The sequence below is a fragment of the Pangasianodon hypophthalmus genome, chromosome 13 (assembly GCF_027358585.1).
Source record: "Pangasianodon hypophthalmus isolate fPanHyp1 chromosome 13, fPanHyp1.pri, whole genome shotgun sequence".
Lineage (NCBI taxonomy): Eukaryota > Metazoa > Chordata > Actinopteri > Siluriformes > Pangasiidae > Pangasianodon > Pangasianodon hypophthalmus.
In genome coordinates this window covers 10,562,112-10,634,200 of record NC_069722.1, presented here as the reverse complement: position 1 = coordinate 10,634,200, position 72,089 = coordinate 10,562,112, and the positions used below count along the sequence as shown (strand labels likewise).

Below are 72,089 nucleotides of genomic sequence, written 5' to 3'. Positions count from 1 at the left end.
TAGACAGGCCAAGTCAATTACCAGACCTTACCCCAACTGAGCATGCAGTTCACCTCATGAAGAGTAGACTGAATGGAGAAACCCCCCAAAACAAACAAACAACTGAAGGAAGCTGCAGTATACAATAAGCCTGAGAAAGCATGACAAAAGAAGAATGCAGTTTGGTGATGTCAGTGGGTTGCCAGATTGTTGCAGTTATTGCAAGCAACGGATATGCAAACAAATATTAAGTGTTATTTATTTTTACTTTAAGTCTATCTGTTCCAATAATTCCAAAAAATCTGTTCCAATATCTCACCAAAAAAATGGGTGGTCTGCCACGAACGGTGTCATGTTCTAAGGTGTTTAACACATCTAGGTATGATCTATTTAAGGTGTTAAATATCAGGAAATGAAAGCTAAAATTCTGCTTTATCGTCTCATATTCATCTTTTGATCTCAAACCCAAATGTCTTCAGTGTATAGCAAAAGGAACTGTTGCCACAATGTGGAAAGCAGACAACTGTATAGGATGTCTTTGTTTGCTGCAGTATTATAATTTGCCTTCACTGGAACTAACGGGCCCAAACATGTTCCAGCATGACAATGCCTCTGTGCACAAAGCAAGGTCCATAAAGACATGGTTTGTCAAGGTTGGAGTGGAAGAACCCTAGTGGCCTGCACAGAACCCTGACCTCAACCCCACTGAACACCTTTAGGATGAACTGTAATGCCAACTGTGCCCCAGGCCTCCTTGCCTGACATCAGTACCTGAACTCAGCTCTTGTGGCTGAATGGCAAATCCCCACAGCCACATTCCAAAATCTAGTAGAAAGCCTTCCCAGAAGAGTGAAGGTTATTATAATAGCAAAGGATGGCACTAAATCTGGGATGGAATGTTCAAAAAGCACATGGGTATATGAGAGAACATTACATTGAAAATGGGCGGTGGTGGTTCAGTGTTTAAGGCGTTGCGTTACTAATCAGAAGGTCTGGGTTTCAAGCCCCAGCACTGCCAAAGCTGCCACTGTTGGGCCGTTGAGCAACACCTTTAACCCTATCTGCTCCAGGGGTGCTGTATCATGGCTTACCCTGTGCTCTGACCCCAGCTTCCTAACAAGCTGAGATATGTGAAAAAATAATTTCACGCTGTAATGTATATGTGACATATAAAGGCTTCTTTTTCATGGCCACATGATAAACTGGGAAACATAAAGAGATCTAAATAAAATGTTCACTGATGATGCACCTAATTGAATAATGCTAAGTAGGTTACTCATTTTGTGATTCTATCAGTAGCAGTGGATATCAGTAAAGTGGTAGCTCAGTGGTGAAGACGTTGAACTTCTGATTGGAAGGTTCAAATCAGTTCAAATCCCAGCACCACCAGCTGCCACTGCTGGGCCCTTGAGCAAGGCTCTTAACCCTCAACTGCTCAGTTGTATAAAAATGAGATAATTGGAAGTTGCTCTGGATAAGGGCATCTGCCAAAATGCCATAAATGTAAATCCAAGGTAGGTGTACCTAATAAAAGAGCAACTCTGTGTATAAATAACGTCTTATCTTTTAATAGAACTGGAGGTACCTTGAATATATTTACTCAAATACCTTTTATTTCATTCAAATATATTCCATTTTCCAAAACACACATAAAACTTAGGATACACAGAGATAACCAAAGCTTACAAAAACCAGAATCAAAACCAGAAAAGTAAGTTTTTGTAATAAATTATACACATATATTAGGATGAAATGACTTTACTAAGTTACAGCTCCTCCAAAGTTATCGGAACGGCAAGGCCAGTTCTATACAAGACATATAGTTTTGAGATCAAAAGATGAATATTAGATGATAGATCATAATTTCAACTTTCATTTCCTGATATTTACTTCAGACGTGTTAAATAACTTGGCACCTTTGGTGGCACACCACTCCATTTTTAGGTGAGCAAAAGTATAGGAAGAGATAGTCTTAAAGTAAATTAAAGTAAATAAGACTTAATATTTGGTTGCATATCCCATTGCTTGCAATAACCGCATCAAGTCGGCAACCCACTGACATCACCTGTTGCATTCTTCTTTTCCAGGACATGTACCGAAGCTTCTTTCAGCTGCTTCTTGGGAGACAGAATGTTTCTGTAATCTTCTGAATTCATTCTGCTGCTACCATCATAAGTTAAATCAAGAATAATGAGCCCATTCCAGAAGCATCCATGCAAGCCCAAGCCATGACACTACCTCCACTGTGCTTGACCGATGAGCTTGTATGTTTTGGATCATCAGCAGATCCTTTCTTTCTCCACACTTTGGCCTTTCCATTACTTTAGTAGAGGTTAGTCTTGGTTCCAGAACTTCTGTGGCTCATCTCTGTACTTCTTTGCAAATTCCAATCTGGGCTTCTGATTCTTACTGTTGATGAGTGGTTTGCATCTTCTGGTATGGCCCCTATATTTCTGCTCTTGAAGTCTTCTTCGAATGATGGATTGTGATACCTTCACCCCTGCATTGTGTAGGTTGTTGATGATGTCATTAAATGTTGTTTTGGGTTTTTCTTCACAGCTCTCACAATGTTTCTATCATCAACTGTTATTGTTTTCCTTGGCCGAATTGATGTCTTGACTTGATGTCTGGTTGTTAGTACACCAGTGATTTCTTTCCTTTTCAGTACATTTCAAATTATTTTATTGCCTATGCCCAATGCTTATGCAATGATTCTGATTGATTTTCCCTCTTCTCTCAGCTTCAAAATGGCTTGCTTTTCTCCCATAGACAGCTCTCTGGTCTTCATGTTGGTTTGTCCTTTTTAACAACAAATGCTATCTTCACAGGCAGAACTCAGGGCTCAAACCAAGATTAGACATTCAGAGCAGTCAGTGTAACAGGACATACCTGGGCAGCAACATCCATGTTTCAGTATTTTTGATCACTTGAAAAATGGGTGGGTTCAAGCAAAAATCTTCCTACAATACAAGTAACCTGATAGAAGATCTTCACCATAAAACTCACGCACAAGGAGTTCATTGTTAACATTGCATTCACTGCAAACAATACTAAGTGTGAAAAAGGTCAACAGACAACGCTTAGGAGAGTGAAAGTAACCGACAGTGAAGACAATAACTTACTTTACTTACAGCATTACAGAAGCACTTCGCTACATTTATTTTTGAAAACCATTACAGATTTAAAAATAACAATGCATTTAATCATGGAAGACTGTAAGTAAATTAAAAAACAATATGTGTAAAATTTAAATAATTCAATTTCAAGACAAGCCAAATAAATCAGTTTCTTGACAAAAGTCTACACTTCAGCTGCCAAATGCTTAGTCAGCAGCAGCAATGTCTGAGACAGTGGAGACAGATGAGCATCCCTGGCCCACTCTTCAGGCATCTTCAGTTTTAAATCCTATAAAGGCAATATTGTGATAATGATCTGCAAATGATCCAATCCAAAATCCCATGGAGATATCGGCATTTCACAGTTCAACATCCAACATGTAGAGTTAAGGCATTAGCTGAGTGAACTAGACTAGCTAGCCAGATTTTTTGATAATTTACAGCATGAAAGTTATTTATTAAACTTAAGATGTTAGGTAGTGATTGTCTGTTGTGTTGAATATATAAGTGCTGTTACAGCCTAAAGGTAATGCTCAGGATAATGTGTAAGAGGCAACTTTGCTAGATACCAAAGGAACAGGTATGAATTAGCATGAGCTAGCTAACTAGCTAACATACCTAGCAAGCTACTGAAACCCCAACATTTGACTAAGTTATCTAGCCAGCTAATGTTTCTTCAAACCTAGAATATTTTGGGTTAGTTGGGTACACATATAAAAAAGTAATTTGTAAAGTAATTACTCAAGTAGTTTTTCACCAGATGATTTATTTACTCGTACTTGAGTAATTTTCTCGATTTTACTCAAATGAATTATTACTACAGTAGCAGTACTCAAGTCAATGTGTTTTGTACACTTTCCACCACTGGCAATTGAGGGTAATACATGGTTTATTTATACTTATATGTCGGTATGAATCTAACATTATTAATGTTGTGTTTTAAAGAAAAAGATGAGGTGAAGCTCCAATTGCATGCATGATCTTACAGTATATCTTTCATGATAGTAAGGTAAACCTATTTTTTTTTTACTCATGCTCACAGAAGGCATGTGTGTGAAGTAGGTTTGTTTTGTACATAAATTAAATATGACAGCCTGATTGTACAGCATGTACAACATGGCTCTGATCAGACCGTAAACAACAAAACTGCTCTGTAGGAGGTGGTCACAGTACTGTTTATACAGACTATACATTCTGATTATCATGAGCTAGTTGATGTAGGTTATGATGAGGTGCTGGCAAGGCACAGTGAAATGTTCACCTGTTAGCATAACTGAGACAGCGGATTGAGCCAGGCTTGTCATAACAGAGGAATCTTTTCTCTAGGCTCCAAGCAGTGCAGTAGAACAGTGCATTAGACCTGACTCCAGCTGACATGTAAATGAGTCCATCCGAATTACTGCATCCCATCAGCAGCTGGGGGTCAGGAAGCTCCAGACTCCTGCTGCGCTGTCAGCATTGATTCTGCTGCACTTTGCTAAAACAAGGGGCTAAGAACGAGCTGTAAGTAAGGCCATGGCGTGAGGAGGGTCGGGATGCATGAATGTGTGGAAGCAGATAACCGTTTAGTGCTAATGAAATGAGGGAAGGTTGGGGCAGAGAGAAATGAGATCAAGCTCAGGGAGACCTTGTGGGTATGAGAGGGAGGAGGGCCAATGACACAAGAATCAATGCAGCATATTAGTCTCAGTCCGGTGCCTAGGACAGCAAACACACACACACACACACACTCTCTCTCTCTCTTAAATACTGCCAATGGTGTACAGTCTCAAACTGATTCCTGCACCAATGCATATAGCATCACCATTCCACTGTGTTAACTTAGAGAAAAGGGCTAATTTCAAATAATACTAAACAAATAATACAAATATTATAATAATACTAATAAAACTTAAGAAAGATACTATTAAGATTTATAAGGTCTCTTCTCACCCCTACAGTGAAAACATTTGCCAGCTATCCAGTTTTGGTGAGTCTGTTCCCACTGTACCCTCAGATTACTGTTCTTGGCTGACAGGAGTGGAACTCAACGTGGTCTTCTGCTGTTGTGGCACATCCACCTCAAGGTTCGATATGTTGTGTATTCTGAGATGCACCAGCTGCTTACTGCTTTACTGCTTACCCCGGTTGTAAAGAGTGGTTATTCAAATTACTGCTAGAACATTTCTGGCCATTCTCTTATGACCTTTCTCATCAACGAGTCCTTTCCACCCACGGAACTGCTGCTCCCTGGATGTTTTTTTTTTTTGGCTTTCACACCATTCTGTGTAAACTCTCTCGATGGTTTTGTGTGAAAATCCCAGGAGCGCTGCAATTTCTGAAATACTCAAACCAGCCCATCTGGCACCAACAACCAACAAGATGTGAACATTATCTCAAGCTCTTGACCTGTATCTGCGTGAATTTATGCTGCTTGATTGGCTACTTAGATAATTGCATGAATGTGCAGGTATACAGGTGTTCCTAATAAAGTGGCTGGTAAGTGCAATTCCAATTAATGAGAGACTAAAATGCAAGCCTGGTCAACATGAAAAGAGTAAAAGTTTACATAAACTACAGAACTTTTGCTTTGCAGAATATAAAACATTCAGTGACCCAAAAAATTGTTTTGACAATTTTTCAATCAAGTAGTAGCCTGTTCCCAGTGTAGCCTGGCTGAAAAAACACACACTGGATTAATATATATATATATATATATATATATATATATATATATATATATATATATATATATATATATGTGTGTGTGTGTGTGTGTGTGTGTGTGTGTATAAAACATATGACTGAATATATATGACAGAAACAGACTACTGGTGACTATAGGTGAGATCCAGCCTGGGCACTCTCTTTCTCTGTCTCTCTCTCTTTCTCTCTCTGTCACACTTGTTCTGAGGGTGCCCCCTCATTATCCATGTCATATACTCCAATGTGCAGCAGGCCTATGTGGCTGACATTAACAAAGGCACCAAGCTCTGTTTTTCCATCCCAGGCCCCTGTGAACAGCCAGTCAAAAAAACACCACTGGAAACCATGAGAAGAGAACACAACACAAACAACAATGAGCATTGTGGATCCAAATCACATTGCTGCAATAAATGCAAGAAGTAAATCTTTTTTAGCATTGAAGCTCTATTTTCAGATTCAGAGGGAGACAGAAATTTTTTAAAAGTTGCAGTGTTTTGAAGAAGACAAATGCGTAAGCACTCAGTTAGTCAAATGTCAGGAGGGAACACACAGTGTGAGCCCTTTGCTCCCTGTTATTGAGATAGGACTGGGAACACAAAATTAATGATTCTCCAAAAAAATAGCGCAGTTATGGCAAACTTTAAAGTTCAGATCAAATGTTCAGATTGCACTTCAGACAGAACTCTGATAAGAAGTATTTTTTTTTAGGCCTACAGGCTCTTTGGTCTGGATGTGGTATGAAAAGTGCTCCGGCGTTGTTTGAAATTGCAAGTGATGACTTGTGCATCCCTGGCAGCCTCAAACAAGAGCTTGTCCTCTGAGTGGTAAAGGACAGATTAGTACTACTTCCTGGCCCCCCTGTAGTAACACCCTGCATGTCACTGGCTCCTCCAATCCCCGCCGTTTCTCGGCTGATGAATATTTATAGTTGTCCTCTCACATTTGTGGGGAGAAGTGCTCATGTGGTGGTTCTGCGCTGAAAGCATGGGAACTCATACTGGCTGTCCATACATATTCACAGAGCATTTCTTGCAGCCAGCATGAGGGCAGCAGAGCTTCCTCCATATTCAGAACACACCTCTTGTATTTTTCCTCTTTTCTCTTGCAAAGTAGCATGTATTCAAACCTAAAGCCATGGCTTCAAAAATGAGTTAATACAGAAAAGGTTTACTGTTCATCGTATCTACATTATATACAAACCCCTAATATAAAACACACTCAGACACACCAAGCCAAAAGCCAAGCCAAACTAGAAAACAAATGCATGCTTATAATTGTCACCATCTGTTATATGACACATAAAGTGTTTAAAAACTCATAGTGAGGTGGAAGTTAATTAACCAGAGACAGTGTAAAAACCTGAGTGTTACTGTTACACCAGTTGGGTCTGACTAAGCAGTGAAGAGGAAGAGCTCCCTCTAGTGTGTAGTTTTATGCTGTCACAGAGAGGTAAGTGTCTTCTTCTACATATATTATATTATATTATATTGTATTATATTATATTATATTATATTATATTATATTGTATTGTATTATATTATATTATATTATATTATATTATATTATATAGGCTCTTGTTACAGAACCTCTTCAGTGTCAGAGTCTGGAGATTTAAGTTCTGGAGATCTGATCTAGTGATATCTGTCACTAATGGCTCTGCATGACAGAAAGACACACTTGTGTCTGTGATAATACAGGGTCATTATTTGCTAGAACTTAGATAGTGTTTAGTTTTTTAGCATATGCGATAACGCTTTGCTTATGACTAGTGTTCATAGGTGGTATATACCATCCACGTAAGCCTTATATGACAACTGACATAAACATACAAACATTTAAAAATGCCTATTCCAATAAGTGTCAGCTGATAGCTTCCACTTTTCATCAAATTTGGATGTCAAGGCACTTTGTCTTGACATAAGCCTGTTATAACACTTTCCTGGGTAACTGACATTAGAATGAAAATAAAATCTATGTCCCTTGACATCATAATTAACATAAACAGCTGACATTTGTTGAAATAAGCCTTTATAGATGATTATGTAGGTTTACATTGGTTGTCTTAAAGGACTGACGCAGGTGTTCTGTAGTGTATATAAGGCTGACATAAGACTATGACATTCTCTTTAACTTGTTATAAATGTCATAACACAACCTTTTGTCAATAAAAATCTGTCACTTGACTCAGGTGTTATGTCAACCTGAGAACAAAGTTAACAAATGCATATTTATACATATTTATACGCAGCACATTTGCTAGTATTATATAGTGATCTATACTAAGATATTGACCTCAGTCACGCATAGGATTATTGATGCCGAAGCACATGAGTAAGAACATTAATTGTCATTGCTTTACTTGCATAAAGTTAAATTTTCTTGGTTGTTTTCTAAAATACCTGCATTCTAAGTTAACTACTACGTGTCGTGAAGAAACAGTGTGAAACAGTGTGTTTGGCTGTGTGTGTTGTGCCCACACACATTCACTGCTGCTGGCCATGTGAGGATAAGTGTGGGTGTCCTGCATGATCATTCTCTGAAGCATTTAGCACCAACGTTAAGAGTCATTACACTATGAACATATAATGAGCATAACATATTCAGCATTTTTTCAAGGTTTTTTGATTTATTACCAGTCAGGTACAGTAGGCAGCTAAGTTGTTAAAGCTAATGAAGGTTCAGTGTTGCATGTGTGAATGGGCTTTTGAACCAGACTACAAAGTAAGAGCAGAGACAATCAGTGTTGGACAGAGCTGTCTGCCAATCTTCTGTTGGCTTTACACAAGTCCCTTTGAAGTCTGAATTCCTAAGGTAACAGTAGTACCACTTTCGTAGCTAGTCTTGTTAGTGCTCAGCCCTTTGCAGTTCCCAGTCCCTATGTGTCTCCTCATTACTGAAGGTTTCACAGTCTGTGCCACTGCCTCGATCACCTTGTCGCACTGCTGCTGTGGGGACTGAACACCTGCAGAGCACCATGATCCATGCTTCTCTCAGGATGGAAGGTGTTGCACGACTACCAATTACACAAGTTTCTACCTTCAGGCAAAGGGCTGGTGGGTGAAAGAGTGGTTTGGGAAGGCTACTTGGTTTACTTAAAGTTTACTCATTTTCAAAAATTATAATTAGTCAACACAGTTAGGATTTCTAATCTGTTCAATTATAAAAGTAAATCCGGCAAAGTAGAAAATTAATAGGCTACATGTTTACATTGGGTTTAAAATATGTACGTGCATGTTTGAGAATTATGAAACACAACTAGAGTACACAAACTAGACGGGTTATGAATTAAGCATTTTCTAGTCAGAGTGACTATTTACTAGACTATCAGTGAGCAAAGTATTATGAACTTTAAAAAGTTTTTTTAAAATGCTAGAATGCTACAGGATATAAATGCTATAAATGGCCATGTTTTATTCACAAGGAGCATGTGATTTGTGGAAAATTTCAAGCATTGTTCACTAGCTAATAGGAAGGGGCTTGGCAATTGGGAGTTAAAGTTGATGCATTCAGTAATTAATCAGAAGCTAGTAGTTCTGTGGGAAACATAAGCCTCAGTAACTACTTCTTAAGAGTCAGTAATTACTGCTTAGTTAATAAGGAAGTACTCCAAACATACCTGGGAAATTAACTAGTATTCTTTAGTAGTTAATAGTACTAAACTGAGTGTACATGAAGAACAATTCATTCATTCATGCTTAGTCCCTGCATAGTTACCTATAGAATACTGTTATGGAACAGTATTCTAAATTGCCTTGTAATTTATCAACTGGTTTTTTTTTTATTATTATTTTTGAAATTGTATTATACACTATACGGCGAAAAGTATGTGGACACCTGACCAGTCAGCCATATGAGTTTGTTGAACATCCCATTCCAGATTTAGTCCCCTTTGCTGTTATAATAATATCCACGCTTCTGAGAAGGCTTTCCATTAGATTTTGGAATGTGGCTGTGGGGATTTTTGCCCCTTTAGCCACAAGAGCATTAGTGAGGTTGGGCACTGATGTTGGGCATGCAGGCAATGTCCCAATTCATCCCAAAGGTGTTCAGTGGGTTTGAGGTCAGGGCTCTGTGCAGGCCACTCGAGTTCTTCCACTTCAACCTTGGCAAATCATGTCTTTATGAAGCTCGCTTTGTGCACAGTGGCACTGTCATGCTGAAAAATGTTTGAGCGCCTTAGTTCCAGGGAAGGGAAATCGTAATGCTACAGAATACAAAGACATTCTATACAATTGTGTGCTTCCACATTTGTGGCAACAGTTTGGGGACGTCCAACATATGGTTGGGAGGGTCAGATGTCCACGTACTTTTGGCCATATAGTGGCCCTGATATTTATGCTTATTCCAAGCATTTATTTCTATAAAGGAGCAAAATGATCTGTAAATGGAATAAGACTTTCACACTCGAAATGAGCAAACATATATAGAAATAGACTTAATCATATTAATATTGTTTTACAATAGTTTCATAAAAAGAAGTAGCTGGACAAGTCCAGCTATATTTATGTTTACATTTGATATATTTTTTATTGTGTTAAAACACACAGGTTTTAGCCACGAAATGGTAAAATAATTGAGCCCAGCAAAAAAAATCATGATGCATTACATTATGTTAAGTACTGTGTCAACTGTGACATGGTTCTCTCTGACTGAGATCGATTTTTCTTCCTCTGATCAGCCAAGAGAGAAACATGGAGGAGTAGAAGACGGGTTCACACTTTCCCACACACTCCCACTGAGGCAAGGAGCAGGAGAAAATAAACTGTTCTTTAATTGTTATTCAAAATCAAATCACTTTCCTCATGTGAAGATAAAATCAGCTTGGATTTATGGATGAGAGAGAGAGAGAGAAAGAGAGATGGCTGCAAATAACCTTAATAGCTTGATGGAATTTTAATATTAAGAAAATCATGTTTTGCAGATTCAAAATGTTGCTTAACAATCTGCACTTCAGGAACCCTTAACCAGCATGAACTTAAAGAAAACACAGGCTTTTAGTGCCACTATACATGAAATTTCTGTAGACATTCAATACAAAATATTTAAATCAGAGCCTGAATAGAATGGCTTGAAATCAGAGCCCAGAAGTAGCATCTGTCATTGCCTTGATCAGCCGTCAGGCAGACAGCAGGGTTATAGGGGCTGAACGGCCAAAGAAAATGTCAATTAGTCCCTGTAAGGAGGAATCAATGGTGGTAATATCCCCCGGCCTATGTGGCAGCCCTGCTGCAGGACATCTCTGAGTAATATGCTTTCGCAATGGTTAGGACAGCAGTGCTGTGAAACAGGCCTCTAAGAACATTACGACTCATGTGTAGAAAGCAAATGAGCGGGAAGAAAGTCTGAGAATTTGTTCATTTCCACACTTTGAAAGGATGCATTCAATATGTATTGCATTTCAAAACTATTCATGTGAATGTGTTATGTGTTGTCAGCAGGTCTGTAAATTGATTACTTTTGTTCATTTATGTTCACATGAAACTGAAAGTGACATAGGAACACTAGTTGATGGATAGATTGAAGTTAAAGTCACAATGAGGATTTGCAGCAAGAGGACTGCTCAGGAGAACATGGTAAATGTATCTGAACTAATTGCTTTAAGACTACACAGGCAGCATAGATATCATTGGATTCCTTGAAATATGTTACAGTTAAATTCAACTCATGGTCCAATTTATTATTCCAGTAAATAAAATATGTAGAATATCTGCACTTTCTCACTTCTCTGTCATGTCACGTGCTCAATGGCATTTAATCTGCTTCTGACAGAGATGTCTACATGAATGTTAGAAAGCCAGTGGATGCATGACCTGCATAACGCTAGTGAAGTCCTGCTTCAAAAGCATACCATGACATTTTAAAGCAAATGTGTTTTAATGGTGCAAACACAAAAGGATTTTTTTTTATTTTAAATTATATTGTAAGATGCATGGATTCAGTGTGGTTTATAGGCCACGTCATGAAAGCATTTGCATTAGGGGTGTAACACAATGCCATTATCTGTATCAGTTTAGTGCTCCAAATATTTGTAACTGTAACTTTGTTCAGATTAAAACCTGAAGTGAGGGGGGCCTAATGAGAAAACAGAAGGGATTTCTTTCTTTCTTTCTTTCTTTCTTAGTGTTTTTATCCTACTTGCACAATTAGTCCACAATGTTTTCTAATGACTTTAGTTTTATTTCTCAAAACATAAACAAACTAGTAGCCTAGTTTAAACCACTGAGATCCTGACCAGGGGGTTACTAAGGATGAATGAATAAGTGCTGTAAATGCATTGTTCGTGTTCACATTAATGAATGAGGCCTTTCTTTGTCCCACAAGCTTCAGCTTGATTTCTCTTTCAAACATGAACTATCTAACACTACCAATGTTGTGGTTTGACAGCCAGTGTGGACTTGATTTTACCTATCTTACATATGAAGACTGACTCAGAACAGGAGGGCAGACCAGTGCCATTAACATTAACTTCATTCAGAAGACTGGGAGAAATAATGTGCTCCTCTTAGCTTGGTTAATTGCTGGAAAGAAATCAGTATGGACTGTGAATTTAAGTTAGCTTGTTTTTCTGACTAGCAAATCCTTGCTAGTGCATATAGTATAGATTTGCTAGTTGTTTATGAATGTTAAACTTGCCCAATGCAAAAGTTGTTTAGCTGACCTCTAATGCTTCTCAAATTACCTCAGAAAAATGATGGTATGACAAGCCATTTTAAGTATAGAATTATTTTCTCATTGTGGCCCATATGTGGCTACATGTTTGTGATGCAGAATAATGACTTTTGATAACCATAGCGATAAGCATTGTCTACATTATTTCTCTCACAGACACACACACACTCACTCCTTTACAAAAACACACACACACACACACACACACACACACACACTACCAAAGCCCTGGGAAAAGAATTCATTTAGGAGAGCATGAAATAAGAAATTTTATCGCTTGACTGCCCAGCAGGCACAGTCCAATCACACCCCACATTAACATTAATATGAAATTATGCAGATTGGACGACCTTTTGCAGTGACCCTGCTGCCCGGCACCATACCTCAGCCTCTGGGCCGACACAGCAAGCCATGTGCAAAAACAGCCACTGTCTCTTTCTGGTCTGGTAACTTGAAAACTCTATAACATATGGTTAGCGCTGTGTGAGCTGTTTGAAAGCAAAGTATGCATAGTAGGGCTGTCAGTGAGTTGCATATGGTGTTTTTGGAGGTTTATCAGAGCTGAACCGAAGAGACAAAATCATACAAGTATGTTATGTAAGAGTTAGTGTTTTTTCAATTCTGGACACTCCTCACTGAGACAGTAATGTCATCATAGCATCATGAAATACTGATTATTGGGGACACATGATTTAGGAAGTACAGCATGATACAGCAGAAAGCAATTAGGGATATGGTCATTAGTGCTTTGGCTGCTACTTTTCATAATCCCAACATGTAAACCTATTTATATTTAGTGATAGATAGTGATTTTTTTTGTGTGATTAAACTGCATTGTACTTATTAGAGCACTAAATCAAGCAAGTAGAAAAATTAAGTTGGAACTCCTTTTTCAAGTTGGTCTGGAATATTTTCGAGAGGATAGTGCACATAATTATGGCCAGGTTAAGAGCTGTTTAGACAGTTTTAGAAATATATAAGAGAAGAATATATTAAAGAATAAATACAGAAAATTCCCTTGCTTTTGTTTGTCCTACACCTCTCTAATTTTCTCTCTTGTGGATAGCAAACTTGTACTTTGTCAGCTGGCCTTTTGGCTGTACTGTCTCAGCAAAGCTATTGCTTTGGTTTTCTCATCCTTCATCCTCATCTGTTCTTTCAATTTACCAAGCAAGGCATTTGCAAAGGTCATCATGGCAATAGATGCAAGGGACTCTTTAGTAAGAAAGTTCGAATAGACATTTTTCTGAGAAAGCAGAAGTCTACTCAATCCCCTTTATTTAGTGAACCACCCCTTTGACAAGTCCAAACACCACTATAGACCTGATTCCTACCTCATTCCCCAAATCCCAGGCCCTGTCATAGCAAAACTCTTATTAGCTACCCAATTAAATTCCAGATGATTAGACAAAAAGAGAAGTGAAGTAGCCATCCGATTGCAAAAGTGATTTGCTGCAAGAATAAAAGCCATATTTCAAACCGTCAATAACATTACGGTATAATCTCTTGTTACACCAAAATAAAATCAAAATGAACCAATTTTGGACAAGATAATGTACACTAAAATGTAAATGTAAAATGTACACTATGTGGCCTAAAATTAGTGGACACCTAACCATCACAATCATATATGCTTGTTGAACATTCCAGAGTTTAAAGCTACAGCATACAAAGACATTCTGGACAATTGTGTGCTGCCAAGTTTGTAGCAACAGTTTGGGGAAGCTCCACATATGGGTGTGATGGCCAGGTGTCCACATACTTTTGGCCATATAGTGTATAAGGGCCAACTGTAAAATAATTCAGTTTGATTCTGTGTAGAATACAATATATTGGAAGAGATAGTAAGACATTTCTACAATACAGTATGTGCCCTTTTGCCAAGCTTAAACATAAACACATAAACACATAAAACACAGTCTAATAACTCCAATATCTGAACACCAAAATACATACATTTAGGTAAGATTCCGTGCAGTCTTCCATAAGCACTGTGTCTTGAAAAGCAATCAGATTACCACGATGCTAATTACATTCATGGCCTACAAAAATAATTAAAAATTATGTTCTTCAATAAAAATGTTACATGCTCTAAAATGTGCTTGAATCTATTTGACACCAAAAACCTTTGTAAGGCATAAAACCTATGACCTAATTAAATGCATTTACACAGGAATGAGCCATGGCATTAAATTTGCAATAAATTAACTCATTTTATCTCTCAGGACCATGATGCAAGTCAGAGATGTTCTTTAAGCACAATATCTATATTAATGAATTGGCAAAAGCCCTGGAGCAGCCTGCAGATTCTAGGATCAATCTGCATGACTCAGAGATCAAATTCCTGCTCTGCAAAACATCCTGTTTCTACCACTGAAACTGATCCCAAGTAAGGGCTTGATATTTCATGAAGGATTGAATCCTCAAAAAAAAAAAAAACTTCAACAAAAACCTATTTCAACAATTTGAAATAGTCTCAAGAAACTTGGATTCTTTTAGAGTCCAAACAATGAGTGAACTGAGATTTAAAAAACGCACACACCATCAAATTCTCATTTTTGTAAGGATTTCCATTACCATGTGGTTATTGGGGTGTGAATTCAAAAGCACCTTAAAATAAAATGTTCGGAAACTCATCACAGCCATTGATAAAACACTCAATCACCCTGACAAAATAATACACAGCCGGTGAGCATTTTCTTGCCTGGAGAAACTTACAAAAAAGAAATCTTGGCTATCAAAACAGCGAAGAATATGGCAATTATTTAAAGAATAATGGGATTAATCACTGCACAAGAAGTGAGTCTGTTAATGAAACTTCCCTACCTATTGCAGTTGATACTTTTTGCTAGACAGTGTTCATAACTTTCACTTGCAAACCTACTGTATGTTTATTTTTCCATGTATTATTATTATTATTATTATTATTATTATTAATGTTGTTGTTGTTGTTGTTGTTTTGTTGTTTATCCACAAACTTCACACTTTGGTAATGCACATATCTCATTTGGCTTGCCACTGAAACACTCTAAATAAAACTGAATCTCTGAATTAAATTGAGCTTCTCTCACAACCTTGAACCACACCAGGGGATGCACTTCTAATTCTGACACATTTCTCAGTCTTTTTAACAATGATTTTTCAGAGTCGGCCTTGGCTCTTCTCACACACTTTTCCTTTCAAGCAAGCCCAGAGCAACAGCTTAAGTCCAAAGGCACAGGAAGAAACACTGAAACCAACGTGAGGAGGGTGCAGGGATCTTGACCTTGATGCCAGGGCCTAAGGAGAGCATACAGCACGCCCATGAAGCGTGTTATACATGGTGTTTGGTTCTGTCCTTCCACCCACACAGGGTGAAGTTTGTACTGATATGCAAATTTCACACTGGGTGGGTGGAATGACAGAACCAAACACCATGTTTAACATAAAAAGGATGATGCTTACTTTCTTGGTAATAGTTGGCATATGAAAACCTAATGAACGAGACTTATTATAAGTCTTCAGTCGGTTGGAGATGAATTCTGACTTTTTAAAAGGAATAAGTCTGTTGGCATTTTCAAAGCTACTCATTTAATGTATTCATATGCAAGAGCTTGTAGACCCAGGATCATCAAATGGCAGCCTGTGAGGTTTTTGTTGACTACAACTCATCCTCAAGCACGTTTTCCAGTTATATTAAAACCATGTAGAATCTGTAAAAAAAAAAAAAAATATTGAATACTTTCCTACTACCAAGGCCTACTGAAATGTATAACTACATATAGGCAATACTTTGTCATGCTGTAACTTCTGTCTGCTGTCATTAACTATTAGACTGAAAGAGATCAGTCATGTCAGGCCAAGGTTAGAAAAACCTTGAGGAGTGAGAATTAAGAATGTATGTGCAGATGAACTTGTACTGTAAAGCTGAGGCAGATTTCTATTAGCACTAAGACCATCTCAGTCTAAAGTTCTATGTAAAATATGTCAAGCAACAGTCGCTGTAATTGTAATTGTAAGAGTATTTGCAATAGAGATTTCTAATCTTACTTGAATGAATATGACTGGTAACTTTATTATTTTTCCTATTTTTCTCTAAAAGGTTTCTGATTGTATTTCATTTAATTTTTATACATTGTAATTTCTTATTGAGGGTAGAAACAGTTCTGACATAATTTATCTTTGTTTCATTTTTTACATCACAAAAACCTGCCATTTTAAAAGGTGTGTAGACTTTTATACCCACTGTATGTATTTCTGCCACATTTTTTCTGTGGCTCAAAATTGAATGGCAAACATTACATGTAATGCATTATGTAGGATGTACAAAGCATATATGTTATAACCTAGGTAGGTCTAATATGTATTTTTAAAATTAAACGTTTCATTCAGTTTCATTCAGTACACAACACTAGTCTGGGAGGACTATGCTCCATAACTTATTTTGGTTTTTCAAATAATAATATAAGTAGCCTATGATTTGCCAGAACGATAAGTGAAAGATGCCTGTTTAAGACCACAGCCTAATCCACTTATTTTTCCCACTTAAATAATGAAAATAAAACTTAATCTGCTGAAAGTATACATCAATACAATATTTTTGGTAAATGTTGTATTGATGTATATTTTAATCATTTTAACTTTCTATTAAAATGAATTAAAATAAGCAGATGAGGCAATAGATCATCAAATATGCACTAAACTATATGCACTTTTGCCTAATTTTATGGATAAAATGCTAGCACTGCCCAACAATTTAAATGCATTTTGTGTTTTAAGACCCATAAACCAGTGTGTGAAATGAGTGCCTCCTATGAAGGCTGAATAAAATCATTTGGTATATGGAAAACTATCCTGAGAAGGAAGACAATAAAAATAAAGGCAGTAACCAACAGAATACCAGTAAACAGCATGAATCAATAGATCTAAGGAAATATCTATACATGGAGCGCATAGCATTATGATATAGACAATTTATATGTAAATATTTAAATGATATTTGATGGAGAGATTTTAAACGCCTGTTGAACGTCTTCCGAAAAAAAATTAAAATATGAAAAAATTATGATATGCATAGTTGGGATAATGGTATAAAACTAAAGAATTTATATCAATAACTGTTATTATTTACACATTGCAGAACCATGAAAGTTCTAGATGGAAAATATGTAAATATGTATAAATGACAGTTAGGGGGTGCAAATTCACAGTTTTTGCCAGTGGTTCCAAACCATAAGTAAAATGTCTAGAATAAAAACAAACAAAACAAAACATTGTTATGTCACCTACAAAGTATTGGACCTTCAGTGTTGTCCTCCCACTGTCGGATCAATTGGTTTGAACAAGTAAAGTGAAAACACACACACACACACACACACACACACACTGCTTCTCATTCACAAAGTCTTTGACAGGCTCTTTGTCTGTCAAGGTAATGGGAGGTGATTGGGCATAGGATGATCTCATTACCAGGAGAAGGAAACATGAATTGAGGAATAGATGAGAAGAGGAGGAGAGTTCTTATCCAAAAAATCACAGACGTTATTTCTCTCTCTCTCTCTCTCTCTCTCTCTCTCTCTCTCTTTCTCGCTCTCCTTTTTCTCTCTCTCACTTACCTTTACTATCTTACCTTCCTTCATGCTGTCAAAACGATGAAAAGCGCTGCAAGTCCCCTTAGTGTCATTTACATGTCTCACATTGTTTTGTCATCAAATCAAGCAGCACACACCCACATGCATCCACAGAGCACCAGGAACAGACTGCTTTAATAGCCGCGTTGTGAAGGCATCTGGATGTGGCATCCTTTTGCTATGGAACTGGGTCAAGTCAATCTTCTCAACAAGGCATCATTTTAGAAATGTCCAGTGTTGTCAGTTACACCCTTTTGGCTGCCTAATCTGCTAAAAGAAAATGACTACTGTAACTGAATGTCATTCTGCGTGGGATTCAGTGGTTCGTGAGACAGCACTCTAATGAGAAGGGCTATTTTGTGGAATAAAGCCCTTGACTTAGCCCTTTTTTCTTAGAAGGTACATCAGGTCCTTTCCCCATTACAGGCCTCTGGTCTATTAGCAAAGAGTCATCAAACAGGCTAACCATGCATGGAATGAGTTCTGTAATACAAATTGTCACTGTTATTTACAGCACGGCCACACAGAAGCAAACATGATGGCGGTTAATTGCATGGCCTCCGAGTGGGACATACTTGTAAAAAGCGGCGCACCTTGAACCTGGTTGGAGAGCAGGGAAAGAGAGAGAGCAGACGGAGAAGAGGAGGATAAGGAGGGGGCGCGGGCACTTGCCAAGTTAAGAGCCCATTTCCCTGAGTGATTCCATTAAAATTCTCCACAGGGCCAATTACAGTGTGAAGTGAAAAACGTCCTCCCTCATTAGGTGCTGATGAGGAGAGGATGCTGCCAGTCAGCCGCAGGGGGGAGGAGGGATGAGAGCCTGTGTGCTGCTTTACCTTTTTATGCTTTAATTATTGTCCATACTTCATGTAACCTGTAAACTGGGGAAAAGGTAATTGAAATCTGTTGTAAACACTCTGCATCTCAGTAAACTGGTAAGTGCGCATACTGATTCTTGTATTCCTCTAGAGCTGCTGGCTGTAGCTTTTTCAGAACTGCTTTTTCTAAGACATTAAGTTTGGGAAATTGGTCTCTAAGGACTAATTTGAGTCAGAGCTAAATAACATTTGTAGCATGAACTGTACTGCCTTCTGATGCATTCCTGAGAAACAGGGTAGAGTAGCCAAAAACCTGCAAGTCTTAAAATAAATTTAAGTAAGTAAATGCTGTCATCCAAATAAGGTTAGTAAAATATCTAATGAAATACTCAGGTGGTTCATCTAATGGGTTTTATTTACTTAAAGGCTTTACACATATTTAAAACTTTTACGTTAGATGTCCTATTAACTTCAGCATGTCTTTTTTAGCCTTTGTGCTCACTAGGAAATGCTGTTCTCTTGAGTTTATAGTTCATTTACATTTCATAGAATACCACCTTATGATGTAACATGCATGTGTAGAAAATATAAAGCCATTTGGTAGCAACCCTAAATTTGTCTGGAAAAGCCAGGAAAATAGGATACCATCTGGACTACCAGCTTTCCTGGGATTTATCTTCATAAGAGATGCTGATTAATATTTAGCGAATGATAAGCATACAGAGTATAATAACAATCCTGCTTCAAGAGTCTGAAAGCTGCCTATATTGGCCAGTTTATTCATTCTTTCACATTTTCGATCATCCAAGGTCTACTGATGTAGGCGCACTACTCCTTTGACTTCTCCTGAGCTTATGAATCTCATTTGCATCATATAACAGATGAGTCTCCGCATTTTATTTCTCCACTTCCCAAATGTCACACATCTGTCAAAGATTTGGAGTTTCTCCATCATCCATGTTTTGTACTTGTGACTTATTTTCTTATTTTCTCTGTGAGCATGCACACATCCACAGCTGATGAAGATAACTGATGAAAATACTGGGATAGTGCATCCCTCCTGTCTTGCATGGATTGTCTAGCTATTTTACCCCCACCTGATATGCCCAGCAGCAGGATCAAACTGGATGTTATTTAAAATCTTGTTTTTAACTACTTGATTCAAATCTGAGTCAGATGATGAGAGACTAGAAGGGCAGATAATTACTCTCCACAGAGAATGGATGCCTTGTGGATGAAAGAAGATAATCAATGAAGGTACTTCACATTTTCTTGTCACGAATGATAATTAATCCAGCTACAATAAAGAGACCGATATGAAGGTGCTTATCTTAACCCAGAAATTTCACCCCATCTTTCTCAGGATCTTAGAGTCTATTTGCATGTGTATTATTCTCACTGTACATTGCTACATCTCTCCAGCTCACCTTGTCCCTGTTCTTACTAAAAATCTGAAGACTTTCACACATTTCTGTGTTACAGCTAATCTCAGAATTGGTAGATCATTCATTTTTCAGTTTTATCCTAGTCAGGGTCGTAGTCACTGAAAAAAATGGAGTATGTGGACAGTCAGATTTACGAAATTATATTATGCATAGTTTAGATAAAAATATTACGTTTCTCATCAAAACGTGATTTCATTGCTTATATGAAACTTAATTTAAACAAGTTTCTAATTAATAGTTTGAATTATGTAGAGTGAGTGTGATCAGTTCACATATATTTACTTAATCCAATTACATTATGAAATCTCGTGAGGACACTGGCACTGATGGGAACTATAACTATAGAAGTAAATTAACTGCATGAGCAGTAGAATAGTGCAGTGGTAATATGGCTGAAAATTGAACTCTGAAAACTGAAAAACCTAGAGGAAACCCACATAGACTCCAGGTGAACATGTGAAACTCTATACAGACAGCAACCCAAGTTCAGGGATGATCCAGGAACCCGAGCCACCCATGTAGTTATGAGAGTGAGTTCAGGATTTGCTCACAGGTCCTGGGAGTTTTTTACATTTCACATGAAACTTTTTTATGTAGGTTGTGGAAACCTTTTGTATTACTGTTATTGTAATCTTTATTCACAGTTCTATGTCTGAAAGATGGCTTTAGACAGCCTCCTTTCTTTACAGCTCTACAGATCATATTGTCTTTGTTTAAGCTGAACAAAGTCAGTTAGTGTTGCTTTAATTTCAACTGTCAAAGAAAGTGTATTTGTCCTTAATGAGGAAGGCAAAACTCCAGAAGCTTCACCATGATTAATATGTGCAGCAAAAAACACAAAGCAAAGGAAAAAATATAATAATATATGGTTTATAAATTTTCCAGACTCAAGAACCAAATCCAGTCCTTCATGAGATATTGTTTTGTATACATTTTACAAAATACAGGAAAAAAGGTTGCTGACACTGAGCATCTAACACTAAGTAAGCAAATCTGTCCCTATATATGTAAGCCTACCTTTTTTAAAGCAATGTGCTGGACCATCTTTTGATGCTTGAGCTGGGTTACACACTTAATCCACTAGGAGGCAAACTAACCCTGTGTTTCCTGAAGAAATATTCAGCTTCCATGATCAAGCCTTCCAAAAGCTGCTCAAAAAGCAGTTGAATAATTAAAAGCACTAGTTATTTATTCCAGTTACTATGAAGACATGCACATAGTTACAATATACAGAACCTGATCATATACCACGTACACCTGATTTTATTTACCTTCCTTCTTTTCAAACATGCTGCCCATCGAAGATATGCAGAATATATTATGTAGACCTGCAGAGACAGTGCCCTGATCAATGAGAAAGGTCTCCCATAAAATTTCTTCTGAATTTTGTGTATTTCTCTCTCTCTCTCTCTCTCTCTCTCTCTCTCTCTCTCTCTGTATTTGTTTAATGTACAGTGTTGTTGTAAGGAACATTGGGGTGGTAAGTAGTCAAAATTCTGACTATAGTCTGTCCTGATCAAATCCCATCTGTGTGATCACCTGACTGCTTCTATCACACATCATCCACCTCCTTTCATAATCCTTTAATCCTGCCATCACTGGTGCGGAGAAAGAAAGGGAGAGAGAGTGGTGTCCAGGGCAGATGGTGGTGGAGGGTTAAGAGATAAAGCAGCAGAAGAAGAAGAACGATTTAAAATCTACTCAAACTTTGTGCAGAGGATTTGTTGACTAATTCAGGAATACAGTACAGCAAGGCCATTGGCTGTTCTAAAGCAAACAGAGAGGCGCTTCCTCCCCTCTCTACTGCCTAAGGCTCTCTCTGTAGGTGCCTTTAGAGGATTAAATTTTTAATTCTGATTTGAAAGCGAACACTACATACAAACACACTCCCATATAATGTGCATAGCACATTTCTGCATGTCATGTGATTGTATTTAGACTGGTGTGTACAAAAAGCAATTCAGAGACTGTCCCAGAGATAAATAATGCTTTTGATGTTCATCACTGTGTCATATCGCTGAAGTTGAAGTTGACGCATGTTGATACAGGGTAGTGAGTGTAACAGTTCTTCTGTCTGTTTTTTGCTTTAAGATGTAGACGTAAGGCAAGAAAGCATTCATATGAAAACAGCATCAAGTATGTATGTAGAAAGATAGAAAGAAAAGATCAAAGTGTATGAGAGCTGGTCGACTAAGGCATTGCGGCCTTCAGTCTCTGCTTGAAAATGTCGGGTTGCCATAGAAACGCCTGTTGAATGAGGCTACGATGAATCTTTCACTCGCTCCTTTTTTCCTCAGTATTCCATTGCTCACACAGGGAAAAACATACACCAAAATTATACCTGCATGCTGTCATGGATCTTTCTCTACTGCCCCAGGGACATAGAGTATATGACATTACATGGTATTAGGATGAGTGAAGGTTAAATCCTGTTCTTCATTTTTACATTTGAACAAGCGTGGGTCTAGAAGAGGGGAGGTCCATGGCACCCCTTAAAATGTGTTTGGCCACCCTGGTCAAACTTCCAGGTAACTTAGAATACTCACATTATTGACACATAGGCACATGGGAAAGCCAAGACTCTAGGTTAGTTTTCATGCACGTATGATAAAATGCCACAAATACATAAATCAGAGATGACAATAAAATTAATCTCATCTTTCCAAGCTTCAGCAAAGCACCCAACCCCAAATATTTAAAACAGCACAGCTAAGCCACAACAAGAAATAAAAGCCTGAAGTCAATGGAAAATGTTTTGAGCAAGTCAGTTGGCCATTTATGCTGAGAACAAAATTTTTGTATGAATGGTACAGTCCATGACATAGCATTAGCAAATCTGAGGGGTGGAAAATACTTGAGTAATTGTACTTCATTATTATACTTAAGTATTATATTGGAGTGTTTATAGTTTAAATGAGGTTATAGTTTAATTATTGAAATCTAATCCTTGTACTCTTACTTTAAGTATGTTTCAAAATCATTTTCTAACCATTTTAGATAAGTAATAAATGTTACTTTTCCCATGAAAACATGACAATTTAACTTTTACCGTTTATTTTTTAATATTTGCATAAATTTAAAAGTAGCAACCTTTTAACCTTTTAACTATCTCTTGAGTACATTTTTGATTTGACATTTTAATGCATTTTGATGCATTTTCACTTAAGTATAATTTCTCAGTACTTTCTCAGTATGTGGCATAGGTGATAATAAGGCATAGAATGTGGTAAAGGTGATAGACTCAAAATCTTATTACCTTTCAAAACAAAGTTTTGAAAAAGGTATACAACCATGCACTAAATAGTTCTTTCAGAATCCTGGGGTGCAGTTTTATTTATTATAAATCTGCTTTAGGTCATCTATCATACTGGCTTTGTTTAACTTTTATTGCTTCATAAGCTATATTTCTTCACAAGCAGGAGTCATGTAGGCTAATATTAATTGTTTATTTCTTATGTGGTTGCTTTGTCTGAGCCCAACAAACATGCAGTATATCCTCGGGTGGTTAATACTAGTAACAGAGTTGAAAGCATATATCAGCTAGTATGAGTTGCAAGCTAACTATCTAGTTACTTTAAGTAGTTAGCTAGTTTGCCAGAGTAGCTAGCTAGTTAGCCTAACTATCTAGATATTACACAGTAAGTTGTACCTCAAATATACTGCAAAAGAAGTCCCAGAAAACAAATGTACGCTGTACCAGATTAGGGCCGAATATATTCCTTCTCAAGCAAGAGTTATGCATGCTAATATTTATTGTTTATTACTTGTGGTTATTATTATTATTTTTTTTTTTTTTAATTGAATGAGCCCATACAGTACAGCATATCCTCATCTGGGCCATCCTGATAATGCCTGTTAATATCAGAACTGATCTGATTTATGGCTCTGTGCCAAAACAGATTTGGCAAAACTGGCTCAGATTAACACAACAGAATATTGTTACATCTGGCCCTAAACTAGGCCAGAAACTAAACACGTCACATCAAATATCGTGGTTTATTCAAGAAAATGATAAAGTTCACCACAGAATTTTTAGCAAAAAGTCATTTTAAATAGGCAAACATAAAATGCTTTTTGAAAAGAAAAGTTTGTAAAGCAGAATTATGCTTTCAGTGCAGCATTTAGTTCAGTCTGAGCTGAACAATAATTCACTGAATGATAATTAACTACATTTGTATGGCACCTTGGGGAATAGTAAATTCTTGACGCTAAAGAAATGCTGTAGAGCAAAGGTGCCTTCAAAAATAATGAAATTAAATTCTACATTAAAAATACTACAAAAAGCAGTAAACAATGTCACTATTTGGTGTGAAGACCCTTGCTTTAAAAAAAATAATTAGTAGTCTCAGGTACAATATGTGCAGTTTTATAAGGAAATGAGCTGTAAGTGTTACTGAGCATCTTGCAGAAGCAGCCACAGTTCTTCTGAAGACTTTGACTGTCGCACTTGCTTCTTATTTCTGCAGCAAAACCCAGCAGCCTTCATTATGTTTTTTGTCTGAAAAGTGGTCTCTTATGTAATATGCTGCTTTCTTTACTGACATGCAAACATTTTTCTGTAATGTTTGGAAATCTAAAATGTTTTTGTACTGACTCAAAAATGTAGCAGTCATAAAATAAAAATCTATAACAAAGTTTGTACTAAAAAAAATAGGGTGCCTAAGACTTTTGCACAGTACTGTAGTTCTGAAAATTACAGGATTTCCTGAAATATGTTTCTCATTTGCATATATCTCAACCACAATTAAAGTTATAGCATTGTAAAGAGAAATTTATCAAGAGCATAATCCATATCAATCTCTCTCTCATCATCTGAGTAAGAGAAATCACTCACGGAATTTAAACACCCATCATTTTGAGGAGTGATGACTGATCACTCTTCGTGCTAACATCAGTGAGGAAATAATTACTGATTAATTCAGTTGGTTCTTGTCTTTTAATTGGGTCATTTATAGACTGAAAGTTTTCTCTGCTGTCATCTATACCGAGTGTATAAGCAGTCTTCTCTGTTTTGGCAATGGGGAGGGCACAAGGGCATCGTAGATCTTTTAAGCGTCATTTTGCTATGGCTATAGCTATCCAACAACTTGTTCTAATTGTGTCACTCACTGTATGAGAAGAGTACACTTAGCTAGCAAGGATTCAGGTAGACTAACTGTTTCTATCACCATATTTGTTAAACTGGCTCCTTATATGACAGATCTTTACAGGCAGACAGCCAGGGCAAGGTTGCAAAATAGTCAACATCATTTCCACATCATAAAATATATTCATGTTTTCAAAGTATATTATTGTCAGGAAAAATTCAATTTTGCTGAAAACCAGAGTTTGTATAATTTGCAAATCTCCCATTCTACCACATCCCAAAGGTGCTCTGTGGGATTCAGATCAGGAGATGCCAGTGAAGTACACTGAATTCACTGGCATGTTCATGGAACCAGTTTGAGACAACTTGTGCTTTGTGACATGGCATCAACAACCATGCCACGGTAAAAGTCACGGAGATCACATTTTTCCCCTTTGATGTGAATATTAACTGAACCTCTTGACCTGCATCTGTGAGATTTTAAATGTAATACACAACGTTTCCGGAGAAATAGACTGTTTCAGTTTCTTTCATCAGCTGTGCAAGCAAAGTGCCTCATATACAGTGTGTCATATATGTGTATACATCTACACACCCCTGTTAAATCGGCAGGTTTTTGTGATGTAAAAAAATGAATGGGAAATTACAATGTATAAAAATGAAGTGAAATTAAATAAAAAACTTACAATGACCTGGTTGCATAAGTGTGCACACCCTTTTATAATTGGGGATGTGACAGAATTAACTAATCACATTCAATCTCATGTCCAAAAGTAATTATCATACAGCTGTCATCAATGAAATTATTATGATTAACCCCAAATAAAGACCAGCTGTGTATGTAGGATTTTCTTGACATCTTCTTGGTTTCATCTGACTTCTGAAGCCATGGTCTGCAAAGAGCTTACAAAGCATGTACAGGGCCCCACTATCAAAAGGTCGATCGATCAGGAAAGAGGTACAAAAAATTTCCAAAACATTAGATGTCCCATGGAACACCATGAAGGCCATCATCTAGAAGTGGAGATAATGGTGACATCACCAAGAACAGGACATCCCTCCAAAATTTATAAAAGGACAAGACAAAAAATTACCAGGGAGGCTGCCAAGAGACCTCCGGCAAAATTAAAGGAGCTGCAGGAATATCTGACAAGTACTGAATACTCTCTGCATGTGACAGTAATCTCTCATATTCTTCACATGTCTGGGCCATGGGGTCGGGTGGCTAGACGGAAGCCCTTTCTCACAAAAAACAAGCTCAAAAAAATCACCCCAAACTATGTGGCAAAATGTGTTAAGGTCTGATGAGACCAATTCCAAAAGGTATAATAATTCCATAACTCCAAAAGGTATGTTTTGTGCAAAAAAAAAAAAACCCACATCACTAAAAGAACACCATACCCACTGTGAAGCATGGTGGTGGTAGCATCATGCTTTAGGGCTGCTTTTCTTCAGCCAGAACTGGGGCTTTTGTCAAGGTGGAGGGACTCATGAATAGCTACAAATACCAGTTAATTTTAGTGCAAACCCTTCAGGTGTCTGCTAGTAAGCTGAAGATGAAAAGGAATTTCCCCTTTTAGCACAACAATGACCTAAAGCTTACCATGACCTAAAACAAACAATGAAATGGCTTAACCAAAAGAAGATCAATGTTTCTGAATGGTCCAGGCAGAGCCAAGACCTGAATCCAACTAAAAATCTGTGGGGTGACCTGAAGCGGGCTGTTCACAGGAGACGCCCTTACAATTCGATGGAACTAGGATGTTTTTGCAAGAAAGAGTGAGAAAATATTGCCACGTCAAGATGTACCATGCTGATAGACTCTTAGCAAACTTGACTGAGGGGTATAATATCATCAAAAGGTGCTTCAACAATGTATTAGTTAAGGGGTGTGCACACTTATGCAACCATTTTATTGTAAGTTTTTTTTTTTTTCCTATTTTTCCCTAAAATGTTTCTGATTGTTTTTCACTTAATTTGTATATGTTGTAATTTCACATTGAGGGTGGAAAATGTTCTGACATAATTTATCTTGGTTTCTTCACAAAAACCTGCCATTTTAACAGGGCGTGTAGACTGTTTATATCCACTGTAGATACATACATAGATATAGATATATATCTAAATGTATCCAAATGGTCTCAAAAGGCTGGGAAGGGAGTGATGGGAAAAGTACTGAAAAAAAATATATATGCACTTTGTCACAGAGATAAGTGCCTTCTGCACCTGGGAATGTGGCACTAAAGCTCATTTATTTCAAAGAACAGCAGATTAAACAGCTTTGTGAGGATCGTTGCTGAGGCAGAGCCCATCTTAAATTGCTTTTACTCCTCCTCATCACCAATTACTTTTCTCAAGTAGGAAGTACAAAAGCATTTATTTCTTTAACGTTTTTTTTTTCCCTAAAGCAGAACACATTATTAACAAGCTGAACTCAGGTGCTGTATTGACACTAAAAGGCTGGCTGTCCCACTCACTGTACATACCTAACTGATGAATAATAGTTGCATGAATTGCATGATGGTAAAATTTGCCAGCCTTCTGCATGACTTGCTTTTGTTTATGCTCATTGTGTTTCAGCACGACCGTGTACGAACAAGATGATGGTTACATAAAATACTTGGTATATGCAACATATTTTTTACCTTGGGCTTTAGTTTATAATCGATACATTAGGCAAGTCAGCAGAAACCAAGATTGTCTTTGCTGTCAGAGACAGATCTGATCTTTCACACTCTCTACCATCAGAATCGAATTCTGAGTTGAAACTGTGCATGCATATTACATGTACAATCTCAGCAGAACCTGGCATATGCAGGACATTTCTCAAACATTCATTCTGTGCTGAATATCATTTAAACAGCTGAATGAATATTAATTTAACAATGTCAGTGGGGGCAACCAAATGAATTTTTAAACTGCCAAGTATCTGGGTGGCTGTGCAGCGTGCATAAAGACCATGTGTATTTATTACTGCAAGTGAGCCCTTCCTTTACATTAGTGACTTTCATGAAAGACTAATTGAATTGAAAATCAAATGAATTGAACTGATTAACATATGTAAAACATATGATTAAAAAAAAATGTTCTGTTCAGCTAATTTGCTGTGACAAGCACAATGACAGTTTTTGTAGATCAGTCACAAACAGTAAAAAAGGTTTTAAAACATCTAGCACAAATCTGGGCTGTCCAACATAAACTATATTCCTAGATTACATGTGTAATGCAACAACACTATCTGTATCTGTACCAGTATTTGTATCAATACATTAGGATTTAACCCCGAAGTGGGTGGTGGGTGTGGCCTAAACCAGAAGTTTTTTGTTTGATTGTTTGTTTTTGTTTTGTTTTTTGTTTTTGCTTTGGTTATTTTTTTTTTATTAAATATGAACCCAACCTCTATGAAACACTAGAATACACTGAAAAAAATCCAGAGGTACGAATGTCAGAACTGTCAGCATGGTCAATGACTTCTGGCTCTGAATGTTCCTCAACCTCATATCACTCAAGAGATGTGTCCAATGGTTCCAGAGCTGTTTTATTTATTTTTTCAATCGTGCAGTTATTATTTTGGTTTGTACCTACCCATGATATCTTCTAATGAATTTAATTAGTTAACTAAAGTTAACATTCTAAACAGACATCTGTTTAATCTGAATATGTTTTTTCATTTGTGGCAAATGAAAGATTAATGGACATCTCCAAAAAGATTTTTTGGGTAATCAGATGGATGAATTAATGAACATATCCAATAAAATACAGAGGTCTTAAATATGTTTTCAATATATGTTTAGAATTCAAGGAAAGGAATTTCTTTCCCACTTGTCAAAATAGCCTAAATAGCCCTGTTTAAGTAGTGCAGTAAAATGGTGACCAACCTACAGTGTCAAGACAGATAAGTAACACACAATACAGGTAGGCATACATATTAATTTTTATTGTATTTGTTTAAAACAAGACACAGTGTTTTTGCAGTAGAGTTCCTTCAGTTTGGTTTAGTTGGTCTGTTGTAGTAGTTTGCTAATGCCACTATGGTTCATGTGCTGTTCACTCCTGAAACACTGAACAGAAGTTAACAGAGTTAATGATTCCATTGGTTTATATTTTTGAAAATAATAGTAACAATTTGTTTTCAGGTGGATCTCTCCAGCTGTGCAGCATCTCTCGCATTTCAAGAGCAATATCTGTAACAAAATAATCTATCGAAGTATCATGTTTTAGTTGGTTTTTAAGGTTTTTACAAATCCTTGCACGCTAATGATAATGCTGTTTGTTTGTCCTTTGCACTTTTAGTTGATTTTTCAAAACTGCTAACGCTAATGCTAACAGCACTGTAGCAGCCCTAATGCTATACTCTACTGAGCCAATGATCTTCCATTTAATACTCTGCAAAGTCCATTTGTGCTTCATTTGAGGGTGTTTTGTGACAGTAATTAACACCACTTGGCACATAGAGTAATACTGTAATATATCCTATAACTTTTAATTGAGTGCAGTAATTAATATTTAATATATTACATTTTAAAAGTGTTCAACACTGCTCTCCAGCCATGATTGGACTGTGTTTGGGTCATATCTCCTCCGTGTTATCACCCAGCTCCCTGCACACTGCTGAAATACAACATTTTGATTTATCAACTACCCAAGAAGGACTTCTTGGTATTGGCTGCCCTGAGTGAAAGAGAGAAGCAATCAATATTTAAGCGCGGTGCATGCTGGGAGTGTAGTGGCCCCAGCGCGGCCAGTTAGAGAAACGCTGGCTCATTAAGACCCACTGTAATGGCACCGGAGCCTTCCATGGCACCTTTGCCATGAATGATTAATCCGCCTTGACTTTTATGTGTCCCTCTGGAGCGCCTCATCGTCGGCTCATCAGTCCTACCCGATCTGCTTTAATAACACTGCCGTTGCTGGATGAAACATTTTTAGCGTGACTAGCCAAGTGCCAACTTAATATGCTTGCGTGGTGCCAACTTAAAAAAAACACACACATTTATCAGTAAGCTATTAAAACCTGATGAATAGTTCAATATGAGGTAGAGTTTGTGTGTCATCTGTAGATAGCTTGCGTGCCAGACTCATGATGGGGATTTTTTGAAAACAAAGATTTACACACTAAACTAGTGACTTACCTTAGATAGTACCTTACACATTACCTGACAGGCAATCTCCACATTGTCATAGAGTTTCAATCACAGATGATTGCTTTAAGTCTCCATAGGAAGCATGGCATACCTTAAAATTTCATTAAAGTGCAGCAGTTTACCAATGTATTTATATTATTCATTACTCTTGGTGAATTTCAATATTTTAGCAAATCAAAATATCATACACCTCACTGCAGTATCACTCTGTTTGTTCATTTAATGCAAAGTGTTTTCAGTGGACAGCACAGCCTGCGTGAAAAACTCTTTTGAATCCCATAGATGCTCCATCAATAGGAATCCATTGACGCATGGCTTCACTGGGATCCTATGGCAAATTCAAGAAGACTGTATGTTTAATGGCAAAAATTTATGCTCACTGGACAACAAGCATTTAATTTGGGTCCCGCCCAGACTCACAGCTTCACTGGGAGACAATAAAGTGTATCGGGTGGGTAGGTTTTGCATAAAAAAAATCTCAATGCTTATTGGACAGTACGTAATATGCTTGTCCTGCCTAGATGCATTTCTCTATATGATTATTGAGAGATCTCTCAAAGGGGCTGAACCTCGTAACCAACTTCCAATCATTGAAACAGTAAAGAAAGTGTGTTTTAAGTTGTTCTATCTTGGATTTATTCTTTACTGGTAAGGTAGGTTTCTGACATTTGTGTTTACTTCACTCTGTTGGATCTAGACTTATGCATACTACACTACCTCCCCAACGGGGTTTTTAGACTGATACTACTCTTAGTCCATAACCTAGTGAACCAGTATCGGGATGTATTTATTGGTAGAGACTTCAAAGAACTTCTGTAAGCAGCTCTAGATAAGGGTGTCTGTCAAATGCCATAAATGTAAATGTAGGGAAAATGACTGACATATCAAACTTAAACATTTAGGCACCAGTCAGACTCACAGAGCGCTCAGAGCTGCAGTATTGGTCAGTAGCCTATTTTACTATTTTACAGAAATAGTATAGCTTGTTATTATAATTTTTTGTAATCGGTACATCTTGTCAATAAATTGTAAGTAATGTTTGGTTATTTGCATTCATGTTGGAAAGGTTTTGTTTATTTATAGGTCTAGCTAGCTGTCAGGCGGCAAGTACGGACGCAAATTCAGCTGAACAGCAGCTTTATGTATAAAGTTTACAGGAAAATCCAAATCATGAGACAAAAACGTAGTCAAAAAAACAGGCAAAGGTCAGGCAATGAACAAACAGCATAAACTGGGATAGACAATAGCAAAAATTGATCCAAAAAATCAGGTAGACTATGACAATGAATTGCTTGGTAACTCATTGTATACTGAGTGGTGTATACTGTACTTTTTTTGCATGTACTTTGTACGCTCTGTATTGAGAGAACCTATATACTGTGGTGGTGAAACTGAGTCCAGCTGTGCATGAGTAGTGCAGGCGTGCAGGCATGCAGGTGTGCATTAGTAATCAGGAGAGTGTGAACGTGACAGTGAGTGTGTGAGTTGGGAGTTGGAGTCTGTGTCGGCCATGTTTGTAGGCCGCGTTATGTTATGGGTGTTGTAGTTGGATGCCGATTCCACTGTTGACATGACATTAGCTAGCTGTCACTACCTTCTTCAGTGAAATTTAGCTAAATAGTTAGCAGCCTAGCTGTTTTATAGCACGACATGTCAGACACTACTAATTTTGTCAACCTGTTTGTGGAAAAGTCATTTAAAGATTCAAGATTCAAAGAACTTTATTAATCCCAGGGGGAAATTGCTTTGCCATGTTACAGTTGCTCTCAAGAAAGAAAGACAGAAAGAAAGAAAGAAATGCCTATACTGTATATATATAAAAAATGAAAAAAAAGTAAATCAATAAATTAAAAATGAATAAGTAAACATACAAATAATGATGTAGAACTATACCAGTGAAGATGATGGTTTAGATCAGGTGTGAAGTTAATTGAAGTGCATAAATGTTGAGTATGATAAGTCCAGTGTGGTAACTTTGATGCTCTTACTTATGAGGAGACAATGAAAATTAAACAAAAGGCCAAACCAACAGATGTAACTGATAAAACAGAACACACACACACACACACACACACAGATATATATACTTCAATAAGAGACATCTATGCTTCCCCTACTTTAAAAACTGCCACTGGTGTCAATAAGGCAGCTTCCTAGATAGTCAGCACTTTTGTGCACCATTTAGCCCTGAGATAAGCACTGTCCTAGTTTGTAAGCAGTTATCCAATGAGGTAATTAATTTTGGCTAAGTTTGAAGGCAGCACTGCATGTATCCTTCTCAGTGTAGGCAATCCTGAGTTCAAATCCCAGCCCTGCCAAGCTGCTGCTTCTGAGCCCTTGGGCAAGGCCCTTAACTGTCAACTTCTCAGTTGTATAACTGAGATTAAATATAAGTTGCTCTGGATAAGGGAGTCTGCCAAATTACATTAATGCAAAATTTGTTGAACCAATCAGTCACTTCAAAATTGAAATAAATGTTCAATAACATTTATTGACTGTATAGCTTAACATTTCGCTTTCACTTTTCACAGCTCAGTGCACAGAGCCAAGCATTTTGAAAAGGTTAAATTGTTGTAATTGCACTAGAATTCTTAAACTAATATCACCAACACTGTGTAGACACACACAAAGCTTAAATCGTTAATAACCATCAGTTCAGTGTTATCTCTGACTCACATGTGATAACACCTATATTACCAATTAAATTAAGGCTAGAAAAAAGGCCTAAATAGCATTCAGGAATGAACATGCAGCATTGATAATAATTTAAACTCCAAGTGATCCACAAAGAATACTGATGTCTGAATGGTGAATGGTAAGATCTGAAGATATGCTTGCCCCAAAGTGTTGCATATGGTTTTGCTATCAGGATTCCTGTTTTTTACGCAGGTGGCTTGAGTTTGACTCTCACTATGAGAACTTGTCTGGGGCTGAATAATCCCAATCTTAAAGATATTCAAGTCCCAGCACCTATAGTTGGAGTTACCAGTGCCCATGCCCTGTCCTACCTTGGTCGGCTCCTTGAACAAGACACATTCTCACAGATCCAGGAACACCAGAATGACTGACCCTGAATGAATGACATGAAGTTTATAATATCCAACCCCAATCCATGATTAGCTACAATAAAATTTCAATTCATTTTGGACCACACAGTTCCAATATATAGGAATAATGTTAGAAATGTTGGCCTTAATATCAGACTTATTGCTTGGACTTGTTATTTGAAGTTATAGGTTTGTAGAAAGAATGTGTCTATATTATTGCATGTATTATTTTTATTACTCTTGAATACTGTTGCTTGCATACTCTACCTTTTATATTGCTGCTATAATCTTTGAATTTCCTTCTGAGATTAATCTATCTATCTATCTATCTATCTATCTATCTATCTATCTATCTACCTACCTACCTACCTACCTACCTAAGGGTCATTCCCTTCCATTATTCTTCCATTTTTTCACTCATAAGTGACAAGTAGAATTTGACAGGGATGCATCCACTGCCAACAAGTACTGCCAACTGAAATACCCCTAAAATATACTTCAAACAGGAAGGAAGCTACTGAAGAAAAACTATTTCAGACAGTTGACTTTGCTGTGACCTTGAACTTGTTTGGATCAATTCCAAAATCTAATCAGTTCATCTGCTGTTTATAATGATTATTCCATAAAAATCCTACAAACATTTAATCACTCCATCTTGAGATATTGCTATAAAGAGAATCTTAGACGGATGGACAGACAGATGGACAACCCGAAAACATAATGCCTCCACCTCCTAGTGGAGAGGCATGATTACACATGGAGACTGTTGTTAGATATCAGATAAGAATACTAAGCTAAAATATTTATCTTCCTTGTCCTCCTCTGAAAGCTTACAATATAGTCTGGCTTAAAACTGACTCCTCAGTGACTTGTGGGGAATATCAAGCTTAAATATCTTTCAATTTCAGTTTCACGCAAAGAGAATGAAAAGAGCTTTTCCTGATAATGAGTGGGTGTGTCCCCAGGGAATGTGCCTAATAGCAGACGCTAGAAGTGAATTTCTTTGGGTAATGAGAAATGAGAGAATCACCATCAGGCCAATTATGTAGCCAATAAGAAGTAATTATGAAGATGTCTAAAAACTAAAAAGCACACCCAACAGAAGATTTTTCTAATTTCACTATGTCAAATTATGTTATAGAGTCTGGTTCCCTATTTTTTCTATAAACAGATCCAACTTATAATGAGGGAAGATGAATTCTTGTCTGCAAGCCATTGATTTCAGTTTGACGATACGTGATAGACATTGACTAACAAGAAAAATTCACTCTTTCTTTGTTTTAGGCTGCCCAGTGGAGTCACCGACCAAAGATTTATGGAGAGGGATAGTGGGGCTAAGCTGTTACTAGGGAGGTCTGGGGACATTCTACCTCAGGTGAAATTTTTCAGAATATTTGTTCATAATGAGTAGCAATAGGTGCAAAATCAATGGCTATTTGGTCAAGTTGGCAGAGAGCAGAACTGTCTTTTTGTAGTTAGATTGTACATAAATGCTATCCATCCACTTCAAGCAGACACAGATCAAGCAAAGGTACTGAAGTCAAGCTTATGTCTCATAGATAAGTTGCAGGTGCAATTGGAACACATGTGATTTTGCTCTGTACGCAGTATAGCACTGACATGTTTAATAACCTAAGTGACACAATCTCAGTCATAGTGAAAAATCGTACAGTCATTTAGCTTATGCCTTGTATGAGTAATAGACATACAGTATGCCTTCAAATTCAGGATTAATTTCAATTAAAAGCTTAAACAACTCCCATTCGATTTGTTCTTGATCATTAACCTGTATCAGACCTACTCCTGCTTTTTTCTCTCCCTCTCCTTGCCTGTGTTTGTAACACACAATTTCTTTATTAAACTCAGATTTACAACAACGCAAGGCTTAAAGTGAGATCAATTTTGTTTGAGCCAACGCCAATAATTTCTGAAAGAAATTACATATATTCATCTGCAAGTTGAGGCCAGGTGCCCTCAGCTCAGTTGGTAGTGCGTGGGACTCTTGATCTCAGGATTGTGGGACTGAGCCTCATGCTGGGTGCCAACCCTAGCCACTGGGGGTCCACAGGCTAGTGCACTCTCAGTGCTCGGCCCAAGCCTGAATAAATGGGGAGGGTTGTGTCACGAAGGGCATCCAGCATAAAACCTGTGCCAAATCAATATGCAGACAATGGAAGGTGATCTGCTGTGGTGCAGCATCTGCAGGTTGAGAAATTGAGGGATACAAAATTCCATTTTATCAACACTATGTCACCTTTTCACTGACATTAACTTATTGTAAACAACTGTTTATGGCTACTTGTCTGATTTTTTTAATACTGAGATATAGCAAAGAATTTCCCTTGGTAACACTGTAGAATTACTTAAAATTTCTGCTTTGGCTAAAAGAGTTACTCATCAGCTGGGTAATGTTATTGTTACTGTCCCCTTTTGTCCCCTGTCCCCTATTACTACTGTTTTTTCACCTCATGTAAACCTAAGTAAGCTAGCTAGTTAATAAGCAGGAAACAACGAGCTTCATAGCTAGCTACACTATATGGCTAAAAGTTTGTGGACAACTGACCCTCACACTGTTCCCACAAAGTTGGAAGCACACAATTGTCTAGAATGTCTTTGTATGCTGTAGCTTTAAGATTTTCTTCCACTGGAATGAAGGGGCCCAAACCTGTTCCAGCATGACACTGCCCCTGTGCACAAAGCAAGGTTGACAAGATTGGAGTGGAAAAACTCTAGTGGCCTGCACAGAGCCCTGACCTCAACCCCAATGGACACCTTTGGGATGAACTGAAATGACAGCTGTGCAACAGACCTCCTCGTCTGACATCAGGACCCAACCTCTTGCCCTGTTGTGTCTCAATGGGCAAATCCCCACAGCCACGCTCCAGAATCTAGTGGAAAGCCTTCTCAGAAGAGTGGGGGTTATTGTAACAACAAATGGGGGACTAAATCTGGAATGGGATGTTCAAGAAGCACATATAGGTGTGATGATCAGGTGACCAAAAACTGTTGACCATACAGTGTATATTGACCATAGTTTGCCACAAATATCTTCACCCTGTCACAATTACTATTTCACTCTGTATATGAAGTATCTTGAATAAGGTATATTGTTTATCTAAGTAAGCTTTCAGCTAACATCCTTTCACAACTTTTTCACAGCATTTGCAGATTGATGTTACAGTCTCTCTTTGGAGAGCGAAGAGCAGCCAAGGCAATGCTGGATTACAGCAGGTGAACACTCCTTCAGGTCCTAGTGCCCTGCCTGTCAGTATATCTGGAGATGTGATGACATGGTTGAATAATGTTAATGAAGAATAATATTTGGTATGGTGTTTAGTGTTAAACCTAACTGTGAGACAACATGAATGGAAATTGGGAATGTTGATAATAATAAGCTACTTAAAAAGCTTCTTTAAACACACTTTTACAGTTACAGGTCTGAGTGGCTATTGGTACTGTTCTACTAAAGTGAACTTCAAAAATTCATGCAACATTATGGACTGAACATTTTGGACTGAACGTTGGACTGAACATTGCAGTACTGCAACAATAACATTTTGGACTGAACATTGCAGTACAGCAACAACAACGGACAATAGCGAGTAGCGTTAGCAGCAAGCTAGACAGCGGACAATAGCGTGCAGCATTAGCAACAAGCTAGCTGGCTAACATTAGTGATAACTCTATCAAGTCAAGTCAAGTCAAGTCAAGTGGTGTTTATTGTCATTTCAGGCATATACAAGTACATAGTGAAACAAAACAACGTTTCTCCAGGACCAAGGTGCTACATAAGACAACACAGAACAACACAGAGCTACGGGGACTACATAAATTAAACATAAAGTGCACAAGTGCAAACGTGCGGACGCACAAGACAGAACAAGACAGTACAATAACTACAATGCCGACCAGTACGCAGTTCTGTTTGAAAGTGGCCAAGTGACAAATAATACAGAGTTTTACAGAGTTCTACAGAGTTTACAGAGTTTTACAGAGTTCTGTTTGAAAGTGGCCAAGTGACAATAGTGCAAATAATACAGAGTTTGATATAAATAGCTGAAGTAATGTAAACATAATGGTATTGTATTATGTGTAAACATAATAGTAGCAGCAGCAGCATAAAACATGTGCAAAACATGTGCATGGAGAATGTTCAGTTGTGTATATGTGTGTATATGTGTGTGTGTGTGTGTGTGTGTGTGTGTTCCTTCCTTCAGTCCAGTTCTAGGTATTGAGGAGTCTGATGGCATGAGGGAAGAAACTATTGCACAGTCTGGTTGTGAGGGCCCGAATGCTCCGGTACCGTTTACCAGATGGCACGAGGGTGAAGAGTGTGTGAGAGGGGTGTGTGGGGTCATCCACAATGCTGGTGGCTTTGCGGATGCAGCGAGAGGTGTAAATGTCCGAGATGGAGGGAAGAGAGACCCCGATGATCTTCTCAGCTGTCCTCACTATCCGCTGCAGGGTCTTGCGATCTGAGACAGTGCAATTCCCAAACCAGGTAGTGATGCAGCTGCACAGGATGCTCTCGATAGTCCCTCTGTAGAACATGGTGAGGATGGAGGGTGGGAGATGCGCTTTCCTCAGCCTTCACAGAAAGTACAGGTGCTGCTGGGCTTTCTTCGTTACAGAACTGGTGTTGAGCGACCAGGTGAGGTTCTCCGCCAGGTGAACACCAAGAAACTTGGTGCTCTTGACGATCTCCACGGAGGAGCCGCCGATGTTCAGCGGAGAGTGGTCATTCTGTGCTCTTCTGAAGTCAACAACCATCTTTAGTTTTGTCCACATTCAGGGACAGGTTGTTGGCTCTGCACCAGTCCGTTAGCCGCTGCACCTCATCTCTGTATGCTGACTCGTCGTTCTTGCCGATGAGACCCACCACGGTCGTGTCATCGGCGAACTTGATGATGTGATTTGAGCTGTGCATTGCTACACAGTCGTGAGTCACTTTTTTACCTTCTCAAAACAGTGATTAATATGGTCAATGTTATAGATTTGACCAAGTACTGTGTAGGTATATTAACTGGTCTAAAGCCAATACTGCTTTAAACTAATTTAAAAGTAGAGAAGGGGAACTTTACACTGTTCACCATGTACACAGCCATGTTGATTTGAGAAACTGGTAGTTAAGAAGACTACCCTAAGTTCAGGAGTTGAAACTACAAGTCGAGGAGGCGTATTAGGTGGTTTTTACCGGGTGTAGATGGGGAATTACAAGTTGCAACTTTGCCTTGAACGCAGTATTAGTATGCAAAGTCACTACCATCTACCAAAAAGAAAAACTTGAAAATAGTGTTTTGAAATATGATGTGGCATTTTGCACAACGATACAAAATCAATAATCAATGCAAATTAGGAAATCAAGGATTTTTTTTTTCCTTAGCAAGCCTATTTTTGTAGTTTGCATTAGGGCATCTCTTTATGCTGAGTAATTTGATAGTCTTTATTTGTTTTGGTGCCTTCAGAAGCCACTTTGATAACCATGCTCATCAATTTTTGATTGCACGCTACTCCCATCTCTGAAGTGTAGCTGCCTCTGGAGCAGGTAGCTGAAGAAATTGACAGTAAAAAGGAGAAAGTAGCTTTGGAGGTACAGCTCAGTTCTGCAGTCTCAGGACTTCAGTACTCACACTCATTCCTGCCTGGAATTCCAAAATAGTTAAAAAAAAATGTATAGCAAAGGAAAAGTCTGTTGGTTGTCAAATAGGTCAGTGTTGTCCGGCCTATATTCCTGGTTTATGTTCTGGATGAACTGAGAGAATTAATCATTAGAATTTTTCCTGAATGCATGATACTTTTTCTCCTGGCTAAAAATGACTCAAGCTGATTTCAAAGGTTTTTTTTATGTTGCTGTCACAACATAGAGATATTCTATGGCAAGATTTTCTCTTTGAAAGTGGAAAAACTAATACAGGTATTGAAAATTAGAATACACAGGTAGAGAAAGAGAGAGAGAGAGAGACTTTTGAGAATTTTGTCCGTTTATAAAGAAAAACATTTTGTATAAATGAACACAAATTAAATGACTCATGTTGCTCCATCACACAGTGTTATGTTTTGGAAGTCTAGCTGAACACAAATGAACAGTGTAAGTGCTAATTCAACCCTGAGAGATTTGTCGTATAGCGGTTGTGGCTTTCTACATATTTTCCTATTTTTTATTTACTTACTTTTGTGTCCTACCTAATTTAAATGGATGCTCAGTTATGTTCAACGGCCAAAACAAAACACTCTTTCCTTTAACTACATTAAACTCCCCCAACCATTTGGCAGGTTCAGGCTTACTCCACACCTTTCCTTTAAGTTTTACTGCAGTTACTGAATAATTCATAGTAGTTACTGAATGTCACACTTTAAGACGAATCAGTGAATAATAAGCCAGAACTGAAGGGTTACTCAACAGGACAGTTTAAATACAGCTGCAACAACAGGGAATTTATTTATTGAACCATATGCGGAGTCATGGGGACAGAACAAATGTTCACTATATCTCAACAATACATAGGTTTATTAATAAATAAGCTAAAGGGCCAGTAGGGGATGTTCTAATGGCCACCTCACCTAAACTAACTTGCATCCACTGCCACTAATGAAGATTAGATTTTATTATCTCTACATTATCCATTACAGAAACAGTACGACTCCGCAAGTATAGGGGTCCTGTGTGTATACATGCAAGGAGAAGGTGGTGAAAAGAGGCTAACATTTTTTTTTTATTCACAGCTAAATTGCTAGAATGAGCACGACTGGAGATGTTGAATCTCTCAACTCTCTGCCTCTCCGTGGAGATTAATAATGCAACAAAGCAGAGAGTTAGCAAGCGAGGATATGAGTGAGGGAGGCAGCCTGTATGCTGCTTCTGAAATGTTTGTTTTAATGGATTTCCTCCATGTTTGGGCTGCTCTAAATAATATGGAAAGTACCTGCTCAATAAAAGAGGCCTGAGCTGTCCATGCGTCAAAGCCTTTCCCAGAATGTTCAAAGCCTTTCCCAGTATGTATGAAAGGTGCACCAGCGATATCAATGTCATGCTGCGAGCATTAAAACGTTCCATACTTTCCACCCAGGTCACATATTCGACCACAGTGCTTGGTGAATCATGTCTGGATCAAAGCGAATATGGAACCTGTGTCAAAGGAAATAAAAAAATATGGTTTTTGACAACACCTCCAAGTGCCTTGGAGGGAAAGCTTGAGATAATCAAACAAAGGTGTCTGTCATGATCGGAGGTATGCTCATAAAAATGGTAGCGAGCGCTCTTAGGAAAGCACAGGAACAAACAGAGAGGTAGTGCATCCTGGAGAAATAGAGAAATGTGTTTGTGTTCATCACAGGTCAGACTCTAGAATTCCCCCTTCATTAAAACAGAGAGAAGCGCTAACAGCTCGTCAATCACTCAACATATCGTTGTTACTCTAGTAACAAGCAGCCGCTGCATGTTTTGTTACATATTGAGCAAAATGGGAACGGTTCAGAGGAAGCCTATTTAAAACAACCCGCTGCATTTTAGTTGGAACCAAAATTCCCCTTAGAAACAACATGATTTGAGATTGAGATCAAGGGCACTGTGAATACAAGAGATGTTCTGCTCTCTTACATCCAAACAAGCTGTAATAAACACACAAAGTGCTATAAACCGTGAGTGAAAATTTATTAAGGAATGTATTAGAGCAATCATTTGTACATAAATTGTACAAGGGCCTTAGCTGGATTCATCTACTGGTCTTTTGCCTCAGAAGGGACACACAATACTGTCAGCTGGATAAAAGATTCACGTGCGTCATTGGTTTTTCAAAATGGATAAAAACGTCATCAATTTCTCATCAAAACAGACAAGCCGTCATTTCTGCAACACTCCAGGGCTCTGAGGTGAGGCAAAAATAGAGATGAAAAGGCTGCTGGGAAAACAGAGACCCTGAGGTAGTAGTGCAGCACAAAAAAGAAAATACAGGTGCATGAATTGTGTGTTAGTCTATGAGGTACGGCGTGCATAGTGTATGTGTGTGTGTGTGTGTGTGTGTGTGTGTGTGTGTGTGTGTGTTGTGTTGTGGGGGGGGTGGGGGGGGGGGGGGGGGGGGTTGTGCAACAAGCTCAACCCATGTGACATGGTCTTTTATTGTCTGCCTTTGAGAGCAATTTGGAAGAGTACCAACAGACAGGAATGAGATATGCCTGCAACTGGACTTCTGGGTTTTTGAAGCTCACTGCTTCAACCATAGATCTGCCCTCCACACACACACACACACACACACACAAACACAGCATTGTCATGCATGGTGCGAAAAGGGACCAGCTCCAGAGAGGCCAGCTTGCGGAAAGGGCATGCCAAACCCATGCATTATGAATTTCACCCCCATGTCCAAGCTAGGCTCAACCGCGTTTTGAGAATTTCCTTTCACAAATCAACTCTAATTTTAATACGAATGCTATATGAAATTGACCTGAAGACCTCAGAGGGAGGAAATCATGCAGACATCTTGCTGACGTGAACAAGTAATCTTATCTGGAAGACATGTTTTATTAAAAAAGGGCATTGTTTGAAATTTATTTAACAGGTTTCTTTTATGCATTGAGTCATTCCAGAGTTTCAACAGCATTTTTATTATCGTGACCATGAAAAAACAACATTAAATTGCTGTGCTGGAGTCATGAGGATGTTGTACTTCACTAGCTCGGTGACTCAGACAGTGATGGTGTCAGATTTCAGTAGCCTGGAGTAATAGCATGAGTTGTAGTGCCCTTATTAGCCCTGCTGGTCATTGCCAAGAGCATTGTAGAACTGTGGAGCTGTGGCCTGGTGGGATGTGAAAAGCATATCGTGTTAAAATCCACAGCTCAAGCCCAGCCAGGCAGTCTGCCGCAGGCGATGCGCTGCTGTGGCCAAGCTGATGAAAGGCCGATGAGGAAACCAAACCCGAGAACCCCTACATCAACTCTGAAAAAGCATCCTGAACTCATATACTGGAGCTCAGACTTTATATCTAGTTATACCTACAGAATGCACTCATTCTGTTATCAGATATATGCAGTACATACGCAGAGACTCTACATAATCTAAGCTTAATAATAAACTGAATAAAGAACATGCTGTTGTTTAACAGTGAAAAACATCTAATCATTGTTATAATGTAGCTTTCTATAAGAGATATTTAATTATTATTTAAGGAAGAAGTCTCCAGTGGCAGCAAGTTTTTCACCACAGGAGAGTCTTCAGGAGAGACAGCTGTGCTTCCCAGTTCCTCAGTAACACTACATCCTGCATTTTTTTTATTTTTTGGGGCGGGGGGTTCTTATTAACTTCAAAAGAGCAAGAAAGATGAGGGGTGAAGGGATGCTGTTTATAGTTGCTATAATATGTTCCACAACATTAAATGTAACTGTAACAGATTAAAAGTGTGATATGCCATTCATTATTAAATTAAAAATGGTAATTGTTAGCAAATTGCTGTGGTGTAAAAGGAACCCCCATCATGTTTTATTCCTAACTTAAACACATTTTAAACAACCTATTAACCTCTGTTTTGTGTTGAAGGGATCTTTTTTGCTGATGTCAGAAGCAGGCTTGCTGAGAGACTGACCCCAGTCCTAATATTCTCAGCTAAAAACAGAATGTTTAGCATCAGCGATGACAAGGAGATTATCCAGACCATGAGGAAATGAACACAGGATAACACAGTGATGAGAAATGGTTTAGTACTGGATCTCAGACTTGGATTTGCCTGATATTTGCCAGAGCTACAGGTCGAGATGCCATTTGTGCTTATATGATAAATGCCACAACAGACCTCTGCCTTTGTATTTATGATAATCAAGCTCTGTCCATAACCCTGGTATTTTGGTCAAAGGCACAGCCTGGTTGCATAACAGTCACCGTCGCTGTCACTCTCCCAGCTGCTGTTTACATTTAGCTGTGAGCACGCAACGGCAGGCCGGGAACAAGAGCGCTTTACAGTCATCCTCTGCTGCAGCAACACCGGGGGCGGCCAATCTGTCGCACGCAATCTGCAGAGCTGCGCTAAACAGGACTAGCATACCGAGAGCTGACTCTTAGCGTTCCTCAATTTCCGTGCACTCCCTCTCTCCAGGTGGCACAAAAAAGCCGGAGCTCTGATGCCCTTTTCACAAACAGGATAGTGGCACTGCCGGGATATTTCAAGTCAAATCTGGCCACCTGGTGAGGCAGAGATGACAACTTTTTTTTCCTCTCACTATTGGCTGCAAATGACTCAAACTTCTGGGCAATTGACTATGCTCCAATTAAGTAAACTTCATATTAGACTTCTTTTTTGGAGATTTATTGCTCAGAGCTTGGCTTCAGTTTGTTGTTTACCACGTTTATCCATCTGAGTTCTCCAAATTATTTCACAGTGAAATTTAAAATCGAGCTGAATGTTTTCAGGAATATTTGCCAGGTTTTTACTAGACCCTTTGACATTTCTCTGTATTTCCCACACTAAGAAATGTATCAGTTATTCATGTCTTGATTCTATTAGTCTTGCATCATGTGTCCACAAACCCAACACTCAGTTACATCACTTGCTGTGCTTTTCAACATCACTACAATCTGTTCTGGATGCCGACAAACTGTTTGGATGTTTACAGAGGCAATTAGTGTAAGATGAAATGTTGTGACTATTAATCAGTTATCTGTTTATGCTTAGAATGAATATGTGTCTTTCATTGTATAATATTTAATTCATTTTATTAATTACAAGCTCATAGGGATTGCTGTGGGGGACGACGACTTACTGTATGTACTCATGCAAAAGGTACATGCTGCTAGACTTCCTGTTGGCGCGGGTACAGAAAACAAGGAAACCAGCAGTCAGAAAAAACAAGTAAAACTGCAAGGAAAAAACAAAACTTTACTTCACAGGAAATCAAAGTTTCAACATCTACAAGAAATGACCCACAAATTAAGGTGTTGATTTGCTAATAATTTCTTTTCTGCATATCAGGGTTGCTGTAAGATGGCCTTTAGACAGATACTGTAAGTATACCAGTGGCTGTAACTTTAAGTGGCAAAGAGATACAACTAAATGTTTCTGAGTAGGTGTAGGTTTATGTTTATACTCAAAGGTTTTCCGTGATATACTGTGAAGTTAGTATTAACTTAAACATTTAAAAACATTTATGAATATGGCATACACTTTCTCTCAGCAATCCTATCAGGTTACCTTGTCAGCTAGCTGATCTGGCTTAGCAGCAAAGATTATGAACATTCATAAGAGTGCTTTGATTCCCACAGAAATGGGAATATGACTCAAAAATCCCTTTCAGAAAAGTTAACTCATGCTAGTTAGCTGGCGATTGTAAGCAGTAAAATTGGGAACATTTAAAAACATGACTCAAAAATTCTCTCTCAGAAATTCTGTCAGGTTAGCTCAGATTAGATAGCTAGGTACAGTAAGCAGTACAGATTGGGAGTATGTAGCTCAGGTTAAATAGCTATCTGTCAGGTTAGCTCAGGTTAGATAGCTAGCTACCATAAGTGGTAAAATGGGGAACATTTAAAAACATGACTCAAAAATCCTTTCCATCAAGTTAGCTCATGCTAGCTAGCTGGGTACAGTAAGAGCTATAGATTGGGAACATTTATAAATATAAAAAAAATATAAATATTCTCAAATATCCTCTGAGAAATCCTATCAGGTTAGCTCATGCTAGTTTAAATGGCTACCAAAAACATGATTCAAAAATTCTCTCAGAATTTCCATCATTAGCTCATGCAGAAATCCTGTCATGGTTAGCTCATGCTAGAGAGTTGGCTACAGTATGCTGTAAAGATTGGGAACATTTATAAATATGATTAAAAAATCTTCTCAGAAATCCTGTTAGGTTAGCCATCTAGTGAGCAATAACAATGAATATATGGATATATTTATGAATATACTTATGAATATATGTCTCAAATGGCACACTTACAGTCTTTTAGTAAAAAAAAAAAAAAAAAAAAAAAAAAAAAAAAGTTCAAATAAAGTTAGAGTCCTAAAGTTATCTTTCATTATTAATTATTAAGCAGCACTGGAGTTAAAACTAATGTAAAACAAACTCAATAAAATAATTGATTAATCTAAGTATGATTCATTACCTAATTTAGATAGCTTTAGCCCAGTTGATTCCTACCTATACACAATTTTATACAGAGCATCACAGTGCTAATAATTATTTATCACTCAAAGAGACAACCCACATAAGTGTTCGAGTGAGTAATGATACTCTGAATGGCAAACAACAATGAAAGCACCATCCTGAACACAACAGGTAACCCTCGAGAATGTGATGAAGTCTTGAGTCTTGTCCCAAATGATCCCATTTACACCAGCAGGCCCTTAATCACTCACACACTACAGGTCCACATCTCAATGATGTCACCAAAGGAGGACTGAGGAAGGAGGAAGACAATACTATCTAGTCATCGACATCACCCCTGAGGCCCCTGGCTCCATTAGCCTGCATCTGCCCCAGATTCTGCAATACGCTACACAGCAGCATTCAAGCCTAGTAGCAGCTGCTTCACTTGGCATGGTTTTATGTTAGCACATCAATAAACCAGAGCAAAGTGCAGCACGACATTCTCACTTTAATACACACTATTTATTATCGAATGAAGCTGTTATTTTGATACTATAATCTGTCTGTCATGATGGCAGAGAGGGAGAGTGTGCTGAAAAGATCAGTCTAGGTCATGGACAGGAAAATCTCATTCTTTCTGGTTCAGTGCCACTGAAGAGTCAGGTTCCCAAAGTGCTCAGGGAGTATACTGATACCAAGAGCAGTCATGATTCAGTTCTGATCAACTGCATGGAGACAATAAATAGGTGACTTGAGATCACTGACGCTAAGACCATGCTTAAATCTGACAAATTTAGTTTAACATCATTTTACTCCTTCTTTTTGTAAAATAACTCAAATTTAAAAAGATTACTGTGGCATTTTCAGACTTTTGGTTATGTACAACATACATGCATCTCTATTCTTTGTTTAATACGTCAATAAATCCAAACAATAAAATAGGTGGCAGGCATGGTGGTGGTGCAGCGGGTAGCATTGCTGTCTCACAGCTGCAGGATCCCCGATTCGATTCTGAGCTCAGATTACTGTCTGTGTGGAGTTTCTCTGCAGGCCGTATTTTCCCCGCATTTGCATGGGTTTTTCCTCCACAGTCTCCAGTTTCCACAAACCTGCCAAAAAATGTTCCTTAGAACTAGGCTACGGATCCACCACCACTCTGACCAAGATAAAGTGGTTACTGAAGATGAGTGCATGAATGAATGAATTAATGAATTTTCACTTGTAGGGCATGTGGTTTTATTTTTCATTTATTTTTATTTTCACATTCTCATTTTTCAGGTGTGATTTTCTCACACTATTAATTCTTTTTCACATGATTGCATATTACTCACATGCAATGTGTTTACTTGAGTTTGGATTTGTAGTTTGAAATGTACTTTAACAGGTTTATCATGCATAATTATTATTTGCATTCTCACATATGAAATGTGTGTGATTTCTCTGAAAGGGTTAGCATCAGGTTTTTATGTTGATGTTAGCAGGCTCAGGAGACCCTGCAGAACAACTAAAGAAAATGCTCATGTGGCAGCTGACCCATTTTGGCATAAATAAGGCTTTCTAAATGCTTACGTCAGGTTTATGTAGCGGCAGCACGGTGGAGCAGTGGGTGATCCTGAGCTCGAGTTACTGACTGTGTAGAGATTCTGTGCGTGTTCACAAGGGTTTCCTTGGAGTTTGCCGGTTTCTTTCCACGGTCTAAAAATGCCAGCAGGTGAATTGGTTACACTAAATTACCCTGAGGTGTGAATCAGTTTGTCCCCACGATGGACTGGCGTCCCATCCAGGGTGAATTCTCTGGCTTTGTGCCCATGTTCCTGGGATGGACTCTGGATCCACCACAACCCTGACCAGGATAAAGTGGTTACAGTAAGTGAGTGAGTGAGGTTTATGAATGCTACAAAAAACCCCACTGTGAATACAACACACACATGCCGTTTGCCAAGAAAACAACACTGTGTCTCTGGTATCTTTTAAACCTGAAGGCATGTCTGATTCCTGAAAGAGAAAATTATGCTCAATAATGATTCATCAGAACAGCCAGGAACACTTTATTTCTTCAGGGAGAGGATCTTAATTAAAAACAAATGTGCAATACTCTCTACATTATCAGGACACAGAAGCACACTGCAAAATGGATAAAAGATACTATACTCTAATATGTAGATCATATCAGAGGTTTTGATGCACAAACCTGTTGTTCCACATATTTTTCATCTGTTCCTGGGTTTTCTGATGTGATCATTGCACGTGCCTGTTCCCTCTTCCATTACTATGATAGAGTGAAGCTAATGGAGTCATTGCTTGTTGCTCATAATGCACCATTACACATTTCTTAAAATACACCACATTCACAAAACTATTTATATTTCTTTGTGCATTCATTTTTTATATATTGGATTTTTGTTGTTGTTGTGAACACATTGTGTTCTTCTGAATATTACATTTGCAGAAAGCTATGAGAACCCAAAGAACATAGAAGCTAGGACAAATATCCAAGTAATGGGTCAGCAGGACAGCACCCCCGTAAAAGTGACAGTAGTGTGTAATATTACTAGCTTAGAACTGATTACTGAAAACATTGTTGGGTGTTATTTTAGCACCTAGTATTCTGACACATTTCTACTTCTGTGGATCGTCTTGTCCTCTGGACCTGCCTATTTCATTCTGATGCTCTACCTCTGCATGGAGCTTTCTGCACTTGTGACTCACTTTCTGCTGCTGTAGATGGTCCCACGTGTATACCCTAAATATTTGCTCTTCGCAAAAAATAGATTATGCCAAACCCTCACCCTAGCTTCAGTGGATTATTTCCCCCGGATAATATAGGGCCTAAGAACTGCTGTTGTAATCATAAAGACTACTCTGTATGGCTTAACAACTATACTGCTATCACAAAGTTGGAAGCATACAATTGAATAGGGTGTCTTTGTATGCTGTAATTGCATTACAATTACAAATGCATTACAATTTGCCTTCACTGGAAGGGGCCCAAACCTGTTCCAGCATGACAATGCCCCTGTGAACAAAGCAAACTCCATAAAGACATGGTTTTTCAAGATCAGTGTGGAAGAACTCGAGTGAGGTGAGAGCCTGACCTCATCCCCACTGAACATCTTTGGGATGAAATGGAATGCCCACTGTGCCCCAAGTCTCCTCACCTGACATCAGTGCCTGACCTCACTAATCCTCTTGTGGCTGAATGAGCAAATCCCACAACCAATGCGCCAAAATCTAGTGGAAAGCCTTCCCAGAACAATGGGAAGAACAGAGGTTATTATAACAACAACGGGGGACTAAATAGGGAATGGCATGTTCAACAAACACATATGGGTGTTATGGTCAGGTGTCCAGAAACTTTTGGCCATATGTATGTGTAGAATATTATAGATTTTTTATTCTTTTTATTTTAACTTCCAAGAGTTTATACCTTGAAGTATCTTTGTGAACTTATTTTAGGTACTGCCTAGATATAGGAATGTGGTTGCTATCGTTTGCTAGGTAAATTGTCTCTTCTAGACAATATGTGACCTTGAGGGCTCAGGCACAGGGGGTTGTAAGAGGGGTTGTAACAAGGTGTTCAGGGAAGTTACGGTGGGGGGAGAAGAGTTGGTTGAGAATGAGAGACTGTGGAGATAAAATCTATATGTATGAAGCTTCAGTAAAACCCTTCACCATTTTCCTATGTTTCATGTCTGCCTAGATCTCTTTTCCAAAGATCTAAAGGGGAGAATATTCTACAATCTAAAAGATGCTCATACTGAAGATCCTTTCAACAAGTACTTGTTGGATTTATACTATGCATTTGTAGAAGAACAGTGATGTATAATCCCACTTGTGTCAACCAGAGGAGGATGCATTTTTTTGTGGGTCTGGTTCCTCTCAAGGTTTCTTCTTCATGACATGTTTTTAATTTCTAGTAAGAGTTTTTAATTGCCAGTGTAGCCTCTGGCTTGCTCATTAAGAATCTAAATCTAATTTCTTTAAAGCTGCTTTGTGACTATGACTATGAAGACATTGAATATCTGTGAAGCTGAATCTCCTCAGGAGTGCTACTAGCAATTCAGGCCACTCACACTCAGCGGACATGTGCATCCTCAGATATATTCGTTGTCGTGCATGCATTTGGCGAAGTCATTGAGTAATGATATCACACTTCACACAGTTTGACTGTACAATAATGATCAATTGTGGACGCCTACATTGTTTTAGTCCACTCTGCAGCTTGCACCCTGATGGTGAGCCGTGTGTTGTGTGGGAAGCTTATATACAACCAGCAGTAAAATAGTGTAATAAGCTGTGCCATTATATTGCGTGCTGCAGGCACCACGTTTCTTCCAAGGAAGGCATATGACACACCGTTTTAAATAGTGCTTAAAATTTCTCTAAAGGTTATGCAAATATTGGCAATGAAGGTTTTGATAAACAATGCATGATGACTCCATATAGAAATGAGGCTAGGCTTTGAATCTGTATTAATACTGACGACTTTGCCTAATCAATTATTTATGTAACATTACAAGTCTGTACTGAGCAGGTCTTATAGTATGGGCCTCACAGCACAACTTCAATATCAAATAGACTCTGTTATGAATATGTAACAATAATATTGCGTAGTAGCATTTGCAGTGCAATATATGTTTTGTAGTTTTGGTTCCAGCACATTGGATTTGACATGAAATAAATGACTATTGGGCAAATGTGCTGCACGTCAGCTTCATTTTGATGGCTTTATTACAATATTGGGCTACTGCTACACGAAATAATTTCAGATTCTTACACTAACATAAGATATGGAGTGTGTCTTTTTTTCATTTAGTACCAAGAGTGATAGTGATAATGTTGCTTCTTTCTTTAGCTAAACTCTTCACATCAAAGACCTTCACATGCTATTCAAACTGCAGTTTCATTAGATTGCAAGTACATGAACTGCCTTCAAACACTTTTTGCTCTACCAGTGCCATGTCTGAGAAAGGAAGAAACACAGCAAGAATGGTTTGCATTTTCAGCATTTTTAAACTTTTTTTTTGTCAGAATAATCTATGCTGAGCACAGAATATTGACTCACAAAATGGCATATTTGCTCCTTATGAAAGCCACATTTCCCGTTTTTTTATTTTACATTTTCTTAGGCTTTGTTCCCTGGATTTTTACATTTTTATCAAATTTAAAAGTAAGAAATCATTCATTCAGCAAAACATATGGTGTTAACTAAGTGAGCTGAGCCAGCAAAGGTTATGGTGTTAACTATAACTTTACTGCTAGCCTCAGTCAAAAAACACACACTCTTACCTAGAATCCTAATTATGTAACTACAGGCATGCGGAATACATTACATTGGGGGTGCTGGAGTTTTAAGCAGCATACATGTGACAGGTGTTATGACATCATACCCAAATGATAGTCAAATGATAGATTCCTCGATTTGACTACCACATACGATTAAAAGAAAAAATGAGCAGTGAGAATGCAGCACTTGTAAACTTTTGAGCTATAAGCAAACCCACACATCTTAAGTCACCTATACAAAGAAAGGAATGCTGTAAGGCAGCAGCAATTAAACAAAATCATCTTACCTCAGGTTGACAACAGCACTCGAAAGATGCCCTTGTGCACCAACATACAATCTCAAGAACTACTCAAAATATTCCATTTTAATGTTTGTTTATTGCTACCACTTTCTGTGTCGCTGCATCACTAACAAATCCTTACAAAGAACAGATTACCACTGACTACAAGAACAAGGTTATTGAAACAACTGTTTGGGGATTTTGTGATAATCTTCCCAAAATCATCCCATTTCAATAGTAGTGGAGAATGATGTGAACTGAGTCACTACTCTACTATAGCATGTCTCTAAAATAGCACTTACACACAAATACACACAGAATGTGCCTGCTGCTTTTTCCAACTCTTACACATTAGGTCTAAAAGGATTGCATCATAGCTTTGTTAAGCCCTATGAGTCTCTAATTCTAAGATTTCCATTGATGTAGAGCTGGATTAGAACTTAAGACACAAAAACCCAGGGTAAAAACATATAGATAATGTATAAGATAAAATGAATGAACTCTGTCAAAGTGTCAAAAAAAAATGTCTGTAGTTAACCAGCAAAGTTGAACAGAAATTTGGCAGCATGTGCATCCTTACACCTCGTAATAGCCCAGGTTTCCCATTTGGCTGTTAGAGAGAGGACTTGGGCCATGAGCAGTGCGTGTGCTGAAATGAAGAGCGTGTGCAGGAGTGTGAGATGGGTGGTTGGGTGGGCGTGTGTCAGAGCACTGACTCAGAGAACTGCTGTCAGTCTTGGGTGGTGGTCACGGGTTGTGACAATACACACGTGTGCACCATGTTTGTAAAACAGTGACTGGACTCGACAGACATCAGAATGACCGCCAAACTGACATTTAACAATTCTTTTATCATTTATAGCTAATTTAATCTAACTAATCTAATTAGAGTTAATCTAATCTAGCACAATGGCACCTCACATGTTGATCCTGATCTCACTTTTGCATGTTCTCCCTGTGTCCATGTGGGTTTCCTCTGGGTACTCTGGAATCATCCCTTCTCCTGAAAACATGCCAGTAGGTGGAATTACTGCTAGATGTGTGTACCTGTGTGTGGACTGGTGCTTGATGGGATGCCAGTCCAGCACCCTAAGCCTAGTGTTCCCAAGGCTCTGGATCTACTGTTACTTTGACCATGATAAAGCAAATACTACAGATAAACTTCTATTTTTTATTTCTTATATGTTTATTTTAGTTAAGGAATAAAACACAGGCATTCTGTTATAGGAAAATATTCCATCCCAAAGTGTTTTATTCCTCTGATACCACAGCAAGCTGCAAAATATTATATCATTTTTATTTAGTTTAGTTACATTTAATGTTGTGGAACTTCCACAAGACATGTTAGTTCCTTTGAGCACTTACATTATAGCAACTATAAAGCAACTAAAAACTTTCCCTCACCAGCCCCTCTTTTTAACATTTCTTGAAGTCATGTCATGTTACAGAGAACCACAAATCACCTCTGTCCTAAAGACTCTCTCGTGTCTTGTAGCAGTTAAATTACTGGATGCTACAAATGCTGACACTGGAGACTCCTTCCATAAATGTTAAATAAATGTCTCAGCATATCAGTGATTGTATATTTTTCTTCATTTTATTTTCTTTTATTTATTTTTAGTCTTAGATTATGTAACTTGTCCACAAATCCCTGAGAATTAGATGTATCTATAGACATAATAACCTATTAGAATGAGTGCATTAATATAAACCTGTGATTTGAATTGCAGCCTGCACTACTGTCCAAACCTCTATTCAAGAAAAATGAATCAAAACGTCCTTGACCAGTCATTCGACAATTCAGTATTGCGGTGGTAAAAAATATATATAAATGGTACTCAATACATTATGAGAGAGTGTGATTCAGAGTGAAAAGGTGTTTGCCAGGCCACATTAGAATGTTATGGTACATTTCCTTAAGTAATGGAAAATCTGCAGCATATAGCCATGAACCTCCTATTGCATGACCTCTAACGACATTAGGGAAAATGTTTATGGTAAGCCTAAAATTTGCACAAGCTAGATTGCAAAAACTGAGATCATTTTAGCAATGTGTTAATGTATATGAGCGAGATAGACACACACACACACACAGAGAGAGAGAGAGAGAGAGAGAGAGAGTTGTCTTATCCTTTACTTCCTGTTGACCTTTGGACCTTTGAGTTATATGAATTACATCTTGGCAGTGACACCTGTGCCCTATTGTGTGTGTGTGTGTGTGTGTGTGTGTGTGTGTGTGTGTCAGTGTAACTCAACAAGTTGTTGATGTGAAGTGCACTGTGCTATGATGAAAGACTTGAATTCTTCTCTATAAAGGACACTCACTATAAGTCTATGAGAGTTATATTGCATTTGGAAGGTCACTTTAGGGCATTTTTCTCAGATATTAACTGGACTGTGTGATTTTTTTGAAAGAATGTAACATTTGCTTTTTTAAATTCAAGTTCAAATGGACAAGAAGTAAATAAAAAAGACAAATGCACTGTAGTAGTGACGTGGAGGGAAAAAATTAAAAAATGATTATATTTTTCATTAGTAGCTACAGAAGAGCCAGATGCTTATTATCACTGCCATTTACGCAAGCGTGACGTATCTGAGATTAATGTTTAATAATAACTTTATTTAAAAAAGTGACCTCATTCAAGTCTGCATCTGGCAGAAAGAGAAGTGATGCTGAGTACTCCGGCTATGAATCAAACCGTGATTTATGACTCGCTCCATCTGGGTTAAAGGGTCCAACCCTAAATGTCACCAAAGCAGATATATGGGGCACTATGTAGTGTGTGGAAGGCATTATTTCCCTCGCGCTGTAGTGCGCTTATTTAGGGAGAAGGGGATATTTTGTGATGCGACTCATGACGTAGTTGAGGCTTAGTCAATCCGCGCGCTCTATCAGTCGAGCCTATATTAATGCGTTAACCCGCGGTGAGGCTGCCTGTCTCTCTGCAGCAGCAGTGACTGGGAAACAACTGTGTTTGGACTGTTTATCTGACTAAACACAATAGAACTCTGCAATTCGGATTTTTTGTTGCAGATAATATTAAGCAGTGGTTCTTAGTCTGTGCTTGTTTTTGAGCTGAGAAACCGACACTTGCTGCGCGCGGCACTAAGAGAAGCATTGGCTTTAAACAACTACTTTTGATATGTTGTTGTGTTATATATGTATAGAAATGAGGGGAATTAGATGTTAGTGACTTTTCGGGAAGGAGGACGTTCTCTTGCACTTTTGTTTTTTCCCCCCTCTCTTGCACTCCAAGCGCACGCGCTCGTGGCGAACAAACTGAACCGCTTCTCTCGCGCTGCAGCTATGATCACGTTCTTTGCTGCGCTCCTGTGCGCTCGCGCGCTGGCTGCTGGAAAGCTGGCGCTCGCTGATGGCCAGCCTCAGGGCGAGCGCTTCGTGTGCACCGCCGTGCCTGCGGGCGAAGACCTCAGCTGCCCGGTGGACACGGATAACCGCGTGCAGAGCGCGAGCCCTCAGGAGGACGAGTTCAGGAGCACGATCGTGCAGCTCCGGGAGACCGTGCTGCAGCAGAAGGAGACCATCGCGAGTCAGCAGGGCACCATCAAGGAACTCAACTCCAAACTTTCGCGCTGCGAGGCCGCGGCACACGACACGCGAGACAGCAAGTGGCGCGGAGGCGCGCGCAGGAAGGACTATGGGAAGAACACTATGGGCGATCTGCCGCGCGACCCCGCGGAAACCATCGAGCAGCTGGGCAAGACCATGCAAGGGCTGAAGGACCGACTGGAAAACTTGGAGGTGAGAAATGATGCCCTCAGTGTGCTTGTGGAGGAAGAAAAAAAAGGTTTTTAATGAATTTGTGCTAAAAATCTAGTGGGACTTTAAACTGGACCTTTCCTCTCTGCGCCTTTACTATACATCTTTACACAGAAGTGTGGCTGTAGTGTCCCTTTACAAGATCTAAAGTACCTGTATACAAGGCTATATGCACCTATCTAGGTAAAGGTACAAAAGATAGTACATAGAAGATGTACACTTGATAGAACCACCCCAGGCACAGTTTAGTCCCCTGTATTTCTGTGAGTGTACATGTTTAGCCTTTGCTTTCCCATTATAAAATCTCTTCTGATGGCAAACATCATGATTATCATTCTGCGCACGCTCCCATTAATCTCACTCGCTGTCTCTCTCGATTTCTCCACGGGACATCTTTATTTCCTGTTGCTTTATGCAATATGTGCAGTGCCGTGTCTAGTGCTTCACATAGCGCGACAAAAGTGAAGCTTAGAGCTCACAAAGGGATGACACTACCTACATATGTAAAGAACAAGGTTCCCTGTTGCAGTACAGACGATTTCTCTGGTGCAAAACGAATGTTTGAGTGTTTGCATAGTGACATTACTCTATAAGTGTCAGACTGGCTTTATGGTACCTACACTCAACTACACAGGTGTTTTCATGGGTTCTTTAAGGGTTCTACATGGAACCTTCAGCAGTTTCCCCAAGAATTTAAACACAGATGGAATTTGATCAACGTACCTAGCACGCTATAATGATGAATTAAATCTGCATTAGCTAGATATTATTCACAAGCCTACATGAATTGTATGAATCTCTGATATATGTGATTTGAGGTCCACCCCACAGGTAGGGTGGGAATTGAGCTGTCTCTCAAAAAATGCTTAATTTCGTTTGAAGGCATGTGATCTTCGACATGAGAAGCAGAATGTCCACATGATGTAATTAAACCATACTTGTGCCCTAAGAGTAAAGAAGTGCACAAACACAAGCATATATATACGTGTACAGAAATCTAAGTGCTAGGCACACACACTTAGATTAGCATAGTGTCTGACTCATCATTACCTGTGCACGCTGTGAGAAACCATTTTTTGACACACTGACGCTTCATATTCACTTATACAGCCATCATGCAGCAGAATATGATTAAAGCTGTATCCTTCCCCTCATGCAGCAGCAGTTGCATGCCAATGCATCTGGTGCGCCGTTCCCCAACGAACTGCGTGACCTGCTAAAGCGGCGGCTGGGGGACCTCGAGAGCCAATTGCTGAGGAGGGTAGCTGAGCTTGAGGAGGAGAAGACTCAGCTATACAACGAGACAATCGCCCACCGGCAGCACACAGAGAACACGCTCAACTCGCTGCTGGAGAGGATCACAGAGCTGGAGAGAAGTACGGCACACTCACATCTCCTCCTGGACTGAATTACAATTGGAATGGAGTGTCTATGTAGATTTGTCAAGGAAGGGTTTTTTTAAATAATCGATCAAAGCATGCAGCATTTCGTTCATACCTATAAATATTATCTTAAGGCAGGCTCAGACCAAGGCTCTGCAAAGTTATGTTGGAGCAAGCTGAAGTTTTTCTGGTGGTGGTTGCATGTGAAAGAACTTAATGTTTGCAATCAGTTCTTTTTCTTTTTATACAGCTCTCTACTGGGGATCACATAGCCTCTGGCTTGTTGAATGAGGATTTGGCATCATTAGGCTAATTTCCATTTTCAGAATTGAGAGAAGGGTCCATAGCGCAAATATAGCCGATTTACTAATGAGAACAGGTGGTCATTACATCCGGATATAAGCTCCAGCAATGTTAGACCCAAATACCGCTTCTACATTTCATCTGTTCATCACCCTCCTTTTTCCTCCCTATAGGCAACAGCGCATTTAAATCCCCAGAGGACTTCAAGGTTTCTCTGCCCTTGCGCACAAACTACCTCTATGGCCGCATCAAGAAGAGTCTACCAGAAATGTATGCCTTCACCGTGTGTATGTGGCTCAAGTCCAGCGCTAGTCCTGGCATTGGAACTCCGTTCTCATATGGAGTCCCTGGACAAGCCAATGAAATTGTGCTGATAGAATGGGGCAACAATCCCATCGAGCTACTTGTCAATGACAAGGTAAGTCATTATTATTATCATCCCTTGGTATATTATGCTGTCTCACTGGGAGTTTAATGCAGATTGTGGTGCAGTTCAGTACACACAGCACCAGCTGATGGGTTGTAACCATGAATGAGGCACTTAACTAGTTGTTCCAGGGATCCAGCCATTGCAAGTTGCTTATATAAATGATTATACTGTATATTACACTTTGATAATAACAAAAATCTGTTTATTATTAGGATAAGATTATGTAGAGCATCCACTGTATAAGTCCCTGTGAATGAGCTGTTACTATAGAAATGACAACATATTAGAATGGGCACCTTAAAATAAACTTATCATCTGAATTAAAGCCACCACTATTGTCAGAGCTGCTGTTATAGAAAATAAATCAACACCTTGTAGCTAATCAGAATCAAGAATTCAACAGCACTGTGGTATAATTAGGTATGTAAGTGCAGATGGAAACATTCCCAAGGGTGTCTTACTCTCCCTGTGCCATAATCATAGACACAACATTCATAATGGCCAGCACATATTTCCAACCTGATCTGCCATTAGGGCTTTGAAGCAGCATGAGGCTTGATTTTAGGCAGTGCCAATCCTCAACTACACAGAGTAGAGGAAATCAGCATTACAAAGGTAGTGATCAAAAGAATGAGGTGGGAATTCAAAGAGGGATTCAAGTCCAATTGGTAAATAGCTCCACAGTGCACCATCTGTTGGTCAGAACACAACTGCAGAATAGGTCATTATAGCAAATTAAACTTTTACTGCCAATCCTTCACAGTAAAAATCATCATTTGGAATGAGGATCAACAAAGAACCATTTTAATGAGTCACAAAGCCAGAAATACCAAACTCATTTAAAATGTATTCTATCGATCAATATTAAGAAAGATATCAAAATTTGTTGTGACTGCTAAATGCTTTGCTATCGAGGGACGGACTATGTGCTTAACTGCTGTATATTAACTAGAAGTTAGACACAGTGTTCATTTTGTTGAGAAAAAAAGTTCATCATTGACCTTTTTCATGCTGAAAATGAAATGATAATCATGCCTTTAGAAACACAATGGTGGTGTTATGATGTATAGTATGTGTTCTCTTTCAAGAAGGAAATAAAACAATGGAAATTAATGCATTTGTTCTTTGGAAATTTAAAAAGAAGACATTTGGGGAAATTTTTTTTTTTCAGAAAAAAAGATTTTCTCACTTGCGTTTTTTTTTTTTTTTTTCGGACTTGGGGTATGATCTGAATTTGGATTACTGAAGCGTGAATGCTGTTTTTCGAGCCTGAGAGTGGTTCAGAGATCTGATCTTTGATCCTCTTAAAAAACGTGTTCTGGGATTTGCTTCAGCTGAACCATGGTGCAGTCCACATCAGGTGTGGAGGCTTTCCATACTCAGGGCCGCGTACCAAGGCACGTTTCTACTTCTGTGATGGCAAGGAAACGGTTATTATGGTTATTGATATATAAAACAGACTTTCCTAGCACTGGAGCACTGTAATTAGCTCACCTTTGTGGTGCAAGCGCTTGCACTGAGAGCAGAGAGAAATAGGCACATCTCGTGTCTGCCTGCATACAAGATCAGCTCATTGTTTTCAGATATTCCTGCATGATGACATGCCCTGCATCCAAAAAGCATTTTTCATTTTTCTTGAATGTTGGTACCACAGGAAAATAAAAACAGCCTACTGATGCACCTACAGCCTTCCATTTTGCAAACCTGAGTGCACAAATTGACATATGGAACCGTGCAATCAAGCTACGGTTTGGAAGGAATTCTACTACGCAAATGGAAACCTGTGATTATGGGCCAAACAAGCTCAGAATTGGTCTTGAGTGCAGACTCGAGCATTCAGACCAAGCGTGAAAATGCCCTAAATGACCTAGTTTGTCATCAACTAAATCTAAACCAAAACTAACATTAACAGTAAATAAATGACTAAAATATGTTTCAAGCTGTTATATATGGTAGTACTGCCGCCTTACAGCTCCAGAGTCCCTGGTTCAAGGCTGAGATCTGTGTGGTGTTTCGCAAGTTCTCCCCATGTCTGCATGGGTTTCCTCCCACAAACAAGCCAATAAGTGGATTGGCTAGTTGCCCCTAGGTGTGAATGTTGCATGGTGCCCTGCGGTGGACTGATGACCTGTCCAGAGTGTATTCCTACTTCACCACCAGTGTTTCCATGATAGGATCCAGTTCAACCCAGTCTAACAGAAAAAAATGTTCATATCTAATGTATTTGCAGCACCTTCTATACAATGAATATCGATTCATTGGCAGGAGCATATTCAAGATTCAAGAGGTTTATTGTCATATGCACGGTGAAAACACAACGGTTTAGACCATACAATGAAATTCTTACTTTGCACATTGCCCTAAAAAAAAAGAAGAAGAAAAGAAAAATATACATAAAAAATATAATGTGTATAATATATAAAAATATAAAAATGGGTATCACTTGAATGCTCTGTGTGAGACATTCTGCAGTAATGTTTTTTAACCAAGCTAACCTCTACCACTACATTGTTTGAAAAAGATTGATACGTAATCAATAATTTTAACCGGGCTCATGAAATAACTTCTCTTCTCTGCAAAAACAATCAAGCTTCCAAGTCAGAGGGTAACACAGTATGGCAACGTGGGTGTTTTCATAACACAGATAGTTTTACCCTGTAAATTCTTTAGGCTACTGAGAATACAGAGACTGTCCATAGTTTTAAAATACACACATTAGTGTACCACATTACCATGTGATTTGCAAGCCCGATTGTGCGTGCAGAGAGGAGGATTAGTTTCATGATCCCAGTAAGTCTAATGATAAGTCGAGAAAAGGACAAACTTTATGCATGAAGTGGGCAATGCACAATATGCTAAAAAAGAGGTACAATTATTTATTACATATTGATCATATTCAAAGAGCACAGTGGGAGAGGTTAACTTGGTTAAAATACATTGCTGCAGAACATCTGATACAGAGCATTTGATTGAACCATTGATTGGTTCCACTAGTATATTAACTTTTAACCTCGTGGGCCATCCAGTGTCAGTGTCCAGTGTCCTATAAACTGAGTCTGCCGTCCAAGGTTTAAATGGAATTTATTAAGATTGGTAATGTTTACACTGTTCCGGCTATAACCTCCCATGTTACCTATATAAAATATCTGTCAGTCAGTAAATTTTATTTATTGTTCGAGAAACTATTATTTCGTAATGCTTCACAAACATGAAATCCTCCCACCTCCACTATTAACCTTCCGTAGGAGACTTTTGGGATTCGTTAGACTTCGTTAGATATCTGTATGTCTGGCTCCTGTTGAATACACCCTGAGGGTTGAGAGAGTGGGAGAGAGAAATGAGAGAGTGAGCTTGGCTGCCTGAATAATTCCCATGATGCCACTCCTGAGCTGCATCAGATTGGCGTTTGGTTTATTGAGAAAGGCAGCTTGGCCTTCAGCTTTCTGCATTATACATGTGTGTGTGTGTGTGTGTGTGTGTGTGTGAGTGTGAGAGAGAGAGAGAAATATTGTCATAATGAATCTGACTAAATGCTGTTTTCAGCACACTTCACTATAAGTTCAATATTAAAATTCAGTAAGTTTTTCGTATAAAAAGTTGTGTTTGCTCTGAATTTGTTACAGTTACATACATAGTTACATACATGAAGTTGTTGTATAATATTTTACAAGTCAAGGCATTCAAAATCCATGTAGCTATTGTGGTACATAGGTGCAAAACTTTAACAAACCAAAAATGCAACAGCAAATTCAGAAAACAACAACATTAACTTAAAATGCAAAGGGAAGGTCCTTACTGAACATTACAATGCTTGTTGCTGATCACACAGAAAAAGAAAAGCACTTTTTCAGTCTGTTATCTAGTTAGTCTAGCAAATATGATTTAATTTGAAGTTACATAAGTTATTTTAGTGAGGAGAAATTCATTCTTCTGAATAACCTGGCTTCCTTTAGTCTCTCTGTTTTCCCCGGTCTCTCAGACTGATGCATGCTGTAGCCAATGAGCAACGAGCGTGTCATGTTCAGTATGGACCTAGCCTTTCCATTTTGATTTTGCTGTATTTCTGTCTTAGCTGTTGCATTTCACAATGGTGGTTTTTTTGGTTTTGTTGTTGTGTTCCTGAGTTTGCTGTTGCGTTTTGACATTTGTTATGGTGTTTTTAGTTTGTTGTTGTGTTTTCCGACTTGCTGTTGCATATACTGCCTTTTAACATGTTCCACAATGTGAGAGCATCTTTAAGTCTCTTGCTGTGCATTCCAGACACAAAGTATAAAAAAAATGAACATAGTACCACTATTTTGACAAATCTTACACTTGGGAAGGTTTTGCTTTTATATGAATACATTCCCGGCATAGAAATAGCAAGAAAAATATCTAATCGATGATCTTATGCTTGTATTTTCACCCCAATACCCTCAATCTCTGTACACTTATCTTAAACAATGATATACTACATGTACTATATACTGACTCTGCAATATTTATGGTGTCTTGTTACTTACATTTTTTCATATTTGGTAGTGTTAAACATTGTACTTTCTGCATAATTAGACTCTATACATGTGCTCTAATTGAACACCCTGTTCTCCAGGTGGCTCAGCTGCCTTTATCAGTGGGCGACGGCCGATGGCATCACATCTGCATCACCTGGACGACCAGAGACGGCCTCTGGGAGGCCTATCAGGATGGCGAGAGGCTGGGCACTGGGGAGAACTTGGCCCCATGGCACCCAATTAAACCTGGAGGAGTGATCATACTGGGTCAAGAACAGGTAGGAGCAAAAGAAAGACATTAACTCTCCCTTAAGGGACAGATAGGAAATAAATAGAGAGAGTCTTCACACGCGATGAGTAGAAAACGTCATCTGGTTGTATTTACTATACTGCTGCTATGCCACTGGTATACCACGTGGTGTGAGTGTGTACTCCTCAGGGATAGTACACAAAGACAGGTAGAGGTAATTGAACTTAGCTATAGCTTTAGGTAACCAAGTGGCTTTTGGACTGTACAGTACACATAGAGTGCAGAGAGATTTCATCCACTAAACATAGAGTTGGTAACTACTCACTCAGTATGTGTATTTTTGTTACTGACCAATTCCAAGCTCTACCCACACACATTTATTTAAAAAAAGAAAAAAAAGAAACTGGAGTGATAAATTAAGCTGGCTACCTACCACAAGAAACAATAAATCTTTTTGAGAAGTAGGAGAGACTTGAGGTAAAAGACGACAGTGAGGCTTTCAGTAATACATCAACATTACAACATTTTACACAAAAATGATGATGGCAAAAAAGAAAAGATCCTAATGGCAAATGTTATTGCTCACCCTTAAACAGACTGATAAAGCAGACAGAAGATGTATTATGATTGTATTGTGAAATCTACCATTTAGATCAGTGGTTATCAAATGTCGAACCGTGGTGTGGAGGTATTTTTCAGTATTCAAAATTACCTTCCCCCAACCCAGAGTCGATAAACACGATAAGCATATGAACAAAAGTGGCTGACTCTAGTTTTGCAAACATGAAAAGTTGCAGTTTCTGCCATAGATCCTCTGTTATGGTTTATCCAATCATATGATTTTTTGTAAATTATTTAGCAGAAGGCAAATCATCAGACCAGAGACTAATCACAAGGCTACAGACATTGAGCTTGACCAAATGGTAAAAAAAATGGTTCAGTAGTGGAAAGAGTACAAAACATAGTGACTTGAGTAAAAGTACTGCTACTGTATTAATAATTCACTTGAGTAAAACTGGTATTAGTGACCTAGGAAATTACTCAAGAATAAATAAGTCATCCGGTGAAAAACTACTTGAGTAATTACTTTACAAATTAGTTTTTATACACAACTAATCTGAAAATGTTCTATTATCTAACCTGTGCTTATGTTAACTAAGTAACTAAGTTCTAATGAACTAATATATAAACTAATCTACGATGAAAGTAAACACCACTTCAGTTATCATCAGTATATAAAGAAAGGTAACTTTAGCTGGCTGTCCGCCTCATGTTAATTCATACGTTTCTAGCTACGTAGTTAGCTATCTAGCAGAGATGCTTATCCTGAATGATACCTATAGACTGTTCTAACACAATAGGTAATCGCAATAAATAACTTTAAATTGCTCCTGGGATGATCACCTGTCTCCACTGTCTCAGACATTGCTGCTGCTGATTAAGCAGGTGCCTGAAGTGTAGACTTTCTGTAGGAAACTGCTTAATTTTGATTAGGTCTTGAAATTAAATTATTTAAAATTTGTACATACTATCTTTTAATTGGTTTAGAGTCTATCAGGATTAAATGATTTTTTTAGTAAACATTTATTTATAGTGTTTTTGGTATTTAAAAAAAAAAAGCTAAACAAATTACCTCATACATACAGCTTTTATCCAAAGTGACATTTTTGAGACAGGATGCAACAGAACAGCCTTGCTCAAGGGCCCAACAGTGGCAGCTTGGTGATGCTGGGATTTGAACTCACAACCTTCTAGTAGCCTAATGTCGTAACTAGTGACCTACCATTGCTCTAACGTACTCTACCACCAAACCTGAGAACTTTCAGTGGCTATAATGTTTGGTGACCTGTTTGCCCCATTTCTTTATCTTAACAGGATATTGTTGGGGGAAGGTTTGATGCCACGCAGGCTTTCGTAGGAGAGCTAAGCCACTTCAACATGTGGGATCGGGTTCTCCGCTCTACAGACATCTCTGGCATGGCCAACTGCTCAGCCTACATGCCCGGTAATGTCGTGCCCTGGATAGACGCCAATGTCGAGGTTTTCGGAGGAGCCACAAAAGCAGCACTGGAGATATGCGAGGACCGACTTTTTGACTCGTAAGATTGACCCTGCTTATATGGATCCAATATTATTTTTTGGAGGTAAAACAAAACACCTCACCATGCTGCTTTGGGACCATTGTGGAGAGACAGTCATTTTATGAAACAGTATTCACTGTGCTTATATCATTCTCTCTGGTGGATTTCTCCTCTTTTTTGCTGTTTCTTTTTTGTTGTCAGCAAGGTCAATGATTGAAGTAATTGTGGCTTGTGAAATATAAAAAACAAATTCAGAACATTCCAGTTTAAAAATATTTGAACACGTGCAAGCATAAGCTTCTTGTCAATGTTAGATATGTTTTTGTGTTGCACACAGCTAAAAAAAAAAAAAAAAAAAAATTATGAATTTATTATGAGCAGAGGAGTCACTGGATTCTGGAGTACTGCTGTATGATCGAACTGCATGAAGGTTTACATTTAAGTTCATTTTAATGTCCTGTACTTGTAGAAACAAGCATTTAAAGCACCTTCATCAAACGGAGGGAACCTAAGACAGGGCTTGAGCAGAAGCACTCTGCTCTTTATATCATGCATGAATGAAAAATTCTCTTCAAATATGCAAAGCTGTCTACGCACCCAAATGTGACAGAATATGATCAATCAGGAGCTTAGTGGAAGTGTGCATACACTTTCTCGAGCATTTTATGGATCCAGGAGGACAGAGATGTGGAAGGAGGGAGATATTGATGAACAGAATCAGCACATTATGTTTATGAAATTGAAAGAATGTTAACCATTGATTGTTTTGCAAAATACTAGCTTTATGAATAAAAGGGTCACAGACACTTTTTATACATTTTTATAAATGGATTTTTGTCAAGGAAGATGAGTCTGACTTTAACCAGAATAATTGTGTAGCCCTTAATTCTGTTTGTGGTCTTGGAAACTCCAGACCCTCTTTAAAAAGCTATGATGATAAATGTAATAATGCTTCGTCAGATGGAAACCTAATTATGTCAGAATTAACCAAAAACTTTGATTTCTATACTGAAAATTACACTGAAAATGAAAGTTTGGGTCTTATATTTGTATTTATGTTCATTTATAGCTCTTATAACATATGAACCACGCTATGTTGCATTTGTAGGTCTAGCAGTTATGTTTTATGGTCATTTACAGATCTCATCACCTCTGTGAACCTCCATATGCACTTCTAATTTGCAGCAATTAAGAGGATTAAGGCACTGATTATTTTCTGTCTACTGGGGTTTCATTAGGTGCAAAGAAAGAAAACTAGATGAAAATAGAGAGTTGATTTGTAAATTCTTGTTATTATTTTATTATTTTATTATATTATGAAATAGTAATGCACTGGGGTCTCTGTTTACCCCCACACAATGAGCAAGCAAGAGAAATCTCAACTGAACATGAATGATAGTCTACTAGAGGAGATGGATGTGGATTTAAAACACTTGTTTAATGATGTACAAAGCACTGGAAAAAAATGAATAAGCTTTTCTGTGGTGATATAAAAGAAGTATTGATGGATTTTAATGAAATAGAGGTTGCTTGCGTTCTCTTCATTTACGACTACAGAAAGGTTGAATGCATTATCCTCTCAAAAGCTGAAAGAGGACCATGCATTATTTTTGTACAGAGTCCATTAACGCTTGCTAGTTTTAGAGTATTTATTGAACTGTACAGTGATGTTTCAATAAAGCTGTGCAATAGCTGCGCTGTGTGCGAGTTTAATGTATACAGAGGTTTCTGTCAGGTTTTCTACATGCTTTTGTGGCCTACTACACCACTAGGACCTGCCTAATGGATCTGTGTTCAAATGTAGGAAGGATGGTTTCGATTATGTGTTTACATGCTGTAGAATGGAAAAGGAAGTTCATCATGTTCTCTTAAATGCTTCTTATGCAGTAAGTAAGCAGGAAGTAGGTTCTTTTGTTGCCGCTTGCTGGTATGTGTCTTTTATGAAGGCCACGTCCTGGTACAAAACAATGCCAATGAAGTAGATGTTTTTGATTACTGAATTTGTGATCATTTTCATTTGAATGACTCTGTTGTCAATGAATAAATCTATTACCATTGTGTAAGAAAAATTTATGAAATGTAATCATTTATGTCATTTGTATCTGTTTTGATTATAATTATCTAATTTTTTTTCCCTGGAAAACTGAATGGCCTTTTCTGAGCATCACTGCTTTCTTGGTTTGTCAAAGATTATGTCAAGGGTCAGTCTTTCTTTCCTGATATGGAGCACCACACACAATTCAGTGTTGAAATGTGGTTGAATATTCTTTTGCACCCAATAAATAATTTAAAAAGAAATTAGTAAAAATGTACCGCAATATTTTTATCTGAGGGAAGAGAGTGTGTTTGATCCACTGTCAAGCTTTCCAGACACTCCAGACAGTATTGGGCTGTTTTTGCTTTTTCTTTTATCATGTTCAACAAATCTCCAAATCTCAAGTCAGATTGCATAAGATATAACTTTAGGTTACTTTTTCTTTTGTTAGTAAGAGTGCAAAATCCTCAGCTTGGCAAAGTCCTATGGAAATAAAACAAATCTGTAAATTCTGTAAGGAATAAAACACCTTGAGACATGCTGCTATTAGAAAAGCTACAACATGGTGGTGTGATGTGTCTTGGTGTGAAGTGGAAAACCATTACCTCCACCAAGGGTTGATGATCTTTGCATAATTCATCAAAACAGTACATAAGCCGAACTTTTACAAATGGGGCTTTATAATACATAAAGACTATAAAGACATTGCTGTCTCTAAATATAGTAATATAGTTGGTATTTAGGATGCTCACTTAAAATTTCCAAGCCCTATCCTATATATGCTTGGGTACTGTACCTTCTAATAAATAAAGGATGGTGTGATCGAGTTAAACCTACCTACTACAAGATACAGTAGTTCAACTCTGAGATGCAGGAAAGATTTTGAGTAGAAGTCAACAGCAAGGCATTCAGTATATGTTACAGTATGTGAAAGCTCATTTCCACAAATGGATGATGGCAAAAGAAGTGAAGCTGAAGCCAGATTCTCCCACTTTAGCTGGTTTTGCTTAACTTACTTAAGAAAGACTTCTCATTACTGTTGTAGGCCAAAATGTTGCTAATAGTTCAAAATCATTAGTTTGGCAATGATTGAGAAAAAGTATGTGTAGGTTGTAGTTTTCGCTTTTATTTATTTATTTATTGCCATGCTTGTCACTGTTATTACTTCAGAATTTGCTTTCTCTCCACACATCACCTAATTGCTCTGTCACCTGAGCCCTGCTCATCTCAATTAGCAAACAAATATTTAGCACAAGAAAGACTGCTTTGACATGCATTAAGTTGAGATGAATCAGTGACAATATGAGGTAAATATATATATTTTTTTAATTCTGTTCTGAGTTGTGAAACTGCCTCAAACCTACAGATCCAGACTAAAGATTCTGCTTAACTATGCTATAAATACTGATTCTGGATTTCGAAACACTTAGCAAGTTAATGCTTTAAAAAAAAAAAAAAAAAGGCCTCCATTCAAAAATGTCACATAGAAGCATAAGTTTGTCTAATCTTGTATTTAATTACCTTTAATATGTTTGGACTTAATGAACTTTAAGGAACAGCATGATTCAGCCTATGGCTGGATTGACGTTTGAAAAGCTAAATGTACCCACATAAGATGTAAATAACGAGTAGTTCTGTATCTATTCATTAGCAATTATTTTTCTCTAAGGGGAGAATTTCAATGCCACAATCATCCCATTGCCTTTGGATCGAATGTTCTGGGAAGAGAGGCTTTAAAGCTGAGAAGTCAAACTGAAGCACCACAGTTACGTTTAGATGGAAAGCCTTGACCTCAGCGGTGATCTCTCATAGGCATACCAACGTCATGCTCACACAGTTCTATATATATGCCTTTGAAATTACATGAAGAATCAGGCGAAAAAAAAAAATCCCTTCAGCCAAACAACTTTCATAAAATTGTAATAGTACAGAGCACTGGATCCTCCCTGCAGTCATCACTGTGCTTTTCTTTCCAAACTAGTCTCTCCTCATGCATCAGCCTCTTTTTTATCTTCGCTCGTTTCATCATTTATGATTTTGATGTAGCTAGTCAGTTCACCTTGGGTGTTCTTTTAAAGACCTACTGATTCAATTCTCATCGAGGTCTTTAATACTGATGTTGTCAGAAGACTTGAAAAATGTCCTCTCTGGGGACTTTGTTGTGCCTCCATGTGAAATTTTACCACATTAAGGAGACAGGTGTATAATGTACTTCCTTAGAAGTAAAGTTAAACAGAGTGCATGAAGTTAAGTCAAGTTTCAGTTTAAAAACTGAGGAAAGCCCCTTTTGGTATAGAATTGTTCTCTTTAACACTGACCAGCAAGGGCAGGAGAGTTTCTGTCATAAACATTAATCAGCATGTCAGCCAGAAGACCAGCACAACTAATAATGGCACGCAGTTAAAATTGCTATAGTCAGTGTTAAAATATCTACTGTCATTAATCTCGCCCACCAGATGTGATGAGTGGCCACATGGTGATTTTCTCATTGAGAATTAATCAAATGTTGATGGCAGCGGATAAGAGCATTACCTGGATTACCCATGTGAGCTTTTCATCCCTGCCCTCTCTCCTCTCTCCTTGGACTGAGGCAGGAAACAATGCGCAGATTAAACAGGCCTGGGGTTTGCTTCTGCTCTTTCCCCTTGTTCATGTAATTAAGCTCTCACTGCCCTGACATTTACACATCATCTGCCTTTCGTCGGGAACACAGTGTGATCTTGTGCAAAATCTATTTAAAAATGTTGTGTTTTAATGCCACCTAGACAGGGATGCCACCAAGAGAGTGGCTTTACCTCGAGAAAGGACTTCAGTGTCACTGCAGTCAGAGGTCACTGATGGGAGAAGCAGGCTGCTGATAGAACAGGAGATAGCACAATATCCTTGCTTCATGCTGCTTTTAATATACGACACATTTCCACTTATGAAAAATGAACGTGTCTGCAAAATTGAATGGAAATAAGTGTCTGCAGTCATTTTGCACAGACATGTTGCACATTATGGCCCTGATTCATCAAGATCCCAAATAAAAAAGTGTTAATTTGCTTGTGTGTGTGCAGTGTGTGTGTGTGCAGTGTGGCTGTTTTACCAGGAACGTCTGCGTAAATGACATCCTGTCAAATGAGAAAATGAGGTTTTTGCATGTGCTAATTGTTCTCAGTGGTAGAGATGAGTTTGGATCACATGTGATTGCCTTAAGACTACATGGGAAGCCTGGCTTCCCCTAAGAGTTCATTAAAATGCAGCACTGAAATGTTTAACAAAGTGTCCATATTACTCATCAGTCTGGGTGGAATTCAATATTTTAGACTCAAATGATCAAATATCTCACTGCAATATTGCGCTGATTGTTCATTTAACTCAAAACCTTTCTGGTATGTTCATGTACATAGTCTTTTAATGGGATGAAAGATTAACGTTCACTGGACAACAGGCAGAAAAAAGCACTTGACGTTTATTAGACAGTGCACCCTTCATTTGTCCCGACCTGGTAGATCACTCAAAGGGGGCGGAACCTCATAAATCCCAAACTTAAAACATATTGGCACTAGTTAGAAGCTCTTGGAGCCTGCAGTAATGATATAATTTGTAAATATTGCAAATGAACTGTAAGTATAACTTGCTGTTTGATTGTCTGCATTCATTTCTGAACTTTGTTGTTTATAAGTCTAGCTAGCTGTCACTTCCTTCTTCATCTAGCAGCTTTGCTGCATTTTGGCACGAAATGGCAGACACTGCTAAACTCAATATTAGCAAAGACTTCTGATACTTAGAGATTGGAAATTAAACAAAGAGGCCCATCAACACCCAAGATTTTAATTTAAAAGTTAGGGAGCAAAACACATCCTTTTAGCTGCCCTGATAAAATTGGCTGAGTTTATTATTAGTCTTAGATTATGTGGAGTGTCCATCTTGCAAGTCCCTATGAATGAGCTGAATGAGAAAAAACCTATAGTTAACATTACACATACACACACTATAAATAGTTGTACTTCCCCTATTCTAATAACCACAGGTTTGGTCCTGGTTCTCAAAGAGAACTTTCAAAGGAGTAAACTGCTACTTGCCTCACGTATACATCAAGTCTAACAGCAATTGAAATTGTCATGCCGTGAAATGTGGATGAAGTTGCAAATGATACTTTTATTAAAAGAAGCAGGCTGGTAAACAATTCCAAAACGTAGGGCAAAAACAGTGTCAAAAACAGGCAAATAATCAGGCGATCAGCAAACAGTATACCCTAAGACAGGCAGAATCTCAGAACCAAAGCACAATAGCAAAGTCAGATCAAACCCAGGAAATCAAACACAATGACAAAGGCTTGGTATGTTAGGTGTAAAATCACTGAACAGTACCTTGCTTTGAGTGTGGAGTTTGTGAATGTGTATATAGAGGTGAGTGGTGATTGAATCCAGGTGCAGGTCATCAGTAGACAGGTGATTGTGAACATGACAGTGAGTGTGCATGTTCAAGGCAGCCATGTTTGTAGGCTGTGAGGCAGTTTGGGAAATGCAGTTTGAAGCCGATTCCAGCATAGAAATCAGTACGATATGTCAAAAAAATGCTCAAAATATGATATGAAGGCAAAATAAAACTGTAGACACATTATATATTGAATATGTTCTTTAAACCCTAAAGACATCAGAGATGCGAACAAGCCAAATATTCCAAATATTCCTTACCACAACAAGGAAACTTTACCGCTATAATGTTAAGACATAATAATGAGAAGCTCTCTCATTACTTTGAGATACGGAGATCATTTTAATAAACTAATAAATAATGCTTTTTATTTTGGACTTAATTTAATACCTGCTATTTACCCATATTTAATCAAGCTGGGGCTGTACACAAGACAGCCATATTCAAGTCCAACATAAGTTCAAGACCAGGAATAGCTGAGATTGAGTCAAGACTGAGTCTTAAGGGGCGAAGTCAAGATCGAGTCCAAATGAAAGCAAGACCAAGTCAAGATTGAGACTCATCAAATCATTTTTCAATACCAAGCAACTAGTTGGCTTCATTTGTGCATTGTGCCGATGATTAGGCTATGTTTTCTAGAAGAAGTAATTACTTCTTGTCAAAATGTATGTATGTGAAATGAAAAGACTAAAGAAACATTATTTGTACAAACTCTTGTTCGAAGACCAAGACCATATTCAGCAAGACCAATGCTCAAGACTAAGCTATGTCCAAGTACAAATGTCAATAAATTCAAGATAATACAGAAAACCTCTTGAGACTGGACTTGCAGCCCTAGCTCAGAAAATTTTTCAATCATGACAATATTCATTATGTCAAACATGCAAAACATTCAAGATATACGCGACTTTCCTTAGAGTCTTGCACATTTTCAAGTCTGAAAACATTTACACACACAAACCATTAGTAAATCATACATATAGGTATAGAAACATTCAAATGCAGGATCCCTATCTGGGAGGGAAAACAGTCATATTAAGTCAGAGTACTACACAGTTATGTAGTGCAAAAAACATTTAGCTAAAAATAGTTGCTCATTAATTTTATTTATGCCTTCAGGTTCAGCAAAGAAAGAAGCATGATGGACTATATTCCCTTGTACTTGCTGTTGCATAAGCCACTGACTGTTACATAAGCGCTTGCATGATTCTGAAACATTCTTTAATTGCTTCGGGTTAGATAAATGTGTGGCAGTCTGGAAATATATGGTCAAATTTTGACATTTTCTACAGCTATCAGACTGTACAACTCTGCACTCTAATCCAGCTTTTTATCCATGCATCATTGTACATGTAAACATTGTCTGCACTGGACACAATAGGGCAACTGTAACTACCTCATCTGCGGATAATACTCTATACATAACCATTACACTGTATACAACTACATCGCAATAGATGTACAGCTATAGATGTATATGATACATACTATATACAGTCAGGTCCATAAGTGTTTGGACAGTGACACGATTTTCGTAATTTTGCCTCTGTACATCACCACAGTGGATTTGAAATGAAGCAATCAAGCTGTGTGTGACGAGGAGGAGGGAGGAGCCAGGCTGTGAGGATGCACGCCTGGCACTGAGTTGTCTAATCAGTGGGAGAGAGTAATG

At 38.2% G+C, this 72,089-nt stretch overlaps 1 protein-coding gene across 2 annotated transcripts; it reads left to right on the top strand.

The window, feature by feature from the left end:
* The first annotated feature begins 54,158 nt into the window (after positions 1 to 54,158).
* nptx2a (neuronal pentraxin 2a) lies at positions 54,159 to 65,653 on the top strand. 2 transcript variants are annotated; one of them, XM_026916885.3, is made up of 5 exons: positions 54,159 to 55,003; positions 56,184 to 56,397; positions 56,880 to 57,124; positions 61,728 to 61,907; positions 63,755 to 65,653. In XM_026916885.3, the coding sequence occupies exons 1-5, from the start codon at positions 54,425 to 54,427 to the stop codon at positions 63,980 to 63,982; spliced, it is 1,446 nt and encodes a 481-aa protein (XP_026772686.1). In that variant the 5' UTR covers positions 54,159 to 54,424; the 3' UTR covers positions 63,983 to 65,653. The 2 variants fall into 2 exon arrangements, with proteins under 2 accessions (XP_026772686.1, XP_034165592.1); XM_034309701.2 differs by having other exon boundaries at positions 56,181 to 56,397.
* The last annotated feature ends 6,436 nt before the right edge of the window (positions 65,654 to 72,089 follow it).

Excerpts from the sequence above, each read along its gene's own strand:
- nptx2a (XM_034309701.2), top strand. The coding sequence starts at position 54,425 with ATGTTAGTGACTTTTCGGGAAGGAGGACGTTCTCTTGCACTTTTGTTT. Across the intron at positions 55,004-56,180 it reads ACCGACTGGAAAACTTGGAG|CAGCAGTTGCATGCCAATGC; the intron begins GTGAGAAATGAT and ends CCCCTCATGCAG. Across the intron at positions 57,125-61,727 it reads AGCTACTTGTCAATGACAAG|GTGGCTCAGCTGCCTTTATC; the intron begins GTAAGTCATTAT and ends CCTGTTCTCCAG.